The sequence below is a fragment of the Nicotiana tabacum genome, chromosome 22 (assembly GCF_000715075.1).
Source record: "Nicotiana tabacum cultivar K326 chromosome 22, ASM71507v2, whole genome shotgun sequence".
NCBI classification, from domain to species: domain Eukaryota; kingdom Viridiplantae; phylum Streptophyta; class Magnoliopsida; order Solanales; family Solanaceae; genus Nicotiana; species Nicotiana tabacum.
Genome location: NC_134101.1, coordinates 226,429,197 through 226,501,285, shown reverse-complemented (window position 1 = coordinate 226,501,285; position 72,089 = coordinate 226,429,197). Strand labels below are relative to the sequence as shown.

The 72,089-nt window shown below is 39.4% G+C and overlaps 1 pseudogene; it reads right to left on the bottom strand.

The window, feature by feature from the left end:
- Positions 1–33,947: 33,947 nt before the first annotated feature.
- LOC107809568 (uncharacterized) lies at positions 33,948–56,453 on the bottom strand (annotated as a pseudogene).
- Between the last annotated feature and the right edge of the window lie 15,636 nt (positions 56,454–72,089).

Below are 72,089 nucleotides of genomic sequence, written 5' to 3'. Positions count from 1 at the left end.
TTTGAAGTTTACCCGTAGGAGACGCACTTCCTAATCAAGGTCTTTCAAGTTTTTTAGGAGACACGCTTCCTAAATCGATATTTTATTCATAGGAGACGCACTTCCTAGTTCTAGTCACTGAAGTTTTCACCCTTAGGAGACGCACTTCCTAGTTTAGCTCATTCCAATTCAACCATAGAAGACGCACTTTCTAGTTTGAGTCATTGAGGTTTTATTTTAGCAGACACATTTGCTAGCAAGAGTTTTGGTTTTACTCGTAGGAGATGCACATCCTAGTCTAGTATTTAGTTTACTCTCAACATTGCATCAGTAGTATAAATGAGTTACAATTTTGCTAACGACTCACAAATCTTCCCAGTACAAGCTGGGTTAGGAAATTTTGTTTGTTTTGTTTGTTTTAGTTGTCAGGGACCCGCCTGTAGAACGAAGTTTGTTGTATGTCGAAGATCGAAGAAGTCAGGAGTCCGCCCGTAGAACGGAGGAACAATTTTCAAGATCAAGCAGTGACCCACTGGAAAGCAGAAGGTTACAACAGAAATCCCCAGCATTCAATCCAAGTTAGAAGCTCGCCTCAAGAATGCGAATCAATAATCTGGGATGATCAACAGAAGCTGGTCACAAAAACAAAAACAAGAAAAAAAGAGAAAAAATAAAAAGAAAAAGAACCCAAATTACGGAAGTGGAGAACAAATGTGGTCTGCTCAAAACTAGCACCTACAACTTGCAAGTATCAAGGTTCAAATCCAAAGTCTGTATGAAGCACCATTCAAGACTCAAGACCAAGTTTCAGAAGACTTAAAGATAGGAATCCTTGTAACTAGTAGCTAATAGGCTTAGTTAGTCTTTTTCAGTTTTCATTTTTGTTGTAATGACAGGACCGCGGACCGGAACCTCAATGGAACGGCACCTCGATCGGCTCTTCACCTCGGTACACTTCACCATCTCTCTCATTCCCGAACTACACGTGGCCTGATTCCTGTATAACCAAGGATATGTAGGCAGCTCAGATACCAGGGCTCGGTCACATTCCCTCCCTTTCCTTAGTGTAGTCCCTCCAAGTAATGGTCGGGTCAAAAACATGTCTAATCGTTCTTTGTCTGAAAACTCTTCGTGTTTCCAGTCAAAGAGGGGCAGCTGTAGACACCAGATTTTTGACCCTCCCCGAGAATTTTCACATTTTTAGCGTGAATATGTGAAATTGGGTCTAATATAGCCATTTTAACTATTTTACTTTATTTCGTTGCAAAAAAAAATCACAAAAATACATATATAAATTTTAGTTTATGTATTTCTCATAAACTTGAAAAAATACAAAAATTGTACTTTATTTTGGTACTTTATATAAATTCGAAAATTACAAAAAATATAATTCTATTAATGTTTTGTAGTCATTTTAATTTTTGAAAAATACAAAAAATATTACTTTATATTTTATCCTTATATAAAAACGAAAATTACAAAAAAAAATAGTTTTATTAATATTTTGTAGCTATTTTAAATCTTGAAAAATATATTAAAAAATATATAGTTTTGTTTAAATATTAGTCTTACTTTTGTAGTAATTTTGCTTACATAGGATTAGTCGAACAACGTTGTGTTCTTAATCGGGTCCGGGCAAAAGAATAATATTCGGGTTCAAATTACCCGCTTTTAGGCCTAATTTCAGACCTAGCCCATAATAATCCGAGTCCACCACATATGAGGGGACACACGTAGGGAACACGGACGGAATATCATACACGGGGAACCCCACCACGCGTGGGGAACATAATCCTCGAACCCCACCACGCGTGGGGCTCATTTTTCTGGGCAAAACCATTACAAAGGCACGGTCAAAAACATTTTGAAAGGGGACTTGGAAAAATTTTGAACTGGGGACTTCATGGAGATTTTGAGTCCACTGTTCATCTTCTTCAACAAGAAGAAGGAGCAAAACTCTACGAAAAAACAAAAAAAACCAGTGACCCCCTCGTACCCAAACGACCCGTTCCAGCTTCATCTTCCTCGCAGCGACCAACAGGCCCCTCTCCGTCTCGCCATCTCCGTCAAACAACCAAACAGGCTCGTCGTCACAGTCCAACCAACGACCAAACAACCAGTCGGAACCCTACCCAAACACCACCTCCAGCCATAACCAGTCGACGACCAAACAACCCAACTCCTTCGTCATCATTTTCTGGTCGACAACCACCCAACCTAGCTCCGTCCATCCCGTCCAGTTCACTCCGTCGATCACTGCTCGTCGACCACTATCCAAACCAACCAGTCCTACACCCTAAACCATCGCCAAACCTACCCAACACCATCACGACCCCTCCAGCAAACCACCAGCCTCGTCGTCACCCCCACCTAAACACCGCCCCCGTCGTCAACAACCCACCACCAGTCGACCATCCTCCATTGAACTCCGACGTTGCCAAATGACCCCCAGTCCAGCAACGCCTCCTGCCTTGAACCACTGCCCAAACGACCCCTCGTAAGCTTGCAACCAGTGGCCGCGTCGACCACAGCCCCAAAACGACCTTCCATATCTGATCCTTCCTCACATCCAAACGACCCCTTTGCTTCATATTCACGTACTAGTTGCTGCGTCGAAAATATACAGCAGCAACCAACAATCTCAGGTCATTAACAGACTTGGTCCGAGCTTTCTGTTTCCATCGAGGTCGTCGTTGTTCGTCAAGGTCCGGTACGTCGAGGTTGGTCGATGAGGTCGATGTAGAGTTTAGGTCCATGGCTCTATGCGTTTCTGTTTGTTCAGGTTAGTAAACCTAAATGTATTAGATAAAGAAACGCTATTTTAAATGTTCGAAGATGCAATATAGAAATTGGTATGATAATTTTCTGCTTATGTTTCACCGTATGCATTTTGGTTCATCTTTGTGTTATGTTATTCTTGTTTACTTGATGTCATTTGATTTAGTTGTATTAGGAGTTCTAGGACACAGTTTGACGTTGATTCGTTTTTCCCTTCATTTTCTTAGTTTATTGGGACAAAATTAGTATTAGTACCTGTTGTTACTACGCCCGAAACACTCATTCGCTTAACTTCTTTTATTAAACTTTTGACAAGTTATGAGATTTTAGTTGTAAAGAAGCGGTAAGGTTTAGTATGGTTAAAGACGTAAAAATGACATCCTTTTAAAATAAAAATAATAATAATAATAAAAAACGAGGCAAGCTTCGCAAAAATAAAAATGTACATATTGCGGAGCCTTCACAAAAAATGTATATATTAAAATACTTAGATTCCGGGACGGGCCATTTAGCAAATTTCACGGCCCTACCAAAAAATAATAATACGCTAGTCGCTTTAGGCGCGCCTTTAATAATATTATCTCCTTAAACTCGGGTGCACATTTATGTGACCCAAATCCAATTCTCAACGGAGTCGAAATGTGTTTCTAATCACGGGTACATTGATTGTGGCGTGGCCCGAGATGCATTTCCATGACGTTGAAAATTCCTTTTTAAAAATAATGAATGAGACGAGCCTCGACAAACAAAAATGTAGAAGCTGCGGGGCCTTCTAAATGTATATATATTAAAAATACATAGAATTCGGGACATGCCGTTTAGCAAATTTTGCGGCCTTCTCCAAAATAACAATACGTTAGTTGCTTTAGGCGCGTCTTAATAACGTATTTTTCTTAATTCGGGTGCACATTTATGTGACCCAAATCCAAATCTCAACCGAGTCGAGATATGTCAATAACCACGGGTGCATTGATGTAACGTGGTTTGAGATATATTTTCACGACGTTGCAATTCTCGTAAAAAATAATAATAAAAGCGGTCAAGAGTTTAAAACTTGCACATAGGTTTTAACATGTAAAAAATCAGATAATAAAGCCAAATATAACAGTTGAGCGACCGTGCTAGAATCACGGAACTCGGGAATGCCTAACACCTTCTCCCGGGTTAACAGAATTCCTTATCCGGATTTCTGGTACGCAGACTGTAATATAGAGTCATTCTTTTCCTCGATTCGGGATTAAAATTGGTGACTTGGGACACCCTAAATCTCCCAAGTGGCGACTCTGAAATAAATAAACCAATCCCGTTTCGATTGTCCTTTAATTGGAAAAAACTCCCTTGTACCCCCTCGGGTGTGGAAAAAGGAGGTGTGACAATTGTCTTATTAAGTCAACGATTTTTTTTATATTAACGTTTGCCGAATAACTCGTATAGGTTGAGAATAAAAATTGGTTTGATTAAGTATATCTCGAATTCAATCAATAGCAATTAATCAAAGTAATTTCGCCTATTAGATTAAGAACAAACGATGTAGAAGTAGATTAGATTTATAATGTGTAACAATTTTAAGAGTGTAAAAATAACATTCGTTGCAAATAGAATAATGAGAATTCTTCGAAAATATCACTTCCTTTCTAGAATTGATTTTTTTTTTAGTTTCATACGCTATTCACATTTCGAGTATACATATGTTGTATTTACTAAAAAATAGTGTTAATCATATGTTTATTCTTTTCTTTAAATTTGAATAGCTTGGAGGAATATAATTCATACGCGAAAAATATAATTTGCGATCAACGTCTAATAAATTGTAAATTCTTTTCAAAGAATTTAAGGGTATCTCAAATAAGGATTTCTCATGATTTTTCATATAAAATAATATGGATGTAATAAACAATTTGCAAACAAAATTTATACTACCATCAAGAATATTTTTGTGATTAGGGATACGTTCGCGTAACCTGATTATATTTCTAAAAGCAAATTCGGATTATGCGTTCGCGCAACTTCGAGCGAATATTTAATAAAAGGAATTTTTTTTCGGAGAATAGCAAATTAATTTCCTAAAAACCCGAGATGTGCAGTTCACTGTTTAATCATACAAGGGCGACGATGTTCTTAATTTTATTTCTAATTTCGAACGTAGGATTTTTTATAATAAAAATATAAAAATATTATCAACCTTTTTGTGTACACGTATGCGTGGCACGACTCTCTATGATTATAAAAGGTATATAATACGAGTATACGTACGCGTTATTCGTTTATATAATTGTCAACAATCTAAATAAAAGCGGTAACAAAATCATGCAATAAAAATGTATTTAGTATAATCAAGATAATTAAGCCAAGAATAAAAACAGTTAAGCGACCGTGCTAGAATCACGGAATTCGGAAATGCCTAACACCTTCTTCCGGATTAACAGAATTCCTTACTCAGGATTTCTGGTTCGCAGAATAACAAACAGAGTCATATTCTCCTCGATTCAGGGATTAAAATCGGTGACTTGGGACGCCTTAAAATTCCCAGGTGGCGACTCTGAAACAAATAAACAAATCCCATTTCGACTGTCGTTCAATTGGAGAAAACTCCCTACGCACCCTCGCGGGCGCGGAAAAAGGAGGTGCGACAGCTCTGGCGACTATGCTGGGGATAATGGTTGTAAAAACTGTAACCCAGAACCACTAGTTCAGGGTTTAAAGAATTCGAGCTTAAAATAACTGTGATAATTGGATTTATTTACTATATGATTTTCAACTGTTTATATGCTTAATATGCTAAATGTTGCTTTTTACCGCTTTAATATTATTTGAATTATGAATATATACAACTGCTACGAAACCCCCTTCTTTCTGAGTCTTCTGAATCTATGGTGTACACGTGCGCGTGACCCACCTTTCTGTTAAAGTCACACCAAATAAGACGAAGTCGGGACAAGTAACTAGGCCGGGTAGACTTTCGTGCTCCCGGTACGTTGCCCCCACTTCGGCTCAAACTGTCCGTTTGGGTGAGCCAGGTTTAGAACAATATGCCTCAGGTTTTTACCTAGAATAACTCAGTCATGTACCGGATCCCTAGTAGGAACGTCTATTTGCATCATGTACATTTGGCCTTGGAGACACAACACAGGGGTTGGGTCTGTCTAGGACAGGTGAACCCGAAATAAAAAGACCATCCTGATGCATCCTACTTGCTACCTGTGCATTCACTTGCCTCGAATATGCTTGTTGACCAGCTTAATTGAAATCATTGTGAGAACCGAGGAATAAAATGGGTTGTTTTAAGAAATTCCCAAAAAATAGTTTTAAATCTTGAAATAAAGGTGTTTAATAAATAAAAATTGAAAATGATTTTTTTAGTGTATATTTCAAAATGAGTCTTGACTTTATTAAAATTAAATTTCAGATACAAAATGAGCACCACACAAAACCCCCCATCCACGAATACAGACGAGTTTATATTTCAGCTTCAAATGCGGTGGCATGAATTAGGCGAAGATGGTCAAAAATGGGTCGTCAAACATTTGGGAAATCTCACGGATATTATGAAAGTTAAACCCCGTGATGATCTGATTGTGGCGTTAGTAACTTTTTGGGACCCTTTTCACAATGTCTTTCGTTTCTCTAATTTCGAGCTTACTCCTACATTAGAGGAGATAGCTGGATATGCTGCTTTTGACAGAAGTCTAAGAAATCAAAGCCTGATATTCACAAAGGCTCCCTCGGTACATCGATTCTTCGGTCTTCTGAACATCAGTAATCAAATCAAGAAAAGCAATGTCATCAACGGATGTTGTTCTTTCAACTTCTTATATTCAAGGTTCGGAAAGCCAGATGGATTTGAAATTCATGAGAAAGGCCTTACTAACAAGCAAAACAAAGACACTTGGCAGATTCACCGTCGCTTTGCCTTCATGGTGGCTTTTCTAGGAATGATGGTCTTCCCAAACAAAGAGCGAACAATTGATATTCTTACCGCAAAAGTTGTGCAAGTCCTCACCACCAAAGAAAATCACACCCTTGTCCCCATTATTCTCTCAGACATTTATCGGGCGTTGACTTTATGTAAATCAGGAGCAAAAGTCTTCGAAGGATGCAAAATTTTGTTGCAAATGTGGGTGATTGAACATCTCGAACAACAGCCCAAGATCATACAGTATGGGCCAAGCAATGATAATTGCATCGAGAGTTATGAGGAAAGAATAAAAGATTATAAGTCTCCAGAAGGGATAGAAGCATGGGTATCTCATCTAAGGGCTTTAACGGCAAATCAAATTGAGTGGACTTTGGGATGGCTCCCGATGAGGGAAGTGATACACATGTCAACCTCAAATAGTTATTTGCTACTATTGGGATTGAGAAGCATCCAGCCATATGCACCCCTAAGAGTCCTAAGACAACTAGGGAGATACCAAGTAGTTCTTGATGATGAAGATTTGAGTATGCAAGTAATCGAATTACATCCAGAAGCCACTATTCCCGAGGCTCTAATTCAGCAGATGTGGAATGGATGTCGATACTTGAAAAGTGATACTCAAGTCCCAGACACTACAAAGGGTGAGATAAATCCTGGATATGCAAGGTGGTTTGAGAAACGGTCTCGCGTGGATGATGTACCAGAACCCGAGCTAAGAAGGCCAACAAAAAGACCCCATATTCAAAACTTTAATGATAAAATCCAAGAGCAGTTGATCTGGGGAGAAAAGGAAAAAGGGTACAAAGCAACTATCCATGCCCTAAAGGAAAATCTGAGGAGCCTCAGTCTGGAGAAAGATTTGCAAGCACAAGAAGCCGAAGGCGAGAAGAAGAGTCTAGCTGTGAGAATGAAAATCTTCATGCTCGATTTCAAAAAATAAAAAAGGCTTCTGAAACACCAATGAGGAGTTGGAAGGATCAAAAAACCATCGCCAATCTTTTTGAAAGAATGCAATATTATGATTCCATTCTTACTACAAACGAAAGGGCGTTGAGCAAAGCAAAAGAAAGAATCCAACAATTAAACGAAGAAGCCAGATCTAATAAGGAGCGCCAAGTAAGGCAATCCAAAGAAGACATGGCACAATTCAAGAAGGAAAAAGACCATTGGATACGATCAGAAGACCAACTTCGTGCACAACTAGAAGAGGCAAGAAGATACAACAGAGAACATCAACAAGAGAACATCGACAGAGAAAGACCGCAGGCAACATTAGAGCAGGCCAGACTCCGAGCTCTACTAGAGTCAGCTCTAGATCATGAAGACCGTGTCAGAGATATAGCCACCACTCGCCAGCAGCAATTGCAGAACCAAGACCAACGTCTTCAAGATTTCAGGGCACAAATCCACGACCTGGCGGTCTACACCTCTCAAAGTTATGTAAACTGCCAAGGAATGGATTATGAAAGATTTACAAAGCATGCACCCATTTTTTCCCGTCATCTAGCAATGGAGTTGGAAAGGATGTATCGTACGCTGGGAGGTCATCCAGGTCAAGCCCCACATTGAGCAGATAATCCAATAATTGACAACAAAAGTGGAAAGTGGGGCATGTTGTGAGATGTTAAGAGTTGTATCTTTTATTTTGATTTAAATGTGTGTGTTTCAAACCATTTTCTTATAAGGTTTTCAAATGTAATGTCTGTTCCATCTTTGTATAATGAATAAAAGTGTTTGCCTTATGACCGAACTACGCAAGGTCTGATTCATGCGGGGGCATGATACGTAGGCAATCTCTATAAGATTCGACCACAATAAAGAATATAATAAATAAAATAAGAGTGAGCAATAATAAAATTTTCAAGAAAGCTGGGATGACACGAGCAGCCGAGCAAATGCATAATAGAAAGGGGATATTTGTCTAGGAGCATTGCATCTCAACGTGTAATTATATATGTGTTAAACTCTCAAAACTAACAAGTTTGTCCATTTCCAGAATTCAAGCAGTTAGTTTCTCTAAAGAGTATACTGGCATATTATCATTATCACACGAGATCAAAAGGACCAATACCCGAAAGTATGTCTATCCCAGATGTTGACACAGGTATTGAGCTAGAGGAGATGGATGTCGGGAAAATGAAAGAAGAGATGTTTAAACTCAAGCAGCAAATGGCTGAGATGTACTAGGCCTGGTCTACAGGGCAGTTACCCCCATCTTACCCAATTAACCCTGCTCCATCAATGGCCCAAACTCAGGATAATCTTACCACTGAATTATCCCCAAATTTCCCCATTTACCAACACTACCGAGGCACCACCTCTCAGACACCGCAGTCTCCCCCTCCTAAACCAGTTCCATACTTTCCTCCACCTGTAACTCCTGTCTTTGTGGCACCTCCCACAGCTACACTCCACAAATCTCCTAGTGAGCCTACATTCCAGGCCCAGGACAACCAATATTACCCCCCGGAGCCCACCCTCAAAGCCTCCGAAATCCATTCAACTACTCCTCGCTTTGACCTCCCAACCGAAATTGACAAGCCAGCCAAATATACTGAACAAGAAGAGATGTACAAGAAGGTCAAAAGCCTAGAACAATCGTTCCGAGACATGCGAGGGCTAGGTGGGCAAGTCAGTGTAGCATACAAGGATTTGTGCTTGTTCCCAAATGTACAATTACCAGTTGGCTTCAAGATGCCTAAATTTGACCTATACAATGGGCACGGCGACCCAGTAGCCCACTTAAGGGGTTTCTGCAGCAAGATGCGAGGAGCTGGGGGAAAGGACGAATTATTGATGGCTTACTTCAGTCAAAGTTTAAGCGGATCAGCTTTGGAGTGGTATACACGCCAGGACCATGGGAGATGGTACACCTGGGATGACCTGGCACAGGCATTTGCCTACCATTTCCAATACAATCTGGAAATCATCCCAGATCGACTATCTTTGACAAAATTTGAGAAGAAACACAATGAAAGTTTCAGAGAGTATGGCTTCCGGTGGAGAGAACAGGCAGCAAGAGTGGATCCTCCTATGAAGGAGAGTGAAATGGTAGACTACTTCCTCCAAGCCTTGGAACCAACTTACTATGCCCATTTGGTTTCAGCGGTAGGGAAATCATTCAACGAAGTAGTGAAGATGGGAGGTATGGTGGAAGAAGGCCTCAAGACAAATAAAATCATGAGCTATTCAGCAATTAAGGCAACTACTCAAGCTATTCAAGGCGGGGTAGGAGGAATCGGAAGAAAGAAGAGGGAGGAAGCAGCCGTAGTTGATTCAGGAATTTGGTCGGGACCCAGAGGTTCACCGCTTTACTATAATCAACAACGACCTCGCCAATCAGCTTACCACCATGATTCATCCCAACACTACTATCACCCTTCAGAGCCTCATTTTTCCATTAACCATGCTCAAGCATACAATCAGCCACCTGTTCACACCAATTGGCGTGCTCCTGCCACACCAAATACTTACCCACGAGCCTATCCCAGACCAGGGTTCAGGCCTAGGCTAGCATTCAGGGGAGAAAGGGAACAGAAAAAGAAAACCTATACTCCATTGGGAGAGTCTTACATTAGTCTGTTCCACAGGGTGAGACAACTGGACATGCTAAGACCAATACAATCCAAGCTACCCAATACTCCTCCAAAGAATATGGACTACACCATTAGCTGTGAGTATTGTTCCGGTACACCAGGCTATGATACGGAAAAATGCTGGCATTTAAAAAATGCAATACAAGAGCTGATTGATACTAATAAAATCGAGGTTCAAAACCCCGAAGCTATCAATATCAATAGAAATCCAATGCCAGCCCATCAGGAGGCCAATATGATAGAAATCGTACAAGCTGATGTGGAGACAAAAAAGCCGTCACAAACTGTCATGATGATCAGGTCTCATGAAGCCAAGCCAGATAAGCAGTTAACAGAGGAGAAGCCGGTACCTAAGCAGAACAGAAATGGTGATGAACCATCTGTGGTAGTCGAGAAGGGGTCTTCGAGCAAAGTTGCCACAAAGCAAGAAAGGTTGAAAGTGATAGTACCAGGGGTTGCCAGCAAACCCATTGTAGTCGTGGAAGGAGACCGTATAGATCGGGTTATTATCAAACCTGTAACCCAGCTACCGGTGATCAACAACAAGGCCATTCCATGGAACTATGAACGGGTGACTGTAATGTACAAGGGAAAAGAAGTCAAGGAAGAAGTCTATGAGGTGCAAGGCTTGACTCGTTCGGGAAGATGTTTTACTCCCGAAGAGTTAAGAAAAACTAAAAATAATCCAACACCAATAAAGAGAGCTGTGATGGAAGAAGAAGCGGAAGAATTTTTAAGAAAAATGAAACTCCATGACTATTCTGTTGTGGATCAACTGAAGAAGACACCCGCTCAAATTTCATTGTTGTCATTACTGATCCATTCAGAGGAGCACCGTCTGGCTTTGATGAAAAACCTGAATGAGGCTCATGTTCCTAAAAAAATCTCTTTAAATCATTTGGGAAGAATAGCCAACAGAATCTTTGAGGCAAACAGAATTATATTTTCTGATGATGAATTGTCTGTGGAAGGTACTGAGCACAACAGAGCTCTTTACCTCACCGTGAAATGTGAAAACTCCGTAGTAACCCGGGTATTGGTTGACAACGGGTCAAGTACAAACATCTGCCCTCTCTCCACTTTAAGCAAATTGAAAATCAAAGATGAGAGGATCCAGAAGAATAGTATTTGCGTACAGGGGTTTGACGGTGGAAGCAGAGATTCATTTGGCGACATAGTGTTGGAACTGACAATAGGTCCAGTTGAATTCACAATGAAGTTTCAAGTACTGGACATAACTGTTTCTTATAATTTGTTGTTGGGTCGACCATGGATCCATGCTGCTAAAGCAATCCCGTCAACACTACACCAGGCGGTCAAGTTTGAATGGGATCATCAAGAAATAGTTGTGCATGGGGAAGAAAGTTTGAATGCTCACAGCAGTGCCATTGTACCGGTCGAGGGAATAGAAAATTACCAGGGACCATGGGTATACCAAGTGTCTGACACGGTGTCGGTAGAGAAAATTCCAGAGGGGAAGTACCTTCCGAATCCAAAAATAACCTCTGCATCAGTCATGGTAGCCTATGAAATGTTAAAAAATGGTTTTATACCCGGCAAAGGTCTGGTCTCATCTTTGCAAGGAATTATACAACAAGTATCTCTCCCCGAGAACTGGGGAACATTCGGTTTGGGGTTCATACCCACTATCACTGACGTGAAAAAGGCCAGAAAGCTGAAACAAAAGGCATGGGTTCTTCCAAAACCAGTCCCACATCTATCAAAGTCTTTTGTCAAGACCGGTGCTAAAAATCGCCCGATAACAACAATTCCTAAATCCCTGGTCAATCCTGAGGAGGAATTAATTGAAAGATTTGAGAAATTGTTTGACGATGTGAATATGGTAGAAAGCGGGGAAGGTTGTAGCAACGCAGAAGTTCAATTCGTTGGGCCAGAAACAAAGCTTAATAATTGGAAAGCCACTCCTCTCCCCATTCGAAAGGAGTCTTGGTAGTTTATTTTGATTTTCTTTCAGTTTGTTTGGGTTACCTCAGGGTTGTAATCCCAATGCTTATCTTATAGTTTGTTTGAAGTGTGCAAACCTTGTTATCTTTCATCATCCAATAAAATACAGTTTCCTTTTTCATTATCATTCCTGATAGTTTTCTTTTTCCCTTTCTTCTTTTTCTGTACAGTTCTTTTTACGCTGGCTCTAGTGATATGGCATGCATGAGGAATCCTCAGCCCAGTCTTAAAAATCAATCTGGTTCCGAAAAAATATTTCAAGAAATATATTGTGATTATGAATCAGAATATGATGAAGATGAGGTTTTTGAAGAGATTAGTAAAGAGTTAATTCACTTTGAGGAAAAAACCAAACCTAACCTGAGTGATACCGAGGAAATCAATATAGGGGACACGAGTAATATCCGGGAAACTAAAATAAGTGTCCATCTCGAACCAAGGATCCGAGAAGAGTTAATTAAAGCACTCATAGAATTCAAAGATGTTTTTGCATGGTCATATGACGACATGCCGGGCTTGAGCACTGATTTAGTGGTTCACAAATTGCCTACCGATCCAACGGTGCCTCCTGTCAAGCAGAGGCTGAGAAAATTCAAGCCCGATATGAGTGTGAGAATTAAGGAAGAAATCACCAAACAGTTGGAAGCAAAGGTCATTCGAGTCACTCGATATCCTGTTTGGTTAGCTAATATCGTTCCTGTACCAAAGAAAGACGGCAAAATTAGAGTATGCGTCGACTACCGCAATCTCAACAAAGCAAGTCCGAAGGATAATTTCCCATTACCCAATATCCATATTTTGATCGATAATTGTGCCAAGCATGATATAGGATCTTTCGTGGATTGTTATGCCGGGTATCATCAAATTCTAATGGATGAAGAAGATGCAGAAAAGACGACATTCATCACACCATGGGGAACTTATTGCTACCGGGTAATGCCATTCGGTTTGAAGAATGCCGGAGCAACCTACATGAGAGCGATGACCACAGTGTTTCATGATATGATACACAAGGAGATTGAGGTATACGTGGACGATGTGATCATAAAATCAAAGCATCAGGCCAACCACGTTGGGGATTTGAGGAAATTCTTCTTAAGACTTCGTAGGTACAACCTCAAGCTTAACCCTGCCAAATGCGCATTTGGAGTTCCATCTGGAAAGTTGCTGGGATTCATAGTCAGTCGGCGAGGCATCGAGCTAGACCCATCAAAAATCAAAGCCATCCAAGAATTGCCACCTCCAAGGAACAAAACTGAAGTAATGAGTTTGTTGGGAAGATTGAATTACATCAGCAGGTTTATTGCTCAGCTTACGACAACCTGTGAGCCTATTTTCAAACTGTTGAAAAAGGATGTTGCGGTCAAATGGACCGATGAGTGTCAGGAGGCATTTGATAAGATAAAAGGATACCTGTCAAACCCACCCGTGTTGGTCCCGCCAGAGCCAGGAAGACCTCTGATTCTTTACTTGACGGTCTTGGAAAATTCATTTGGTTGTGTATTGGGGCAACATGACCTCACTGGCAGAAAAGAACAGGCCATCTACTACCTTAGCAAGAAATTCACAGCTTATGAGGTTAAGTATACTCATCTGGAGAAGACATGTTGCGCCCTGACTTGGGTAGCTCAAAAATTGAAACACTATTTGTCGTCCTACACTACTTACCTTATTTCGCATCTGGATCCGTTGAAATATATTTTTCAAAATCCTATGCCAACGGGAAGCTTGCAAAGTGGCAAATATTGCTCACAGAATTTGACATCATATATGTGACTCGAACTGCAATGAAAGCCCAAGCACTGGCTGATCATTTAGCTGAAAACCCGGTCGACGAGGAGTACGAGCCGTTGAAAACCTATTTTCCTGATGAAGAAATAATGCATATCGACGAGATGGAGCAAATTGAAAAACCTGGCTGGAAACTTTTCTTTGATGGGGCCGCTAACATGAAAAGAGTCGGGATAGGAGCTGTAATCATTTCTGAAACAAGGCATCACTATCCTGTTACGGCTCAATTGCGATTTTATTGCACCAATAATATGGCTGAATATGAAGCTTGTATTTTGGGGTTAAGGCTAGCCGCAGACATGGGTATCCAAGAAATCTTAGTCATGGGAGATTCGGATCTTCTGGTACATCAAATTCAAGGAGAATGGGAAACCCGAGATTTGAAGCTCATACCATACCGACAATGTCTACATGATCTTTGTCAGCGGTTTCAATCAGTGGAGTTCCGGCATATTCCAAGAATCCATAATGAGGTTGCCGATGCATTGGCTACCTTGGCATCAATGTTGCACCATCCAGACAAAGGTTATGTAGATCCAATACATATTCAAGTCCACGATCAGCACGCTTATTACAATATGGTTGAAGAAGAATTTGATGGTGAACCATGGTTCCACGACATCAAGGAGTATATCAGGATGGGGATATATCCCGCACAAGCCACAGGAGATCAAAAGAGGACCATTAGGCGATTGGCAAATGGATTCTTCTTAAGTGGAGGAGTTTTGTATAAAAGAACACCAGATCTTGGATTATTAAGATGCATAGATGCCAGACAAGCTACGACTGTCATGTCTGAAGTACATTCGGGAGTTTGCGGACCCCACATGAGCGGATATGTGATGGAAAAGAAAATCCTCCGAGCTGGTTACTATTGGCTTACCATGGAGCGAGATTGTATCAGTTTTGTGCGCAAGTGTCATCAATGCCAGATACACGGAGATTTGATTCATTCTCCACCATCCGAGTTGCACACAATGTCGGCACCATGGCCCTTCGTTGCCTGGGGCATGGATGTGATTGGACCAATTGAGCCGGCAGCATCCAATGGGCACAGGTTCATTCTGGTAGCCATTGATTATTTTACCAAATGGGTTGAGGCAAAAACATTCAAATCAGTAACCAAGAAAGCTGTGGTCGATTTTGTCCACTCAAATATCATATGTCGATTCGGAATCCCAAAGGTGATCATCACAGATAACGGTGCTAATCTTAATAGTAACTTAATGAAGGAAGTATGTCAACAGTTTAAGATTACACATCGCAACTCTACCCCATATCGGCCCAAGGCGAATGGAGCAGTCGAGGCAGCCAACAAAAACATAAAGAAGATACTTCGGAAAATGGTAGAAGGTTCAAGACAATGGCATGAAAAACTACCATTTGCGTTATTGGGATATCGCACTATTGTTTGCACTTCAGTAGGAGCAACTCCTTATTTGTTGGTATATGGCACTGAAGCAGTAATTCCTGCAGAAGTTGAGATTCCTTCCCTTCGGATCATCGCCGAAGCAAAGATTGATGATGATGAATAGGTCAAAACCCGTCTGGAACAGTTAAACTTGATTGATGAAAAACGATTGGCCGCAGTATGTCATGGTCAATTGTATCAAAGAAGAATAGCAAGAGCATACAACAAAAAGGTGCATCCACGGAAGTTTGAAGTGGGTCAACGTGTGCTGAAACGTATTCTTCCACATCAGGTTGAGGCAAAAGGCAAATTTGCCCCGAATTGGCAAAGACCATTCATTGTGACCAGAGTATTATCGAATGGTGCATTATGTTTAACAGATATTGAAGGCAAATGCATAGACATGACTATCAATTCTGACGCGGTAAAGAGATATTATGCATGACTTTTTGAATGTTTGTATTTAGCATTATTTCGAAGACTGGAATGACAAAGGCAATTTATTCTGCTATCCAAACACTATACCCTTTGCTTCCCCTTTGAGCCATTTTGTTTCTTTCCTACCCTCTCTTGGAATCAATGAAAATCAAATATGAAATAATAATAATAAAAAAAATCACTATTATTTAGTAAACTACGTTTGACATGATTCCTCAAAGAAGGATACGTAGGCGCCTCACGGCTCGGTCATAGGGTGCACGATATGCATAATGTGCACAAAAAAGAAACATTAAGAGACCCCAATCAAGAAACTGGGGCAGGAATTGTATTGGAAATAAGAAAAAGATTCCAAGAGTTGTAATTTTAAACCCATATCAAAACCATTTAACTTTTTGATACCTTTCCATTTCCAACCACATACCCAAAAAGACCTTTCGATCAATCTTAGAAAAATGCTGAGTCAAGCAAATGAAGATGGTTCATAACACTCTGGTACAAACAAGAAAAGAAAAGTAAAAATGAGAGAGTCTTATAGGTGAAAACTCACACGGGCACCATAAAATGACGGAAGTTGGGAGAAAGTAAGAATGAGAGAGTCTTATAGGTGAAAACCCACACGGGCACCATAAGACGCCGGAAGTTGAGAGAAAGTAAAATGAGAGAGTCTTATTGGTGAAAACTTTCGCAGGCACCATAAGGCGAAAAGGAAGTAAGAAATGAACAAATGAGGAAGGTTTGTCGGTGAAAACTCTTTGAGATATTGCAAGTCAAACAGGTCTGTAAAATGAAAAGATGAAGTTGGGTTATGGAAATTTTGGGAAAACAAAATGAGACAATTGAAAGAAGATTGATTAAAAGACTGGGTTGATTAATCCAAAATGCATACCATGATCATTGGCGCCAGTGACTCCAATCAGATAAGTCCTTTATTCCTTCTCCAAAAATCATCCAAATCTGGATTTTTCTTTTCATTCTAGATTGTCGAAATCGTCATGTTTTCGTCACTAATAATCTTACTCTTCTAAAGCTTTTGAGATGAGTTTTGTTCCAAACAAATAAGAAAGAATGTCAAGGTATATTACCAAGATTCAAGGTTGCATAGGACAAGAATACGGCCATAATAGGCAGGAGGTAATAAAAATAATAAGATATGAGTGTAAGAAAAGTGGAATCAAAAGCGGATCAGCAATATCAGGAGAACATATGATTACGGTTAAAAGGGTTTGAAGGAAAACATACAGATGGGGATCCTATAGATAAGGATCAATTACAAGGACAAACAGTCTTTTCAACCGTTCCAAGGCAATAAAACAAGACGAAGAGGAGCCCCACCGTCGGCAAGAATGCCCCAGTTAACCACCATGCTTTAAACTAACGAAGTTTTTTTTGATTTGAAACAGGGGCAAAAACAACATTATGTTAGGAAATACCCAGAGAAGAATTAAAGAAGAAATCAGGCGTCCACCTAGAGAATGAGGATGAAGAATTAAAAAGAAGTCAAGCGTCCACCTGGAGAATGAGGATGAAGAATTTAAGAAGAAATCAGGTGTCCACCTGGAGAATGAGGATGAAGAATTAAAGAAGAAATCAGGCGTCCACCTGGAGAATGAGGATGAAGAATTGAAGAAGAAATCAGGCGCCCACCTGGAGAATGAGGATCAAGAATTAAAGAAGAAATCAGGCGTCCACCTGGAGAATGAGGATGAAGAATTGAAGAAGAAATCAGGCGTCCACCTAGAGAATGAGGATGAAGAATTTAAGAAGAAATCAGGCGTCCACCTGGAGAATGAGGGTGAAGAAGTAAAGAAGAAATCAGGCGTCCACCTGGAGAATGAGGATGAAGAATTTAAGAAGAAATCAAGCGTCCACCTAGAGAATCAGGATGAGGAATCAAAAAGGAAATGTCAGGCGTCCACCTAGAGAATGAGGATGAAGAATTAAAGAAGAAGTCAGGCGTCCACCTGGAGAATGAGGATGAAGAATTAAAGAAGAAATCAGGCGTCTACCTGGATAATGAGGATGAAAAAATTAAGAAAAAGTCAGGCGTCCACCTGGAGAATGAGGATAAAGAATTAAGAAGAAGTCAGGCGTCCACCTGGAGAATGAGGATGTAAAAATTAAGAAGAAGTCAGGCGTCCACCTGGAGAATGAGGATGAAGAATTTAAGAAGAAGTCAGGCGTCCACCTGGATAATGAGGATGAAAAATTAAAGAAGAAGTCAGGCGTCCACCTGGAGAATGAGGATGAGAATTAAGAAGAAGTCAGGCGTCCACCTAGAGAATGAGGATGAAGAATTAAAGAAGAAATCAGGCGTCCACCTGGAGAATGAGGATGAAGAATTGAAGAAGAAATCAGGCGTCCACCTGGAGAATGAGGATGAAGAAGTAAAGAAGAAATCAGGCGTCCACCTGGAGAATGAGGATGAAGAATTAAAAAGAAGTCAGGCGTCCACCTGGAGAATGAGGATGAAGAATTAAAGAAGAAATCAGTCGTCCACCTGGAGAATGAGGATGAAGAATTGAAGAAAAAATCAGGCGTCCACCTGAAGAATGAGGATGAAGAATTAAAGAAGAAATCAGGCGTCCACCTGGAGAATGAGGATGAAGAAATGAAGAAGAAATCAGGCGTCCACCTAGAGAATGAGGATTAAGAATTTAAGAAGAAATCAGGCGTCCACCTGGAGAATGAGGATGAAGAAGTAAAGAAGAAATCAGGCGTCCACCTGGAGAATGAGGATGAAGAATTTAAGAAGAAATCAGGCGTCCACCTAGAGAATCAGGATGAGGAATCAAAAAGGAAAAGTCAGGCGTCCACCTAGAGAATGAGGATGAAGAATTAAAGAAGAAGTCAGGCGTCCACCTGGAGAATGAGGATGAAGAAGTAAAGAAGAAATCAGGCGTCCACCTGGATAATGAGGATGAAAAAATTAAGAAGAAGTCAGGCTTCCACCAGGAGAATGAGGATAAAGAATTAAGAAGAAGTCAGGCGTCCACCTGGAGAATGAGGATGAAAAAATTAAGAAGAAGTCAGGCGTCCACCTGGAGAATGAGGATGAAGAATTTAAGAAGAAGTCAGGCGTCCACCTGGAGAATGAGGATGAAAAAATTAAGAAGAAGTCAGGCGTCCACCTGGAGAATGAGGATGAAGAATTAAGAAGAAGTCAGACGTCCACCTAGAGAATGAGGATGAAGAATTAAAGAAGAAATCAGGCGTCCACCTGGAGAATGAGGATGAAGAATTGAAGAAGAAATCAGGCGTCCACCTGGAGAATGAGGATGAAGAATTTAAGAAGAAATCAGGCGTCCACCTGGAGAATGAGGATGAAGAAGTAAAGAAGAAATCAGGCGTCCACCTGGAGAATGAGGATGAAGAATTTAAGAAGAAATCAGGCGTCCACCTGGAGAATGAGGATGAAAAATTTAAGAAGAAGTCAGGCGTCCACCTGGAGAATGAGGATGAAGAATTTAAGAAGAAGTCAGGCGTCCACCTGGAGAATGAGGATGAAGAATTAAAGAAGAAATCAGGCGTCCACCTGGAGAATGAGGATGAAAAAATTTAAGAAGAAATCAGGCGTCCACCTGGAGAATGAGGATGAAGAATTTAAGAAGAAGTCAGGCGTCCACCTGGAGAATGAGGATGAAAAAATTAAGAAGAAGTCAGGCGTCCACTTGGAGAATAAGGATGAAGAATTTAAGAAGAAGTCAGGAGTCCACCTGGAGAATGAGGATGAAGAATTTAAGAAGAAGTCAGGCGTCCACCTGGAGAATGAGGATGAAAAAATTAAGAAGAAGTCAGGCGTCCACCTGGAGAATGAGGATGAAGAATTAAGAAGAAGTCAGGCGTCCACCTGGAGAATGAGGATGAAGAATTTAAGAAGATGTCAGGCGTCCACCTGGAGAATGAGGATGAAGAATTAAAGAAGAAATCAGGCGTCCACCTGGAGAATGAGGATGAAGAATTGAAGAAGAAATCAGGCGTCCACCTGGAGAATGAGGATGAAGAATTTAAGAAGAAATCAGGCGTCCACCTGGAGAATGAGGATGAAGAAGTAAAGAAGAAATCAGGCGTCCACCTGGAGAATGAGGATGAAGAAGTAAAGAAGAAATCAGGCGTCCACTTGGAGAATAAGGATGAAGAATTAAAAAGAAGTCAAGCGTCCACATGGAGAATGAGGATGAATAATTTAAGAAGAAATCAGGCGTCCACCTGGAGAATGAGGATGAAGAAGTAAAGAAGAAATCAGGCGTCCACCTGGAGAATGAGGATGAAGAATTTAAGAAGAAGTCAGGCGTCCACCTGGAGAATGAGGATGAAAAAGAAAAGAAGAAATCAGGCGTCCACCTGGAGAATAAGGATGAAAAATTTAAGAAGAAATCAGGCGTCCACCTGGAGAATGAGGATGAAGAATCGAAAAGGAAATCAGGCGTTCACCTGGATAATAAGGGAATACAATTGAAGGATCAGCAGTCAGGCACCCACCTGAAGAACAGAATGGCAATGTAGTTTGACATTACGGATGAAGTCAAAAGCCCGCCCATGTGAGAAAGGAGCACATGTAAAGTCAATAAAGCAGAGGAGTCCAGCTAAATCCCCAGCAAGAAACAACAAGAGTCCCAAACAAATAAAGGAAATACGAAGCACAATGAAATGAAATGCAGAACAAGTCAGAAGCAAAAGATGCCCAAAAGTCACCAAGACATCAAGACAACAAGAAACGTAAGGGCAGGATCAAGATAAGATTCTGTAATTCATATACCATAGTCTAGTTTAGCTTTTGTTTTACCTTTGAAGAAAGGTGTAATAAGGAGGTCAGCAAGCAGTAAAAGCAGCACAAAACAGAAGTAACATCACAGTCCCACGGTAGTCCTAGCTACCCAAAACTTTCCGAACTACATTGACCTGATTCCTTTATAGCCAAGGATATGTAGGAAACCTTTGAAGCAGAGGTTCGGTCAAATCTTTCGAAAAAAAAATGCTTCCCACGGAGTATTTGAACGGGCAAAAATCGCTCGTATCCGCTCACTTTATCTTTGCACAAAACCTCTTCAAGTTTCCGTACAAAGAGGGGCAGCTGTGAGCACGTGATTTTTGCCTCACGAAAATTACTCCAAAAAAATTCAAAAAATAATAAAACAAATTTTTGCTTAGTGTGCAATTTTTTAGAATTTGTGTGGCGTTTATTAAATATTTGTGTTATGTCCGTAAATGTCTACTTTGTTTGTTAAAATGAAAAATAAAATAAAAACACATGTTGCATGCATAATTAGGATTTAATTATGCATTTAAGAGTTAATTAAAATAAAATCACAAAAAAACATGCATTTATTCTATTTTAAATGTTTCACCGTGTGATTAATGTTTTGTCTATGTGTTAATAGTTGTTAAAAGTAATTAATATTTTGTAAGAGTAATTTTGTTTTTATAATTTTTATTAGGATTTTAATAATTAAAGAGTAAAATTGGAAATTGAAAAGAGTTGATTAAAATGTAAAGAAAAACGGACTGGGCCATTTATTTGACAAAAAATCCAGGCCCAAAACAATACATTTTACCCAGCCCAAGTCAGTCAACCCGAAGACCATCAAACGACGTAGTATAGGGCAAATACTACGCCGTTTGATGATGCCCGGCTATTTAATTACAAATGCAAACCATACGGCGTCGTATGGTTGCAATAGATCGGGGCCGTTCATTACTTCTGATCCAAGGGCTCCCAGGATTTTGACCTAACCCGTGATCCCTACACGATCCAGTACCCGGGCTGACCCATTCCCCGACTAAACCAAAACGACGTCGTTCATGTAAGCATATAGATCCTGGCCATCCATTCTGCCTGATCTAACGGCCAGTATCAATCCACCCCATCCCTATATAAATCCAAATCCCTACCCCGGCCCCCTAACTAAACACCCCCCCTCTTCACTATTCATCATCCTCTCCGGAATCACACCCCTAACCCTAGCCGCCCTCATTCCCCATTGCCTGAAACCCGGCGGCAACAACGCCGCCGGTCACCACCTTAACACCCCTGAACCCCCTGACCTTCCTCTATCCGAATCTGTTAGCCACTTGGCTCGAATCCTCCTGAAGGTTCTCGAATCTTCATTTGAAGATTCGAGCCAAACTCAGATCCAAACTCAACCACCTCCGATGGTCCCTAAATTAACACCGTAGCTTCCCCCAACTACCCTAGCTATGGATCTGGTGTTGGTTTGGCTCGAATCACCTCAGAGTTCTTCGAATCTTCTTTTGAAGGTTCGAACCAAACATGAACTCACTCAGATTTGCTCCAAACTAACACCAAATGACCCCTAGGCCTCCCTCACCCTTGTGTCATCTTTGGTTCCCTTCGAATCTACCCAGAAGTGTTCGAATTTAAGATCCAAGAATCTGAAACCCTAAAAAATTTCCAATCTTGGAATTTTTCTAATTCGAGTGAAGGATTGAGGTCTAAGAGACTTTAATCGAGGTATTCTCAATTGAGAATACTTCGAATAAAGTCTGTTCAGCCTCAAAAAGGTCCGAATCCAAGTTGAGTTTGAGTCCGTATGAAATTGAAGATTCAGAGGTATTTTCCTATTTCTTTTGTTTCCTACATATGTTGTTGCCTATTTTAGTTGTCTGTGTAATTTTTCATATTTTTGTTTGTTTAAATTCTGTGATTCTGTTTCATACCCGCTTACTTGATCAAAGTGTGAATTGTTTTGTTGGTTATGTTTGTTTACAATGTGTGTAATCGACTCGATTAAGTTCGTCGATTAGTTATATTATAGAATTCTGTTTCTGAAAATGCTGTTTGAAATAATCTGTTTATCGGTTGTTTGTTGACAATTGTTGTAAATAATCAGTTTGACTAATACTCGTTAATTAAATCATCTTTGTTTGCAATTCAATAAGATGCTGTTGATTTCTGAGCATTAAGTTTCAGGCAGTGTCAATATACTGACAATGCCGCTGCACTTATGCTAAATTCAATTTCAATTCATATTTTGTTCTGTTAAGTTCTGTGTATTGTTAATATGTTTGTATACAAGTTCAGTGTTCAATCTGAATTTAGTTTTGTCCATTAGCTATTAGACATTGGGTGTTGGATCAATTAGCTATCATTGAAAAGACAGAAAGTTTGTTTTGATTTAGGAATTGGTTATTAGCTGCTAAACAGTTTAATTCACATAAATCTGTTAAGGTTTAGGCAGTCTTTGGTCTGGGGCAGTAATAACAGTAATATTAAGGGATTTTCAAGGGTATTTCTGGGATAGAAACAGTAGGGTAATGTGATAATAGTAGTGTGCTGATAGTGGAGTGATAATGGCTATTAATTAATGGGATAATGGGAAACAAAGGGTAATAGAAAATGCTGAAAATCAGGAAAAGATCACTTAATGGGATTTAAAGTAGTAAAAGCAGTTTTAATGGGATTTTCTGATTTTTTTTAAAAAGAAGAAGGGGTCCAAGCAGCACTTAAAAAGAAAGGGGCAGACCTGTATATAAAAGGGAGTTGGGATACAGAAGAAGGAAAAAAAACATACAGAGAGATTTTGAAGAAAAAACAAGAAAGAGAGAGAGAGGAATCTGAAAATTAGAGATTGAAGAGAAAGAATACACATAGAGGGAGATAAAAGAAAGAAAACTAAGCAGAAAAATCAGAAATGGAAATCTGAAGAGGAGGAAGAAAACAGAAAAAGAAACAAAAAAGAGAACACACACATACACACACAATCTGAAACATATGTAGAAGAAGAAAAGAAAAATCAGAAACATATTTTTTGAATCTGTACGGGTCTATTTTTAGTGGTATTGTTTGGTTCAAATCTGAAATTTTTCTTAAAATTCTGTTACTGCTCGTCTGGTTTCACGGGTCTTTGATCAAACCTGCTGAGTTACTGGTATATTCTGTTGTTGTTGCTGTTGCTACTGCTGAAATTTACTCCTTCTACCTCCATTTACAGGTACATATCTGTAAACTCATGTCATGAAAAGCTCCAACATGACGAATAGATGAAGTTTGGGAATTATAATTCTGTCTTCCACTTATCTAAATTCAGTAGTTCAAACTTCTGTTTTGTTTCATGTTGGTTAATATAACAATATGCTTGATATGATAACTATTAGCTAATTATTCCCTTTTGAAGTTCGTATAAATGTTGTAATAAAGTTATTTATTTCGAATTTTCATTTAGTATAAGTTATATTTGAATCATCAAAATAGGGAACATGGCAGAAAGTTGGCCATTAATTGCATCTCTTAATATTGCTAGTATAAACTAGTGTGGAAATGTCAAGACAACTGCATTACTAGTCTATGTTGTTAAACATCTGATTTTTTTAGGCTAAGATAGTATTGATTGTATCTTGTTCATATTTAGCATAATAATGGTCACGATATTGGCATATGGTGAATGGTGTAGGGGTATATTCATGTTATAAGTGATATTGTCTTATTAAGTCAACGATTTTTTTTATATTAACGTTTGCCGAATAACTTGTATAGGTTGAGAATAAAAATTGGTTTGATTAAGTATATCTCGAATTCAATCAATAGCAATTAATCAAAGTAATTTCGCCTATTAGATTAAGAACAAACGATGTATAAGTAGATTAGATTTATAATGTGTAACAATTTTAAGAGTGTAAAAATAACATTCGTTGCAAATAGAATAATGAGAATTCTTCGAAAATATCACTTCCTTTCTAGAATTGATTTTTTTTTAGTTTCATACGCTATTCACATTTCGAGTATACATATGTTGTATTTACTAAAAAATAGTGTTAATCATATGTTTATTCTTTTCTTTAAATTTGAATAGCTTGGAGGAATATAATTCATACGCGAAAAATATAATTTGCGATCAACGTCTAATAAATTGTGAATTCTTTTCAAAGAATTTAAGGGTATCTCAAATAAGGATTTCTCATGATTTTCATATAAAATAATATGGATGTAATAAACAATTTGCAAACAAAATTTATACTACCATCAAGAATATTTTTGTGATTAGGGATACGTTTGCGTAACCTGATTATATTTCTAAAAGCAAATTCGGATTATGCGTTCGTGCAACTTCGAGCGAATATTTAATAAAAGGAATTTTTTTTCGGAGAATAGCAAATTAATTTCCTAAAAACTCGAGATGTGCAGTTCACTGTTTAATCATACAAGGGCGACGATGTTCTTAATTTTATTTCTAATTTCGAACGTAGGATTTTTTATAATAAAAATATAAAAATATTATCAACCTTTTTGTGTACACGTATGCGTGGCACGATTCTCTATGATTATAAAAGGTATATAATACGAGTATACGTACGCGTTATTCGTTTATATAATTGTCAACAATCTAAATAAAAGCGGTAACAAAATCATGCAATAAAAATGTATTTAGTAAAATCAAGATAATTAAGCCAAGAATAAAAACAGTTAAGCGACCGTGCTAGAACCACGGAATTCGGAAATGCCTAACACCTTCTTCCGGATTAACAGAATTCCTTACTCAGGATTTCTGGTTCGCAGAATAACAAACAGAGTCATATTCTCCTCGATTCAGGGATTAAAACAGGTGACTTGGGACGCCTTAAAATTCCTAGGTGGCGACTCTGAAACAAATAAACAAATCCCGTTTCGACTGTCCTTCAATTGGAGAAAACTCCCTACGCACCCTCGCGGGCGCGGAAAAAGGAGGTGCGACATACATGATTCGGAAATATTGGAGACAAGTTCACAACATAGACTATTACATGATTTGGGAAGATTGGAAACAAGTTCACAACATAGACTATTATATGAAGTCAAAATTACATAGCACAAACATATACCTAACAAAAGACCAAACTATAGAATTCTAAGCAATGATCATTACATGGATCATTTGGTAGCCCATGTTGCCATGAACACAATAAGGCAAACGAACAACCAAATCAAAAAAATCGACTGCCGGAATACTTTTCCCCTTAACTCCACAATCTTCAAGTTATCCTCAATAGCAGACGTTTCAAGTGCATCCAATCTTTACCTCAACTCTGTTATCGTTGCAACATCAATAACAACAAAAACTTCTAAATCATCTATCTTCTTCAACAACCTATTTCATTCAATTTTTAAAAGCTTCCAATTTTCTCCTTTGACTGCTATTGACGATTATAGCTCGCGGGAGAAATTCAACATCGTCCAATTTCCAATATCCTCAGCCTTGCTTCTGCCAAGTAATTATACAATAAATCACTGATTATGTTCCGATAAAAATAAAACATTACACAAAAAATTGTGAATTGCATTATGTAAATTATACTTACTTCAGGCAATGGACACTTGTAAAAACGTATTTCACAGTTCATAGGAGTTGTCTCCGTATAATGATGTGCTACAAATCCACAACGACACTTCCTCTTTAAGTCAATTGAGCCGCTTGACCGATCAGACATTTTGAACTCTTTAACAATGCAAAGTTACTTTGGGGGAAATGTCAAATGATGCGCTAGAGAGCTAGGGTTACAATTTCAGAATGATAATGGAGAAATTGAATTTAATGGAGGTTTTAGGATTGTTGATTTGGGGAAGACGACTAGAGAGATATTTTTAGGTTTGGGTTAATGATTTGGGTATGTTTTAACCGGGTTGGGTTTGAGTAGATAGACCTAACAAAAAGTTAAAATTATGTAGGGCTTGGGTTAAGCCGGACGAATAATGACAGAACACGTGAAAATGTGAGTCTTATAAATATTAAAAAAAGATCAACTGTTAGTCAAGTAATAGCATAGATGGGACAAATGTGTAACGGTAGTGACATGGAAATAGCAAGCTTTTAATGGATGATATCGATAGGCCATTTCTGTAAGTTGAGTGGCATTTTTAGGCCTTTTCCGAATAAAAAAATACTTTTCTATTCATTTTGACCAATTTCTATGGTATCAACTTATTAGATAATTTTATTTCTTTTTGTACTATGGGAAAGAAGTCCTGGCTCCAAGTAATGAAAAATTTATCTCTTCTATCTAAAATATATATATATATATATATATATATATATAAAAAAGTGTGAGTAATATACTACTAGTAACTTAAAAATAAATGGCCAGAAAGATAAAAAAATACGGGGAGAAAGAAGATAATGGAACTTCAACGGAGAATATTTCAAGAGATTGTACTGAGGAGCTTCAAACTTCAGCGCTAATATCGAGAGGTCATAGGAAGAAATTTTTTAAATTATTCGTCTTCTGACTTGTGCACATGGAAACAGAATTTCTTTATTAATTTATATGTAGTAAGCAAAGAGAAATAAAAACCCCAAATAACAAGTAGCCAAAACAAGGAGAGAAAATAATGCAACCTCAACGGAGAATTCAAAAGATTCTAGTGCAAAGTTTTAATTTTCAGCTCTGATGTCGAGACACTAAAGGAGAAAAAGGGTTTTAATAACTCATAGTCTAACTTGTGCATATAGCAAATGGATTTATTTATTAATTGATCTTTAATTGCAAACAAAAAGTCAAACAGAGAATGGGAAATTAGGGAATCAAACTTGCTACGCTTGGGTGATTTTGAACCCCATGGTTGCTGAACTACTTTTCTCAATTGTGTTAAAGGTATTCAATATCTAATATATATTAACAGCAAGTTGTTTGATCAAAATATGTTGAGCTTTTTGTTAAACCAATTAATAAAGAAAATGGAGGATAAATCTTAGCCAAATATAATTAACTCTAGATCTAAGAATATTGAATATGAAAATTGAAGGAGGCCAAGCTTATATAACATTTTTTAAGATGATTAACAGACATCAAATGTAAATGATAAGCTTACATCTTTCATATGTTTCTCCATACTTATAAGAGCAAAGAAGAAAAAGAGGGAAAGTCGTTGATAACTATGAGATCTATCTTTATTGATTCAACAATGATGATTACAAAGGGTTGTAACCAAAATCTGGGATGTTGCTTTGTTGTTGGAGATCTCCCCCTGTTCTCATCTTTGATACATTGTTCCTCTCTTTTTCTCGGATGGGAACCCCTTTTTTCTTGCCTAATTCTCTTACATATATATTACCAATTCTCTCATTTATCCAATGGTCTTTAACCAGAGTACCCTCTCATGACTATACTCTTCTTTACTCTCCTAAGTATTACGACATATGTTCTGCCGTATAAGTCTTCTGATGGCTTGATCTCGGCAGTGGCCGAGATACTCGTCGCTATTATGCCTTGTGGGCACGACTATGGCTTTGTCGACCCCTTACCATTCTTTTTAATGATAACTCACTTGTGGTCAGATTTTGACCCATACAGTTAGTCCCTCCGCTCGTTGGGGTCGCCTCTTGGTGAGCTCGATGGGCGGATTCTGTTGATCAAAAGTTAGAAGAAATCTGAACGTTATGCGAGGAACGAGGTCCTTATGGCGAGGTAACGACGTGACGCTTCAAAAATTTCATTGTTCTGTTACGTCAGTTTAGAGTTGGATCGTCACATCGATTCAGGGAACCATGGATACTTATTATGTGTCATTATGTCGCACGTTTCCCTAGTGTCGTATCATTTTTTGTGCCCTTTCCGCTTCCTGATTGGCGGCTCTTGGATTTCCCGCTCAGGACATTTATGTCCTTACAAATATGTGGAACCTCTCATTTAATTGTTGCGCTTTTCAATTTGTCTAAGAAAGAACTTTGCAAACTTCCTCCTTCTTCTCTAGTCTTTCATACTTCTGCTTTCGCTAGAATTCGTCGTGACCATTACCCTTTTTTTCTTCATCGTTCTTGTTTATTTCAATCAAGGAAGATAAATGTCTAGTGCTCCTTCCCATTCTGATAGAGCTATTGGTTCTCTGGTGCCGAAAAGTGATGTATCCCTATTCGAAGTGGGGGTGGAAGACGAGGGATTTCCGATGCTGGATGAGATAGTTCCTCGTCCGGGGAAGATGATGACTAATTTTTACAGCCCTTCCGGAAATGAACCGGAGCCCATTCCTTCCACTATGGATGATGCGGCGATCACGGTGCTCAAAGCCAAGTGGGGAGTCCCCGATCATATTGAAATGGTGCCGGCGGTAAAGGACATAGTACATTTGTACTGCCTGTGCTACTGCGTGTTTTATGTGTACCTCTTCGTCATCGGGTACACACTCCCCCTTCCTTCTCTGGTGGTGGATTTCTTCCACTTATATGAAGTGTGCCCGTCTCAACTCTCTCTGTATGCATACAAGCTCAAAGTCATGTTGTATTCTTCTTCCTATCAAGCAACTCCTTCTTGTCGTATCCAATCTCCCGCCGTATAATAGCCAATATTGTAGACTTAGTCACTATCCACCATGAGTTCCAAATCACTATAAACTTTTCCCCAAGGCGTATAGTTATCCCAGCACAGAACCTATATGCTACTATGCCACTCTCCCACTTTGGTCAAACTCACTCCTTTAAGCAACTACTTGACTCATATTTCTCACACTCGACCTCCTAGAAGTTTATCATCGCAAGACACCTCCCATATGTCCTTCCTCATCCTTCGCTGCCCAGTTGTTGCCTTGAGTCAAAATCCATCTCTGTAGCACTTTAACTAATAGATTGCTACCAACTTGAAACCCCTTCGAAGATCATCTTTCTCGAGCCATCAACACCAGGAACATCGATTCAATCCTGAACCACCGTACACCACGATCTATGATAGCCACTTCTCCGATACTATTTCACACTTCCCTACCCCGAGGGAGATTTGACGAAGACCATAAAACTGACGAACTTAACACATTCGATCGATGGAGACGACACTACAGTACTGATGAAAATTCTGCCACGCTCGAAAATACAAAGTCTTGTCACTCTATCAACCAAAACCTGAACCTTCATAGTGTGATTGCCTTTCCTCCATCGAAAATAAAAATACCGAATCTCTGAATCTTGCACTGAGCAAACCTCTTTTCAAATTATTCACTACTTCAATGCTAAGGTAAACACCCTACCACTACACCAATACTAAGCGATATCAATGCACGAATCATTATATCACTCAATGCCAAATCTCAAATCCTTAGGTAATACTGATACTAAGCTAAAATGATAGAACGGCCTTCCGCAAGGCGACAACAATAACCCAATCAAGTACGCAGGGAGAAACATCCTACACCACATCAGTAGCACCATTACAATTCCTCAATTCCCGATTTATAACAAGCGTTTCACATCGAATAAGATTGAATAGGAAAGACACAAAGGCATAAGCCTCAAAGGAATCAAATCGCACGATGAGGAATAAAGTAAGAATGTTCTCCTAACAACCATGTAGCCTCTTGAAGATAAGTACAGACGTCTATGTACCGATCTGCAATACTCTACTAGACTCGCTCATGACTCGTGAGACCTAAGTGAACCTAGTTCTCGGATACCATGTTGTCACGATCCAAAATCCATTAAAGGTCGTGATAGTTCCGGATACCGCTATCAGGAAAGCCAACAATTAAATACTTAATTTAAGTCTCATTTAATAATTTTGAAATCATAGATTTCCTCCAATTAAATAGTAGAAGGTGGAAAATTCAGAATAAATAAAAATATTTTTAACAATATCAATGCTAAATAACCCATAATCATCCCAAAACCTAGTGTCGTAGTGCATGAGCATCTACTAGGAAAAATAAAATAATATACAGCATATGTCCGGAATATAAATTTGGACAGGAAAGAAAAATATAAATACTCTAAAGGAGACTCTACTGGTTACGGATCGGAACATAAGATGCATCTCACCTAAGTCCCTGTATCAACCATGCTGCTGCGCCCACTAAGTCACTAGACATACATGTGTCCGTACAATAAAATATACATCAAGTGTAGTATGAGTACGAAAATAATGCGTACCCAGTAAGTATCCAATCTAACCTCGAAGAAGTAGTAATGAGAGGTCGACTCCGACACTTTATATGGCCAACAATAATATACCGATAATATAATTAATCAAGGATATTTATAAAACGACTGTAACTCAGTAGCATGAAGCAAGTAAATAATTCTTTTGTTAATAGGAGATTTTCAAATTTATTTTCATCATTTATCATTTGTATATCATGTTGATGAAGCAATATTAGTTACTATAAATTTCCAAAGCAACTAAATAAATCATGCGCAAATCATGTCGAGGTCGTACGACCCCATTCAACATATAAATATAAATTGTGCACAAGCGAGGGTCGAATGGCACGAACCAACATATAAATATAAACTGTGCACTGTCAAGGATCGAACGGCGTGAACCATAGATACATCTATTTAACCTGTCGAGGCAAACGACCCACTCCCATGAGAGTAGTGAAAATTTACCCCGCTCTTTAAATATAATTGCGATTCGGTTACACATAGATTTCTTAAGTTATTATAATATTCCTCAATTCTTTTTGAAAATACGAAGTTCAAATGAAAATTGTTAAATCTTAAATTCCTCAATTTAAATTCTTTTCAAGACAATTATTACACAACTTCAATCTTACTTCTTCTCAAGGCAAACAATAACCATAAATCAAATAGCATTAGCAACAAGGCATGATGCAAATCTAAAACTACCCAGACATAGGCATAGCTAGTAGGTACGTGATCAAGGCCAACCCTGCACTGCTACAAAGTTGCAAGAGTGGTCGAAGCAGCTTTTACCCGAGAAAGGTCGGGATCGATTTCCACAGGGAGCTACAAATGGTAATTGAGTTTATATCTAAATTAGAGATGCATAATTGTTCCTAATTATACTTATAAACATAGTTGGTTTTGATATTACTTCTAAATTTTATACTAATTGGATGCTAAATTAAGCTAAGAGTAAGATATTTGAAGGTTGTCTAAATAGTTCAAAGGCACTAGGGAAGCGACTTTCTCCTAGGTGGATACTTGACGGGTTCTAGAGTCTAAGGCTAGGTTGTCATATTTGGGGATTACGATATAACCATTGCACGATACTTCTCACTCTATACCTCTCGGTAGTTTGAGTGTTTTTGCCCTTATTAACTTTCTCAAACCAATTAGGTATGACAATTTGTGCAAGTAATGGAGGTTCAAGTCGGGTATTACTATCTCTAGGTTTATCCCTTTAATTGGGGCTATCAATCTCTTGAATACGCTCCAATTCCTTGTTTGACTAATTTTCCTAGACTTAGGCTCTCTTTCTCAAGAAGATCCCAAGTCAAAAAGGCATAAATTAGTGTTTGCAACCACTAATTCAACATTACAACCATAAATTAGTCCAAATATCAAACACTCATAGACATTCAAACCTTAAAACACAAGACCTATCAAATACCCACATAGGGTTGAGCCACAACCCTATCTAATGGATCTAGCTACTCATAATAATAGAAGAAAATAAAGAAATAGATGAAGAAAACCCCATAACATTTAATTACTAACTAAAACTTGAAGATTCAATGATAAAACTATTGTAAAATTACTCAACATGGTAAAAGGACATTGTTCACGAGCGCAACTCTGCTTATAAGTACAACTCATGACCTAAATATGGGAAAAAAACTATTTATACTAGGCCGAATTTTTTAGACAAAAATATCCCTGTGGGGGTAGTGCAGTCCGCACAAAATCGAGTGCGGCCGCACTGAGGCTCTTGGCTTAAAACTTCTGATCTCTTAACTTGGCCACCGCGGGCCGTACAAAATGCACCGCGGCCTGGGTGGCTTCTATTGTGGTCCACACAAAAAGGACCATGGACCACATTGGCAATAATCCTCAAATTTGTAACTCTCTGAACTCCAGCTTTTGCGTATTGCAAAATATCGAGTGCGGCTGCATTGAGTCCATTACGGTCCGCACAAATTGCTTTGCGGCCACAATGCTTGAGTCTTAAAAATAGCACCTCTCTGAACTTCTTCTTTGCGGACCGCATAAAATGGGGTGCGGCCGCATTGGTCCTATTACACTGTGCTTGGATTTGTTCTTGGTACTTGCGCATGTTTCACTCCTTTTTGAGCTGGTTTTGACAAATTGTCACGTTGTTGGCCAAACCCTGCAATCAAGTACAACATGTAAGCTTTTGAGACTATTTTGCACACATTTCTAATCAAAACTCAAGTAATAAGGAGTGTAAAATGCTTCATAATCCTTAGTTATCAACTCCCCCAAACTTAAGATTTTGTTTGTCCTCAAGCAAATAAAATAAGACCCACCCCTTAAGAGTAAATCCAAGAACATTCAGCTGACCTAAAGTGACCTCATCTAGCATCAATTGGGACTAACAATTGCCCTCATTTCAAATGAATCATTAACAACATTCACTCTTTTAAGCACCATGGATTTAGTGCGACACAAGAGCATCAAGAGTTGACTCAACATATCAAAGAAACTCTTTCTATTACTTTGGTCATTGTGGAACCCAAACTCACACATCCTCAACTCTCCCTAAGCAAACCTCACCTTTAGGATTGTAGCACTTAGTCACAAGTCCCTAAGCAAACATACACTCATCTTTCTCAAAGAAAAGTCACAAGTCCGGCTCTAAGTACCATATGCTTGCCCCTTATATGAGTCACCACTAATGTAAGCTTCATTCAACTCAAGATCATATAGGGCTTTTGTGGAGACATAGTGAAGGTTTTTTAGTTCAGGGTAGGAAATGTTTGGTCTAAGTACATTTTTTTTTTCAATCCACTAGGCAAGCACCTAGGGCTAGTTTTTTTATTAATAACAGAAAAGAAAAATACAACAATTAGAAAATTGTCATTGTCTTCTTTCAATGAAAGGAAATAGACTTTGCACTCTAATGTAACGTACTATCAAAATTGAGCATAATACTCAAATTGATATCACATTATGCCTACTAAAATTTTGTAATTGTAAAAACAACCCAAGTGAGTCCATGTCGACATTGTATCTCCAGTCCAAAGCGTCCCAGTTCCAGTGTGAACATCCGGAACTGTAGCTTATTGAACTGATTTCTGGTGATATCCTTGCATGTGCTTCATCCTGTTTTGTCCTTCTACCTTGCTGCGTTGATATGATAGCCCATTGTGGTCGACAATTACCCGAATGCTTCAGATAACCTTGCCACATGACCTTGAAATCTCCGGCAACCTCTGAATCAGCTGAGGACCCTCACTCTACCACTCGGGCACCTGGATCTCAAACGAGACGGGTATTAGAGATCTGCCTCTGCAAAGGATCCAGTCCACATGCAGATCCTGAGTTTGACGATCCCAGCACAGACAAAGTGCTCGAAATACTAACTTGAGGAACTCAAGAGGTCCCTGCTTCGCACCTTTGAATCCATGATACGTCCGTATAAGGGATACATTTTTCCTCACACGACATTGGGCCAAGCGTCTCTCATGTCACCAACAACTCCATGCTCTCTAGATATCCCAAGAAGAAAATGGCCCGTAGTGGATTTCTTTTGGGTGTTAAATCCTCCATAGTACACGACCGGTAAGCTAGGGGGTAAGGATGCAATATGCTGCCAGGTAAGCAAAGCACCTCGCCTTCGAGCACAAGGACTGAACTCATCCATTGTTGTATTAACAATCTGAAATGAAAAACCTGGTGGCTCAACTCCTTTAAGCTGGAATTGCCCACGTTGCAGTGCACTGTACTGTAGAACCCCAAGACATGCTTTCGGGCACCGAAGGTGATTCAGACAACCAAAACGTTCCCCCTTCTAAAAGCTCGACCTTGTCCTTGTCATAAAAAATGGTACAGTGTTGATCAGAAGTGTCTTCCAGGTCTAAGTAAATTCCATCTTCCCTTTAGCACTTTTTTTGCTTCATTTTGGCACATATTCTCTTGACTTTTAAAGTCCTTTAACTTCTTTATAAGGGGTTAGAGAGACACATTATTACTCTTTCTTGTTCATTTCAAATCTTTTTCTCCTTTCTCAATTTCCACACCTTTCATCTTTTTACTATTATTGAATCCCTTCATTATTTTCTATATTGATCATTCTTTTTGTCTTTTTGATTTTCTTTCTTTTTCATTGCCTTTTCTTTTCTTCATCTTGTACCTTTTACCAAGTTGTTGCATTCCTCGTCTCTCCCCCCAAACTTATGCTTTTGCTATGTGCTAAGAAAAGATCGGGTGCCAATAGAGGGTATTTTTAGAACGGGTAAAGGTTTGTATCGTGATTTTTGAAAGAAAAAAGTCTACGGCTCAAAAGGGTTGACTAGGAATATTATCACTGGTAGGCTATGGAAGTGTTCAAGATATCATTCGGATCAAGGAGAGCCTATAATCACGTCTCAAGTCCAATTACACTTAGGATTTCGCCTAGACAAACATTCAGGGCAAGTTCTAGACCAATGGCTCAAGACTTGGACTTGCAATTCAAATTCTCACCACACAAGCTATGGGATTGCTAAAGAAATAGAGTCAAGGGCCCATAATAACCTTAGCTAAGATTTGAGCAACACGATGGTCCCGAAAAACCACTGGATGATTATCATCCAACACAAGACTCTCAAGGTCACAACTTTCACCATCCTATATACAACAATTTGTTTTTGACCATAGGATCAAAGGCAAATGTGTTAGGCCCAAGTGATGCTTTGCTTGAGGCACCCATAACAACTAACTACTAAAAAGCAAAAAGAAAACAGATTCAAACCCTTAAGAAGGTTGTCATATCATCCATCATCGGGAAGAGCCACTCGGTTCACACAAATTCCACCTTTGGAAAGAATCGTGGCATTAAGAAAACCAAAGGCTTATTGTAAAAACTCAAAATAAGAAGCTACGAACATAAAATAAGAAGCTAAGAAAGGAAAAATGCAGAAAGTAAAATGAATATGTACAAGAGGGGATTTAGTCGAATATACAATAGGGAGAATGAATATATACATAAGAACGTAACTTATATAAAGACCCAAAGTAAAAAGTACGAATAATGCAATGAAATGATTAAATTATATACATACCAAAGATAAAAAGAAAGAAAGCATAAACTACTGTCATATATACAGTCATCCAAATATCCAAATAGGGCTACTCCCTCAAATGAAAGTCGACATTGTCCTCAATGCCAGCTAACCAAAATAAGCATAAAATAAGGAAAGAGAGGAAAAAGAAACTCCCTATGGGCCCTCTGTCTGCATAGGATCCTGAGTCTGGGTCCCTGGGTCCTCTGTCTGCTCGGGAACCTCTGACTGACTCCCTGTTATTTGTGGCTCCACCGGGACCTGGTCCTGGACTGAGTCCTGGGGCATGCTGGAGGAACCGCCCTGCGGGTCCTCTAACTGTATGACTACATCGTCAGAATGGGGAATCACCCTTTTCCTCTTAGGTGGCCTCTCTAACTCCTGATCTGGCTGGGGCTGGGCTGCTAGCGTCGGGTCATGCAATAACAAATCTAAAGGCAGGTGATTCGCCTTCAACCTCTCTACCTCTACCCTTAGCTCTTTCACCGACTCTTTTGAAGCTCGAGTCTTTCTCATTTATTTTGCCTCCCTACCAATCTCCTTCAATGCCTTTCTATGAGAGTCAACAACATCTATGAGCTTTTTCTGGTTGTCCAGAATTTCCTTCAGAGTGTCCTCAATGGACTGTGGGACCTATGGCAGAGGGGGTGTTGACTAGGCTGCCATCGTAGTAGATAGTACAGACAACTTAGAAGTTGTCTGCATCTAGTTGTTGATGTTGGCGAGGGTCTGGTTCAAGCGGTGGGCAGTCAAGGGGTATGCAGTGGATGATGGAATGTCTGGAGTTGAAGAAGTATAGGGTCCTAGGGCCATGTCTGTTGTGGTGGAAGGAGGCTGAGTAGGAGCCACTACCACTACTGGCTCTTCAGACTGGCCAGTTGAAGTAGTGGCTTTGCCCTTGTAGTGCTTGCCTTTAGGGTTGTCATTACCCTGTAGGCTATACCAGGAGAACGATGCCTTCGCTTTCACTTTCATATCAAATTTCCACTTCTCCACATCTAACTTCTCAAGGTACATGGTCAGGAAGTTGGGGAAAGGGATAAGAGCAGTCACCTTCGTTCACCACCCATGTAATTACTTGGGACATCACATTCCCGATGTTAATTGGGTACCCCGCCATGATCAATGCCACCAACATAGCCCGGTGGATAGGAAGTGAGTTGTCGTGGGAGGTAGGGTCTAGCCTGCTACACACAAATGTTTCGGACCCTTTAGCTTCAAAGTTCAGCGTCCTTTTCAGAATCTTCACTCCTATAGTCAACCAATCGGGGGTGGTACCTGGGATTGCCAAGTACTCTACCAACCAATGACGAGAAGCCTCACCCGATGCCATTTTCTCCAAATACAATGAGTCATCCTCCACCAGGAAGCCCAGGTAATCATTTACTATCTTGCCATCAAATTTCACCTTCAAGTTCCGCTCTTTGGTCACTGTGGTGCCCTTTTTGATGTGGGAAACAATAGTGTAGAACTCCTTCACCAAGTGCTCATTGGCATCCTCCACGTGGCCTATGAAATAATCCTATTCAACTTTCTCTCTGAAATGCATCAACATATTGAGGTTGTGAGGCAAAAGGTCTCAGGTGATGAATTTAATCTCGGGTATTAGCTTCCTCTCGGGCCACCAGTCGCACCCCCTTTTTCCCTCCGTGGAGAGGAGTCCGGGTTTCGACATTCATCGAGGTGTGATGACTTATTTCCTTTTTGGGAATTGGGTATTGCATTTTTGAAAAGTCAATACCTAACGATTTTTAAGGTGCGTTAGGGCACCTACAGGGTTTTATCTATAACTACGTTTGATAACCAGAGATAGGGTAAGGGCTTGAAATTATCCTAAGGGAAATGTGTTAGGCACCCCTCAGGATCCACTAGTATGGTTCCCGGCCAGGCAGGTTTTTGTGAATTTGTGCAATTAGCAAATAAACAAGTGAGACTCAAATATGAGGGGATTTAAGTTTAAATACACAAGTGTTTGAAAAACGATTAATAAAAAGCAAGGTTTTGAAAAGAGTTATAATCTAAGCATGCTTATGGATATAAAGAGGGTGTCCTAGGTTTGTTTGTAATATGGATCACATCAATGCAATACCCGATATGACACTCCTCAAAAGAGGGGATACACGTGGTATTAGCGCACCGGTCATCATATTCATATCTACCCTTTCCCGCCCCGCTAAGGTAATTAAAGTGAGGGTTGGTCTTGACTCTTATTGCTTGTTGTTACTCGTCCCTTCCTATCAGTACCGGAGGAATTTAGGACTCCTATTCCTATAATATAGAGGTTCTAGGCAGACCCTCAGGTTTAAAGGTAAAATACTAAAGCGACATACAAAAACATACAAGACTGCAATTAGGGGGAACATATAAGCAAGTAGAAGGCTCAGTTATACCTCTACAAATAATGCACATTGACAGCATGACTTATACACAGTTAAGGTCTGAATTTAAAATCCTAAAGTAGGATGTTTAAGTGGTAACATCAGAACCAGATTTATTACATGACTCAAAAAAGAAGTCCAAATCAGGGTTGCCTACTGATTTTTAACAGTTGAAAATTAAACAAAGGCAGTTCTAGTTTATTTAAGTTATTATCTAAGACTTTCCTAGGCGCAAAGCGAGATGCAGCAGTTGTTCCAAGTCATTAAGACAGTTTGGAGATTATTTTATTACCTAAAACATGTTGTTCTAGTTGTAGAGACTATTGCCAATTTTATTCAGAAACTAAGTGTTTTAAACATAATGCAAACAGGATCCAAGAATATGGTATCTAATATGCACATGCAAATTACAAGGTTGTTGAAAACTGAATCCCTAAGGCATGATTTCTAAATGTACACAAGAGTTGCAGAATTTTTGAAATAACAATTGTTTATACCAGTATTGTTATTGCCCTAGGATCAGGATTTCTAAGTGATAGACATAAAGCATGGACTAATGAATGAAGTGCTGAAGCAAGAAAACATAAATCCTAAGAATATTGTTTTCTAATGCAGGTATGAATCCTAAACATGGTTTCTATTGCACAATTAGGAATATAAACCAAATAGCATGCTTTCTACCCTTTAACAACTATAGCATGCATATTTTTCCATCCCTTTTCACTAGCCACCCCAATACTTGTTTACAAATTATTACAAACCATGTGATAGAATTACATAAGAAAGGAAAAATAAGAAGTTACAACTATAGGAAGCCTGATTCCGACTTCCTCTCTTAGTTATGTAATAAACCACCTCAAATGCCAATATTGTACCCAAGCCTTTCTCATATCTGGGTGTGTCAGAGTTTCTTAAAGGCCTCAAGGGATCTCGGGCAGTGCTCATACCCAGATTTCATAACCAAGGGAGTGAGTGCAGTGTGGAAGGGCCAGCTCTTATGTGTCCAGGTTCAGAGGGAGCCCAAGGGTCCCAAAGCAAGGCTCACACAAAAGGGGCAAAACCTAGTATTCTAAGAGTACGTGTGAGAGTGCTTGACATAGATTCAAGAGAGTTGAGTTGGAAAACAGTTTTGAAAAATTATTGGTTTGAAGTAAATTTGCAACAACAACAGAAGAGTTGCTTAGGGGAAAATAGTTTTGAAAAGGGCAGGGAATCAACACATGCAGAATAGGTCCACAGTACAACTTTAGCAGTTACAAATAGGGAAATAGGGGGTTGAGGACATAGAGGACCCAAATCAGAAACACATAATTAGTCATGAATCAAGTACATTAGGAGACATGCCAGTTGAGGGACATAAACATGAACAAGTAAACATGCTGATCACATTTGGAACAAAGGAGGGCAGAATTTTAAGGATTCTGAGTAAAGCAGTAAACAAAAGGTGCAATTTATCTACATAAGCCATTAATTTAGTGCAGAAAGAGACAAGGATTGACAAACAAGGGAACACATAGAGTTGAGTTTCAGAATTTAAATTGGGAACATACTAGTTGAAGGAGCAAAGTGTAAAAAAAGTAAAGCAATGAGAGTTCTACAGTCTAGCCTTGGCTTTTAGCCGGCTAGACAAGGCAGTAGCACAAGTAGTAGAGAAAGAAATAGAGTTTGATTGTGTAAGTGTGCATTTTTGAACTCAGTTGTTCGTGTCTTTAGAGAAGAGAGGGTTTGATATTTATAGCTTTGAAAATGAGTAGAAAATAAGGTAACAAGTAAAGGTTTAACACAAATATGGAAATAATCACAATCGGAATCCCATTAATACAAGTACTTCCTTTTAATCAAGGAATTACTTCTTAACAGATATCAATATGGATAATTAAGGAAAGAAAATCAATTTGAGGAAGATTGATTTCTGACCATATAAGGGATAGTAAGAATATAGAGTATATAATTGAGTCTAGGTACAGAATATACTTAATTGGGGAAAGGATTCAGTAGGGGTGAAACATCACAGCAAATATAGGAAAGAAATCAATCAATTTATACAAATGAGTAAAATTAAGGGTTTATAAGAAAACCTTGCAATCAAACCGTAACTTAAGGAAATCAAGATCAATCATGAAGGAGTCATGATTCTACACTTCGATATATAAATAGAAAAGAATGAACAGGCGTATCAGACATGCAGGGTCAAACATATTGACAAAAGAAGCAAACTAGATGAATACAAACATATCAAGGTGACATGAGTAGGCTAAGGACTACTCGAAGCATGGTAATCAACAAGTCAAGTAGTCACATAGAACCAAAAATGAAGAAACCAGTCTAACACATAGTAACAGGTAAAGGAGATCTTTTTAAAGACTCTCAGTAACAAGTGAGGAAAACCTTTAAGACATGAGGGGTTTAACAAAGTCGAGTTAAAAAAATGGTAAGAACTCAGAATCAGTCTACAAAGAAAAGGATCTAAACACAAAGAACTCAATCGAAACAAGTATACATACAAAACAAACAAAGACAGTTCCAGAACCCCGGATAAACCAAAGATACTTAGGGTTTTCAACACAACAAACCAGGTAGAAGAAGAACATAAACAAACCATTTAAACATAGTGAAATCATAAGACAACATTGAAAATCGGAGAAGAAGTCTTTTTTTAAAAAAAAAAAATAGGTTAAGAAATCCCTAATTGTTGAAGACAAAGAGTCACTTTGAAAGAAATCGAAAACCTTTTTGAGAAAAACACCAAGAGATTCATAACAAGCACAGATCTAAGGCAGATCTAAAAGAAAATCGGAAGGCTCTTAAAACTAGGGTTTCAGAGAACCTAGAGAAAATGAGAAAAACTTCAAAAAGTTACCGATCTAGCCGGAAAAGCCATAGATCTGACTTGAACAACCATGGATGGCCGGGAAAAGACCATGGATAGAAGTTGAGCAAAGTATGGACTAGATCTCTTCAAGATATTTCCATGAAATCACGAAAACAGGTAACCAAGAGACATAGGAGATCGGTATACGTCTCAAATAGCCATGGGAGTCCATGGATTGAGTGAGAATCAAAGGGGATTAGGGTTAATTTGGGCGGCGGCGGCTAGGGTTTGGATGAGGTTGCAGAGAGAATTGGAGAGGAAGGGGATTCAAGGGCGGTGTATTGGTGGAAATGAATTAGGTTAAGGGGGTCGTTTGGGTTTATTTTAGGCAGGTGGAATGGTGGTCGTTGATCTGAATGATCAACGCCTAGATTAGATAGGGTAGGTAGGGATCTAGGTTTGGGTAGGGTTTAAAAGGGTTAGGGTCGGGTTTAATTAGAAATTGGTCGGGGAATGGGTTTTGATTTGGGTTAGATTTGATAGCCAATTTGGCTAAAATTTAAATAGCCATTTTTTCGTTTTAAATTATAAAAAATAGTAAATGGTTTTTGAAAATGAATTTAAAGGATAAAATGATTTATAACACATAAATAACAATTTAAAAATACAGGATCCAATTTTGTGTGTATAAAACATAATTAAACCTTGAAAGGGCTAATATTGCAATTATGTACAATTTAGCCTAAAAATACTAAATGAAATTGTAAAAGTATCTAAAAATTACTTTATCCATATTTTATAATAATTATAAAAATAAAATAGAAGAATTACGAAAAATAATAATTTTGGAAATAATTATTGGGATTTTATGGATAAAAAAGGGAAATAAATCAATTAAAAAATCTTTAAAAATATGGAAAAATAATAAAACCCTTGGACATTCTTATATATGCAACATTTTGAAGGTATTTTACATATTGAAAATATATAGAAAAAAATTGGGTATCAAAAACTGCCCCTCTTTATTCGGGAAGAATAAAAGAGTTTACAGGTAAAGAAATGATGGCCAATTTTGACCGAGCGAAATGGTTTGAAGAAGATTTAGGCCAAACCCTAGCTTCTGAGTTGCCTACATATCCCTGGTTTTACAGGAATCAAGCTGTATGTAGTTCAGGATCCGTCGGCGGAGTATGCCGATGGAGACTTTTAAGAACGGACACAATATCTAGAGCCGGGTGAGTGATAGGTTTACGGGAATGGTTAAGTTTGGTATGGCTGCGGGTACTGGAGCAAAACCACTCCTGCCGAGTTGGTCGTTGCTTGCCGTCTTACCTGCAAATAAGCAATACAAGCATTATATTGTGCATAGATTTAAACATGATGCAAATTCCCATTGGACCATGAATGTTGTCTTTGGACGATGAGGATGACGTCCTTAGACCATGATGTCCTGGTCCATGAAGCGTATGATAAAGGATTTATAGGACATGAAATGATGCTCTCGGGCTATGAGGATGGTGCCTCCGAACCATGATGCCTTTGAATAATAATATGCAAAAGATTGAAAGAGATCCTGAGGCCATGACATGGTGTTCTCGGGCTATGAAGATGGTGCCTCCGAACGATGACGCCATTGGATGAGTTGGCGATATTTCAGCCCATGAAGGAAGAAGTAGTATGATGCGGACAAGACAGAGCTTAGTCTTGCGAATTGAAGGGCAGAGCTTAGTCCATAAGAAAAGCGAGACAAATAGTGCTTGGTTCGAAGAAAAATGGGAGGTAGAGCTTAGCCTCGGAAGGCAGAATGATAGTCTTGTGCAGAAATGCAGATGGAGACAGTGTTTAGTCTCGAAAGGCAGAATAGTAGCCTTATACAAGAATGCAGATGGAGACAATGCTTAGTATTGGAAGGCATAATGGTAGCCTTATGCAAATTGTAAGGCAGAATGGTAGCCTTATGTAATGCAGATGCAAATGGAGACAACGTTTAGTCTCGGAAGGCAGAATGGTAGCCTTATGCAATGCAAATGCAGATGGAGACAGCGTTTAGCCTCGGAAGGCAGAATAGTAGCCTTATGCAGATCGGAAGGCAGAATGGTAGCCTTATGCAAATCGGAAGGCAGAATGGTATCCTTATGCAAATTGGAAGGCAGAATAGTAGCCTTATGCAATGCAGATGCAGATTTATGCAAATTGAAAGGCAGAATGGTAACCTTATACAAAAATAAAGTAACAAATGACAGTAGAGTTTTCTTAGCTGATGGAAGATTGCGGCATTGTAATTACTGGGAGCATTGTGACTACAGAGCATTTCTTGTGTGTGCTGATAGCAAATGTTGGCAAGTGCAATGGTTCGAAGAGTCGTATTCTTGAACAATGTTTGTTCCATGGGCGTACATTATGTTTAATGATTTCGCAATCCTAGTGCCTGCATCTAAAGAAAAATCATAAGTTTTGCAAAGGGGAAGGTTAGTTCGTATCCCTGCTGGCTTTGCTTGACTCGTTCGGCTTTGATCTGGTGATACCATCTGTATTATTGGGGTAGCATTTCTAGACAAAGCAGTTTCAATAATACACATGCATGATTTTGTAAAAATATGACATAAGTGTATAATAAAAATAATTTTTAGATGAACCGATGACTATGACGTAGCTCGGGACATTGCAATCTCTCTTGCTACGGAATTTTATTGAGTTGTGACCGAACCCATAGGGCTGGCTACGTATCCCCTCTTAAACGGGAATCAGGTCAGGCGTAGTTTAATTTACATCATATAAGGAAAGCATAAAGATTACACATAGTAACTCTTGACTGCATCTGAATTGATCGGCTTTGGCTAGACTTCTCCGTCCATTTCTGCAAGTATGAGGGCTCTTCCTATCAAAACCCGATGAACCATGTATGGACCCTGCCAGTTGGGAGAGAACTTTCCTTTGGCTTCATCTTGATGCGGAAAAAGTTTCTTCAACATCAGCTGCCCCAGTGTGAACTGTCTTGGCTTGACTCTTTTGTTGAAGGATCTGGACATTCTGTTCTGGTAGAGTTGACCCTGGAAAACTACGTTCATTCTTTTTTTGTCTATAAGGGCTAGTTTCTCATAACGACTTTTTACCCACTCTGCGTCGTCGAGCTCAACTTCTTGTATGATCCTTAGGGAAGGAATTTATACCTCAGCGGGAATGATAGCCTTTGTACGATAAACCAGCATATAAAGGGTTGCCCTGGTTGATGTGCGTACTGTGGTGCGTTACCCCAGTAGAGCAAATGATAACTTCGCATGCCAGTGTTTATGCTTCTCTATCATTTTCCTCAATATCTTCTTGATATTCTTGTTGGCAGCTTCTACATCTTCATTCATCTGAGGCCTGTAGGTTGTGGAATTCTTGTGTCTGATCTTAAGGTTTCACACATAGCTTTCATCAAGTCGCTATTGAGGTTGGAGTCGTTATCAGTAATGATTGACTCTGGAATTCCGAATCGACAAACTATGTGGTCGTGGATAAAGTCTGCCACGGTTTTATTAGTCACTACTCTGTAAGATGCCGCTTCAACCCATTTGGTGAAATAGCCAATGGATACCAGGATAAACTTGTGTCCATTGGAAGTGGCAGGCTTGATTGGTCCAATAACATTCATTCCACAGGCGGCAAATGGCCACATTGAGCTCGTTGCATTGAGCTCGTTTGGAGGTACCTTTATCATGTCTGCATGAATCTGACAGTGGTGGCATTTTCGGACATACTGGATGCAGTCTGTTTCCATAGTCATCCAAAAGTAACCATCCCGGAGTATCTTCTTTGCTAAGACAAAACCATTCATATGTGGGCCGCAGGTCCCAGCATGAAATTCCTCTAGTAGCTTAGACGTTTCCTTTGCGTCAACACATTTTATTAGTCCCAAATCAGGAGTCCTCCTATACAGGATACCTCCGCTGTGAAAGAAGTTGTTGGAAAATCTCCGAAGTGTGCGCTTCTGAGTAGGATTTGCAAGCTCCGTGAACTCTCCTTTTTCCAAATATTCCTTGATATCATGAAACCAAAGCTTTTCGTCTGCTTCCTCTTCGACATAGGCATAGTAATCAGGCTAATGATGGATTTTCACTGGAATGGGATCAATGAAATTCTTGTCTGGATGTTGTATCATAGATATAGGGTAGCCAACGCAGCAACAAACTCATTCTAAATTCTAGGAAAATGCTGGAATTCCGTCTTCGTGAACCTTTTTCTCAATGCCTGTACGTGATGCAAATACGGGAGTATCTTAGAGTTCTTGGTCATCCATTCTCCTCGTACCTGATGTATAAGTAAGTCTGAATCTCCAATCACTATTAGCTTCTAAACGTTCATGTCAATGGTCATTTTGAGTCCTAAGATGCGGGCTTCATACTCGGCCATATTGTTAGTTCAGGGGAATCTGAGTTTAGCAGACACCGGATAATGCTGACCGGTTTCTAATGTTAGGACTGCTCCTATGCCAACTCCCTTGAAGTTTGCTGCTCCATCGAAGAACATTCTCCAACTGTCATAGGATTTCGCAATGGCTTCTCCTATGAATGATACCTCTTCATCAGGAAAATGCATTTTCAAGGGTTCATATCCTCCATCTATGGGGTTTTCAGCAAGATGGTCCGCCAGTGCCTGTCCCTTAACTGCTTTCTGAGTTATGTAAACAATATCAAACTCACTCAATAGGATTTGCCATTTGGCTAGCTTGCCGGTAGGCATGGGCTTCTGAAAGATGTACTTCAAGGGATCCATTCTCGATATGAGATATGTAATATAGGTGCAGAAGTAATGTCTCAGCTTCTGAGCTACCCAAGTCAAAGTATAATAGGTGTGTTCCAATAGAGAATACCGGGCCTCGTACGGGGTGAACTTCTTACTGAGATAATAAATGGCTTGCTCCTTCCTCCCTGTTTTATCATGCTGCCCCAGAACATAGCCGAAAGCTCCATCCAACACTGCAAGGTAGAGTACTAATGGTCTTAGGACTAAGACTGGTGGTGTTGACAGGTACTCCTTGATTCTGTCGAAGGCCTTTTGGTAGTCATCGTCCATTTGGTAGCGACGTCCTTCTTCAATAGCTTAAAGGTTGGGTCGCAGATAACTATAGACTGTGCTATAAATCGACTGATGTAGTTAAGCCTCCCCAGGAAACTCATCATATCCTTCTTGTTCTTTGGAGGTGGTAGTTCTTGAATGGCTTTTACTTTTGATGGATCCAGTTCTATTCCCCGTCGGCTTACAATAAACCCAAGCAATTTCCCAGCAGGAACCCCGAATGCACACTTTGCGGGGTTCAGTTTTAAGTTGTATCTCTATAGTCTATTGAAGAACTTCCTCAGATCTTCCATGTGGTCAGTGGCCTTCTTGGATTTGATAATAACATCATCCATATATACCTCTATATCCTTGTGTATCATGTCATGAAAAATGGTAGTCAAGGCCCTCATGTAGGTAGCTCCTGCATTCTTCAGGCCGAATGGCATCATCTTGTAACAGTACACTCCCCACGACGTAATGAAAGTCATTTTCTCAGCATCTTCCTCATCTATCCAGATCTGATAATAACCAGCAAAGTAATCTACGAATGACTGTAGTTCATACTTGGCACAATTATCGATAAGGATGTGTATATTTGGCAAAGGAAGGTCGTCCTTCGGATTGGCCCGGTTGAGATCCCGGTAGTCGACATAGACTCTGACCTTCCCATCCTTCTTTGGAACTAGCACAATGTTGGCTAACCATGTCGGGTATTATACTACTTTGAGAACCGTAGCTTTGATCTGCTTGATGACTTCTTCCTTGATATTCAGACTCATATCAGGCTTGAACTTTCTGAGCTTTTGCTTTACCGGTGGACACATTGGATCAGTTGGCAGTTTGTGAGCCACAATGGACGTACTTAGACCAGTCATGTCATCATACGACCAGGCGATATGTCCTCACACTCCTTCAGAAATTCTATGTATTCTTTCTTTTTTGATGGCGATAGGTGTTCACTGATTCGTGTTTCCTTGACGTTTTCTGCATCTCCCAAGTTGACAATTTTGGTCTCGTCCAGGTTGGACTTAGGTCTGTTCTCAAAGTTCTCAACTTCTTTGACAATCTCATTAGGTATGTCATCTTCCTCTGAATCAATGTTTGTTTGTTGCGTTGTCTCATTGCATGTCACAGTCATTGGTTAATCAAGATAAGTAATAGTAATGCTATATTGGTGAGATAAAGAGAGAAAATAATAGTAATAAATATTAATTCATAATAAAAATCGAAAATATTTTAAATGGAATAACAGTTTTGAACATTGAAGATCTTATTGCTGGAATTGAAAATGCGAAAAGAAAATTATTTAGTAAATAAAATAGTGAATGATGCTTGTTTTAGCATTGCTACCCGAAGCTCGCCGGGCTTTGGTTGTCCTGATGGTTAAATTATTAAGGTGTGCCCCTCTGCTCACAGCCTGTATAGAAGGGCCTTTTTCCCCATCCTCCTCAAGAATAACACAACAGTCCATATCATTGTCCCCTAAAAACAAGTTCTTCATTGCCGCAAGTGCTTCTTCCTCATCTGACCCATAAATAATGTTGGCCTGTTGGAAGGTCTGCTCTAGATATGGTATTGCCTGCTCTAGTAGATAGTAAGGACCGCACCATGGTAGCAACCAGTTGTTGAACTCTTCCTAGGTGTATTCATATCCCAGACCGAAGGTAGTGCCATATTTCTTGAGTTTTATGGGTTTAGAGATTCCTTGGAGGTTTTTGCCGAGCCCTTTGCCAGGTTCGTACCCACTCGAATTCAATATACTCTCGATTTTCTTATCCCACCATTTGTCTTTGTTAACAACATTGACCCATTAGATGTGGTGGTATGTTTCACCACCCTACTTCCTTCTTCCCTCGATTGCCGAAATGGTCTGGCGACTGTATATACAATTGCTACCATATCCGTGAATGATCACTTCCTAGTGATTGCATTGAGATTTTACTGCCTGATGTAGCGTTGAAGCTACGGCCCCAGCAGCATGAATCCATGGCCGTCCCAGCAGCAAGTTGTAAGATGTCGGTACATCTATCACCTGGAAATCGACCTCGAACCAGGTTGGTCCCATTTGCAGGCATAGACTAATCCCACCAATGGTGGACCTCTGAGAACCATCGAAGTCTTTTATATTGATTGCTCCATCCTTTATCTCATGCATCCCTTTACCTAACTTCTTGAGTGTTACTAACGGACAAATGTTAAGACTGGAACCTCCATCGATCAAGATTCTAGTGATGAAATAATCTTCGCATTGCATGGTGATGTGTAGTGTTTTGTTGTGCCCCAGCCCTTCAGGTGAAAGCTCATCCTCATGAAAGGTGATCTTATGGCTTTCTAGCACTTGTCCTACCTTATTATCCACTTCCCCGCTATTGGGCTGGTGTTTTGTTTAACTGGTCAATGAACGAATATTCCTTGGCATGTATCTTCCTCCAAGGTCATCCAGACCTGTCTCAATGTCGGGTCGTCGATTGGAGGCATGCTTGCTTGATTCAGCTAGATGTTCAGGGGTATAGACTCTACCAGTTCTTGTCATACCCTGTGCTGCAACAATTTCAACAATCCTGACCTTGCCTTTCCTTCTCGCTTCGGCTGTATAGTCCCAGGGTACATCATTTTTATAGAATGGCGGAATGGTTGACACTTCCACTAGGACCGGCACGACTATCCTCACTTCGAACGGAACATGTGCTTTGGGTGGCAAGACTGCAACCTCAAATGGTGCGGGTGCATTTGCCAGAGACACAAATTCAACCTCAATTGGTGCTGGTGTCTTTGCAGATGACACTGCTTCAAACTCAAGAGATACAGACATATACACCTCAGTGTCCTCAGACAGTTGGATCTAGACTATGATTGGATTGAGAGTAATTGTTGGTTTCTTTGGGTCATCACCTTTTGCGATCAACCCGATTGATTCCTCGAGATCCCAGTCATCTTCTACTTCAATCATGTGAATACCTCCACCTTTATGGTCTGGTAGAGGGTTGTTGCGGACGTTTGGAGCGGGCTCATTTTCCACAATGATCTTGTTATCAATCAAAGATTGTATCTTAACTTTCAAGGAGCGGCACTCATCGATGGTGTTCCCTTTCATGCTGGATTGGTATGCACTGGACTTGTTTGGGTTAACCTACTGAGATGGATTCTCAAGGGTTGCAACAGGGATGGGGGTGACATAACCAGTAGCTTTGATCCTCTCATACAGCTGGTCGATGGGTTCAGCGATGGCTGTATATTATTTTGGAGGTCTGCGATCAAAATTAGGTCGGGGTATAGGGAAGTTTTGGCGTGTAGGAGGTGATTGATAATGGGATGGTTGAGCATTATAAGTTTGGTAGACATGAGCGGGTTGGGAATATCTGGGTGAAGTAGGTTGATATGTATCAGGTGGAGATGATTGATAAGTTGGTGGCGGATCTTGGTATGAAGGTGAGGGTTCTTGGTAATTTAGGGTTGGCTGGTGTGTGAGTGGAGGTGTTGGGTAAGCTTGGTATTTGAGAGAAGACTTGGTCCTTTGTGCAACCATCACAGCCCATACGTCCCTTTTCTTGGACATACCACGGGACTCAAAGTTTGTAACCATACCACTTTTAATACCTTCTTCAATTCTTTCACCCAGTTTGATAATGTCGGAGAACTTGTGGTTCTCAATCAACATCAGTTGTTCATAGTACTGCGGGTCTTGATCCTGGACAAAGAACTTGTTCATTTGCTCCTTTTCTAAGGCAGGTCTGACCTTAGCAGCTTCAGACCTCCAGCGAGTAGCATACTCACGAAACATCTCTGTAGGCTTCTTCTTCAAGTTCTGGATATAGAACATGTTTGGTGCGTTCTCTGTATTAAACCTGAATCTGTCCATAAAGTCAGACGCCATGCCTACCCAGCTTGACCACTTCTTGGGATCTTAGCTGATGTACCAAGATAATGCATCTCCTTTCAAACTCCTCATGAATAGCTTCATGCGGATCCTTTTATCCTTCCCTACTCTAACTAGCTTGTCGCAATATGTCCTTAGATGGACCATTAGATCACTCGTACCATCAAATATTTTGAACTTAGGAGGTTTGTACCCCTCAGGCACTTTGACATCAGGCTATATGCAAAGGTCCTCGTAGTTCAGCCCCTTAATTCCTTTGCTTCCCTCGACTCCCTGAATTCAGCCGTTCAATTTCTTAAGTTCCTCAGCCAAGTTCCTGATAAGTAGATCATTTTCATCAAATTCAGGTGTGCATGAGATAGGTTGGGTGGAGTGTGGCATGGTCTCCATGTTAATAGGAGTGTTATGGTGGCCTGGTGTATAGGTGTGGAAATAGTCGTTTGCGGAGTTTTGAGATTTTGGGATGAGTAGTGGAGTGTTGTTTAGGGTATGGCAGGTGTTGCATTGGTTCTTTGGTGGATCAGCGTGATGGTGAGGAGCGGGATAATTCTAATGTTTTGGGATATTTTGAGGAGGTGTAGGGTTTGGAGCGTTGGGCAAGTTGATATCTGGGGTGCTGAGGGAAAATGACAGGCTTGCCAGATTCCAAACCCGATCGAGCTCTTCTTGGAATTTCAACAATTTCTGTTCAAGTTGTGACACATTCTCGTTAGGAACCCGAATACCTTGGCCATCAGTGGCCTCTACCCGTTCAGCCATGTTCTCCTTCTTAATGTTGTTCAAATCTTTCATCTTGCCTTTGTTCTTGCTTTTAATAGGACTAAGATGAGGAGTGGGTAGAGGGCCCCTGGATCTTGTGAAATAAGATGATGATGCCAGAGTGTACGAACTAATCTTTGGGGAGGGGAATAATTAAAATAAAAATAAAAATAAAACAAAATCTAACCAAGTCAGTGAGGATTATGAAAAGTATTGCAATATTTAAAACATAATGCGGGAATGTAGAGCGTGTCTTAATTTGGGAACCTCTTTGTGCCTGAGGTAGGCCTAGCGACAAATAGATTTGGAAAACTTCGAATGCCAATAAATGCTTCATTTCATAACATAAAAATAGAAAAATCCCAAAACGATACTAAGATAATAATAAGTCATTATTGGCATTTGGCCTTATTACATTTGGAAAGCTAGTAAACCTAATCTATTTGGCCTCAGAAGGACCTTCCTCAGGTTGAATGCTATCCTTAATCAAATCCTCCAGTTCGCGTATGTTTACCAGTAAAAATGCCTTTGCCAGGTGTTCTCCTTCGTTTCCCATAGTGTTCTGGCAGTCGGTAACTCTCTTCCTCACTTTTCCTTCCAATTCCAGCAGACTGTATTCTAGATATTCCAACTTTTCACTAGCTTTGGCGGCCCTCTCTTTCCACTCATTGATTTGGTCATTCGATGGAGACTCCTCCACCAGTCTAGAAAGAGCGGGGACGTGTTAACCATACCGAAACTGGGGACCTCTCGCCTCACTTTCTGCAAAACAAAAGGGTTAGATCCTACCCCCACTGGACTCGACTATTTAAACATTTATCATCAACACATCAATATTTAGTTCTCCCAATAAATGCACAGAACGTGATGATGTCCGTTTGGGTTTAGGGAAACCCACTGGACTTTTTGGACAAGGCTATCTTAAAGGATCATTATGTGGACGACATAACTGACCCAACTAGGTTTGACCATGATGCATACACAATTTAAACAAAGTAAGGTTTCTATGGGGTTTTAGACTAGTACCCTTGAGCGGACAACTCAAGGGTGAAGGCATGGAACTGTCGACTACACTGCTGATCGACTAGTTTTACCGCAAATAAGTCTTTCCGAATTTGGGGGTAATGATATAGGAAGGGAGCAACCACTCATCAAGCGTTGTTATAGTATTTGTTTGGCACGAGTGGAGTATGATATAGAGCATTATTATGCAATAATTAAAAGCATGTTGGCACGTGTATTTGCACGTTAAGAAAGCGATAAATACAGCAGTTTTATAATTTAAAGCAGCAGTAAAGGAAGGAAACAAGGAAGATATGTCAGTTTCTCTTTTGAATAAGAAATTAAATGCTTTAAAGAAATTAAAGAAGTAATTGCACATAGGAAGGTACAAATTTACAAGAACAATCTAAAATGATAAAAGCCTAAAATCCCCAGCAGAGTCACCATATTGTCAGGACGCCTTTTTCCCTCTACAGAGAGGAGTCCGGGTTTTGACATTCATGGAAGTGTGATGACTCATTTCCTTTTTGGGAATTGGGTATTGCATTTTTGAAGAGTCATCACCTAACGATTTTTAAGGTGTGTTAGGGCACCTACATGGTTTTATCTATAATTACGTTTGATAACCACAGATAGGGTAAGGGATTGAAATTATCCTAAGGGGAAAGTGTTAGGCACCCCTCAGGATCCACTAGTGTGGTTCCCGACCAGACAGTTTTTTGTGAATTTGTGCAATTAGCAAATAAACAAGTGAGGCTCAAATAAGAGGGGATTTTAGTTTAAATACACAAGTGTTTGAAAAATGATTAATAAAAAGTAAGGTTTTGAAAAGAGTTATAATCTAAGAATACTTATGGATATAAAGGGGGTATCCTAGGTTTGTTTGTAATATAGATCACATCAATGCAATACCCGGTATGACACTCTTCAAAAGAGGGGATACACGTGGTATTATCCATATCTACTCTTTCCCGCCTCGTGAAGGTAATTAAAGCAGGGGTTGGTTTCGACTCCTCTTGCATGTTGTTACCCGTCCCTTCCTATCATTCTTGGAGGAATTTAGGACTCATATTCCTATCAGACGAAGGTTCTAGGCAGACCCTCAGGTTTAAAGGCAAAATACTAAAGCGACATACAAAAACATACAAGATTGTAACTAGGGGAAACATACAAGCAAGTAGAAGGCTCAGTTATACCTCCACAAATAATTCACATTCACAGCATGACTTATACACAGTTAAGGTCTGAATTTAAAATCCTATAGCAGGGTGTTTAAGTGGTAACATCAGAACCAGATTTATTACATGACTTAGAAAAAAAGTCTGAATCAGGTTTGCCTACTGATTTTTAATAGTTGATAATTAAACAAAGGCAGTTCCAGTTTATTTAAGTTATTACCTAAGGCTTTCCTAGGCCCAAAGTGAGATGCAATAGTTGTTCCAAATCAATAAGACAGTTTGGAGATTATTGTATTACCTAAAACATGATGTTCTAGTTGTAGAGACTATTGCCAATTTTATTTAGAAAATATCACAGTGTGAAAATTATTGCTTTACTACCCTTTTCATAAATCAGTAGTTAACTAAGTGTTTTAAACAGAATGCAAGCAGGATCCTAGAATATGGTATCTAATATGTACATGCAAATTACAAGGTTGTTGAAAACTAAATCCCTAAGGCATGATTTCTAAATGTACACAAGAGCTGCAGAATTTTTGAAATAACAGTTGTTTATACCAGTGTTGTTATTGCCTTAGGAGCAGGATTTCTAAGTGATAGACATAAAGCATGGACTAATGAATGAAGTGCTGAAGCAAGAAAACATAAATCCTAAGAACATGGTTTTCTAATGCAGGTATGAATCCTAAACATGGTTTCTATTGCACAATTAAGAATATAAACCTAATAACATGTTTTCTACCCTTTAACAACTATAGCATGCATATTTTCCCATCCCTTTTCACTAGACACCCCAATACTTGTTTATAAATTATTACAGACCATGTGATAGAATTACATAAGAAAGGAAAAATAAGAATTTACAACTATAGGAAGCCTGATTCTGACTTCCTCTCTTAGTTATGTAATAAACCACCTCAAATGCCAATATTGTTCCCAAGCCTTTCTCATATTTGGGTGTGTCAGAGTGTGGAAGGGCCAGCTCTTATGTGTCCGGGTTCAGAGGGAGCCCAAGGGTCCCAAAGCAAGGCTCACACAAAAGGGGCAGGACCTAATATTCTAAGAGTACATGTGAGAGTGTTTGACATATATTCAAGAGAGTTGAGTTGGAAAATAGTTTTGAAAAATGATTGGTTTGAAGTAAATTTGCAACAGTAACAGAAGAGTTGCTTAGGGGAAAATAGTTTTGAAAAAGGGCAGGGAATCAGCACATGCAGAATAGGTCCACAGTATAACTTCAGTAGTTGCAAATAGGGAAATAGGGGGGTTTGGGACATAGAGGACCCAAATCAGAAACACATAATTAGTCATGAATCAAGTACATTAGGAGACATGCTAGTTGAGGGACATAAACAGAGTAAACATGCTGATCACATTTGGAACAAAGGAGGGTAGAATTTTAAGTGTGTTGAGTAAAGCAGTAAACAAAAGGTGCAATTTAACAGCATAAGCCATTAAGTTAGTGCAGAAAGGGACAAGGGTTAACAAACAAGGGAACACATAGAGTTGAGTTTCAGAATTTTAATTGAGAACATACCAGTTGAAGGAGCAAAGTGCAGAAAAAGTAAAGCAATAAGAGTTCCATAGTCTAGCCTTGACTTTTAGCCGGCTAGACAAGGCAGTAGCACAAATAGTAGAGAAACAAAGAGAGTTTGAATGTGTAAGTGTGCATTTTTGAACTCAGTTGTTCGTGTCTTTAGAGAAGAGATGGTAGGATATTTATAGCTTTGAAAAAGAGTAGAAAATAAGGTAACAAGTAAAGGTTTAACATAAATATGGAAATAATCACAATCAGAATCCCATTAATACAAGTACTTCCCTTTAATCAAGGAATTACTTCTTAACGGATATCAACAGGGATAATTAAGGAAAGAAAATCAATTTGAGAAAGATTGATTTCTAACCATATAAGAGATAGTAAGAATATAAAGTATACAATTGAGTCTAGGTACAGAATATACTTAATTGGGGAAAGGATTTAGCAGGGGTGAAACATCACAGCAAATAAAGGAACATAAACAACACAACAAACTAGGTAGAAGAAGAACATAAACAAACCATTTAAACATAGTTAAATCATAAGACAACATTGAAAATCGGAGAAGAAGTCTTTTTTTAAAAAAAAAAGTTAAGAAAACCCTAATCATTGAAGACGAAGAGTCACTTTGAAAGAAATCGAAAACCTTTTTGAGAAAAACACCAAGAGATTCATTAAATGCATAGATCTAAAAGAAAATCGGAAAGCTCTTAAAACTAGGGTTTCAGAGAATCCAGAGAAAGTGAGAAAAACTTCGAAAAGTTACCGATCTAGCCGGAAATGTCATGGATCTGACTTGAACGGTCATGGATGGCTGGGCAAACACCATGGATAGAAGTTGAGCAAAGTCTGGACTAGATCTCTTCTAGATCTTTCCATGAAATCACGAAAACAGGCAACCAAGAGACATAGGAGATCGTTACACGTCTCGAACAGCCATGGGAGTCCATGGATTGAGTGAGAATCGAAAGGGATTAGGTTTTAATTTAGGTGGAGAAGGCTAGGGTTTGGGTGAAGTTGCAGAGAGAATTGGAGAGGAAGGGGATTCAGGGGTGGCGGGTTGGTAGAAATGAATTAGTTTAAGGGGGTCGTTTCGGTTTATTTTAGGCAGGTGGAATGGTGGTCGTTGATCTAAATGATCAACGGCCCAGATTAGATGGGGTAGGTGGGGATCTGGATTTGGGTAGGGTTTAAAAGGGTTAGGGTCGGGTTTATTAGAATTTGGCCTGGGGAATGGGTTTTGATTTGGGTTAGATTTGAATGCCAATATGGCTAAAATTTAAATAGCCATTGTTTCCCTTTTTAATTTATAAAAATAGTAAATGATTTCTTAAAAATAATTTAAAAGGCAAATATGATTTATAACACATAAATAACAATTTAAAAATACAGGATTCAATTTTATGTGTATAAAACATAATTAAACCTTGAAAGGGCTAATATTGCAATTATATGCAATTTAGCCTAAAAATACTAAATGAAATTGTAAAAATATGTAAAAATTGATTTATCCATATTTTGGAATAACTACAAAAATACAATAGAAGAATTATCAAAAATAATAATTTTGGAAATAATTATTGGGATTTTATGGATAAAAAAGGGGAAATAAATCAATTAAAAAACCTTTAAAAATATGGAAAAATAATAAAACCCTTGGACATACTTATATATGCATACATATGCTATTTTGAAGGTATTTTGCATATTTAAAATATATATAAAAAAATTGGGTATCACCACCACCACTCTCTGAACTTGTGATAGGCAACCTCACTCACAAACCGGTCCTGCCATGCCTCCGGATTTCTGGTCCTCTCTACCCTTCCTACTTCTTCCCCTTCTTCTTCTACGAGACCCTCCCTGGATAGTGAAGCTGTAGGAGAAGTGGAATATTCATTGCCACTACCGGCAGCTGAGCCCTCAGACGACTCAGAAGATATGCGCACTGATGCTTGGGCAGTGGGAGAGACTGGAGGTGTATCCCTCAACCTGTTCCTCTCCGGCCAGTCAGAAACATACTCTGGCACGGAGTCTGATGATGCCTCCCGCGAAGGTGCATACTCACTCACCGATTGGTCAATGGCTCTATCAGCAGCCTTTATGAGTCTCATGGTATTTTTTATGTTTTGCCGGGCTTACGGGGTCAATTTGATCATACCCTTTCCTCTACCTCGGGAGGACTCTCCTTTGCCCTGTTTTTTTCTACCACTGCCTCGTGATCGAACCATTGTCTGCAAACAACATTCTGTTTTGCCTTGTTAGTATCAGTAGAATTAATGAAATTCAGAATTGCAAGAAAAATTATTGCAGCCAGTCAAAATTTGCAGAATGCGGACCGCACAAAATGAAGTGCAGCCGCAAAGAGGCTACCGCGGACCGGACAAAATGCATTAGTGTCCGCACTGAGGTGGGGTTTAGACTACCCACTCTCTGCGTCTATGCACCGTGGACCGCACAAAATGCATTGTGGTCTGCATTGAGGCACCGCGGACCACACAAAATCCATTGCGGCTGCAGTCCTCACTTGTCAGCTTTTAGAACATTTACCACTGCAGTCCGCATAGAATAGTATTGCGGACCGCACAGAGGCACCATGGACCGCACAAAATCTACCACAGTCCGCGGTGAGTGCCTAATAGTAACACCAACCTAGCGTTCAATTTTTTCACATTTTTAGTCCAAATTTTCACCTATTAATGATTCCCTAGGTGTTGCCTCAGTGTTTTAACTAATTAGTCCTAATTAAAATATGATTTAACTAAACTATGTTACAGGATTGAAAGAAAAATGAGAAGGAAAGCAAGAAAAAACTAATAAAATTCAAAGAAAATAACAAAATTACACAATTGAGAAAGAATTAAAGTTACCAGAAATGAAATGCACTAATGATTAATGAGCTTTAGTAGTTAATTTCGTGCAATTAGAAGGATGAACAGTACTTTTTAAGCTTCTGAGAGTAAAAGATCGAAAAGTTTAAACTGAGGCCCTCAGGTCTTATTTATAGAAAAAGGTCTTAGGCCCCATCTCACCTACCCACTGCGGACCACACAAAATAGCACCGTGGTCCGCGGTGCTAAAAACCATGAAGCACTAGGAAATTTGCCACTGCGGATAGCAAGAAATCCAGTGCGGCCGCAGTGGTCCATCGCGGACCGCACAAAATGCAATGTGGCCGCAGTGGAGAACTTCAGAGACTCCTCACTTTTGACAAATCACTCTGCGGTCCACATTGATATCTTGCCCCCTCACAAAGGCCTTTGTGTCCGCACAAAATGAAGTGCAGTCCGCATTGCAAACTTCAGAGAGTGATCATTTTTCAACATGGTCCTGCACTGCATCAACACAATCCTATGGCATCTCACAACCAGTCAGTCCAAAAATAAATCCTACACTACAAAGAAAATAAAAAACAAAGAGAAAGACATATGGGTTGCCTCCCAAGAAGCGCCTGATTTAACGTCACGGCACGACGCAGGTTACCATCAAATCACTTTAGATGAAGAAGTGTTACCACGTGGTTGTCATCAATCTTGTCCAGGTAGTGCTTGACCCTGTTCCCATTCACTCTAGAAACCTCACCATTTTTGTTCTTCAAGTCAAGTGCACTAAACGGAGTCACAAATATCACTTCAAAAGGTCCACTCCATTTTGACTTAAGCTTTCCCGGAAATAGATGGAACCGAGAGTTGAACAAGAGAACCAAATCACCCACTTTGAACTCCTTGCCACGAGCATATTTATCATGAAGGTACTTCATCTTGTCCTTGTACAAGGACGAACTAGAGTAGGCATGGAATCGGAATTCATCAAGTTCATTAAGTTGCTCCACACAAAGATTTGCTGCCACATCCCATTCAAGATTCAGCTTCCTCAAACCCCACATGGTTTTGTGCTCTAACTAAACCGGTAGATGGAAAGATTTCCCAAACACAGACCGATATAGAGACATGTAAATCGGAGTCTTGTAAGCAGTCCTATAATCCAATAGAGCATCATCCAACTTGTTTGACCAATCGGTCATATTTGTATTAACCGTCTTTGACAATATACTCTTGATTTCCCTTTTTGAGACTTCAACTTGGCCACTCGCTTGAGGATGATAAGGAGTAGAGACTTTGTGGTTGACACCATACTTTGCAAGAAAAGTGTCAAAAACTCTATTACGAAAATGAGACCCCCCCCATCACTTATGATTGCACGAGGAGTGCCAAACCTTGCAAAAATTCTCTTTTTGAGAAACGTAACAACACTCTGGGCCTCATTGTTGGGTAGAGCCACGGCTTCAACCCACTTTGAAACATAGTCAACTGCCACAAGAATGTATGTATTCCCATACGAGCTAACAAACGGACCCATAAAATCAATGCCCATACATCAAAAATGTCAACTTCAAGAATGGTATTGAGAGGCATCTCATCTTTCTTCGAAATTCTACCCGCTCTTTGACATTTGTCACACCTCTTTACAAGTTCACTTGCATCTTTGTACAAAGTTGGCCAATAAAACCCACAATTAAGAACTTTGGAAGCCATCCTTGTCCTGCCATGATGGCCACCATAGGGAGAGGAATGACAAGCCTCCAAGATACTCAATTGCTCTTCCTCCGGGACACAACTTCGGATCACACCATCCGTGCAAATCTTGAACAAGTATGGGTCATCCCAATAGAAATCCAAACTATCCTGTTTGAGTTTGTTCCTTTGGTTAGAAGAGAGCTCACACGGGATTATACCAGTCACAAAGAAATTAGCAACGTCCGCAAACCATGGCATACCATTCACCGACTCCGAAAGGAGTTGTTTGTCGAGAAATGAATCATTGATCTCTAGGCCATCACGAGGCCTCCCCTCCTCCTCCAAGTGGGACAAGTGGTCCGCCATTTGGTTTTTACTACCCTTCCGGTCCACAATCTCCAAATCAAACTCTTGAAGTAACAAGACCCATCGCATCAGTCTATCTTTGGAATCCTTCTTCATCATCAAGTACTGGAGTGTGGCATGATCGGTATAGACTATGATCTTGGCACCCATAAGATACGACCAAAATTTCTCCATTGTAAACATAATAGCCAAAAGTTCTTTCTCGGTCACCGTATAGTTCACTTGAGCATCATTCATTGTCTTGCTCGCATAGTACACTAGATGAAACATTTTGTTCGCTCTTTGACCCAAAACCACCTCCACCGCAACATCGCTCGCATCACACACGAGCTCAAAGGGGAAACTCCAATTAGGTGCGGTAATAATAGGAGTGGCGGTCAACTTGTGCTTGAGAAGTTTAAAGTCTTGCATACATCTCTCATCGAACACAAACTTGGTATCTTTTTCCAATAACTTGCATAAGGGATTCACTACCTTTGAAAAGTCTTTGATAAATCTCCAGTAGAACCCAGCATGCCCAAGAAAACTTCTAACTCTCTTGACAGAGGTAGGGAGGGAGCCTTGAAATCACATCAATTTTTGCTTTGTCCACCTCTATACCATGATTTGAAATTTTATGCCCAAGAACTATGCCCTCCTCAACCATGAAGTGGCATTTCTCCCAATTAAGAACAAGATTGGTTTCTTCACAACAGGCCAACACTCTATCAAGATTTTTCAAGCATTCCTCAAATGAATCACCCACAACACTAAAGTCGTCCATGAACACCTCCAAAATATCTTCCACCATATCGGTGAAAATGGCCATCATACACCACTGAAATATAGCCGGTGCATTTCACAACCCAAAAGGCATCCTAGAAAAAGCTAAAGTGCCATATGGACAAGTGAATATGGTCTTCTCCTGATCTTCCAGAGCAATCAAAATTTGGTTGTAACCAGAATACCCATCCAAGAAATAGTAGAAGACACACCCAGCAAGTCAATCTAACATCTGATCAAGGAAAGGCAAAGGAAAGTGATCCTTGTGGGTCACTTTATTCAACTTGCAGTAGTCCATGCATACCCTCCAACCGGTGACGATCGTGGTAGGAATCAACTCATTTTGCAAATTTGCAACCATAGTCATGCCACCCTTTTTCGATACACATTGCACCGGTGAATTCCAAGAGCTATTAGAGATGGGGTACATAACCCCGACATCCAACCACTTGATCACCTCCTTTTTCACAACTTCTTGTATTGCCTTGTTCAACCTCCTTTGATGTTCAAAAGAGGGCTTTACATCATCTTGCAGAATAATCTTGTGCATATAGAATGCAGGGCTTATCCCCCGAATATTAGCTAAAGTCCATCCAATTGCCTTCTTCCGCTTTTGGAGCACCGCCAATATGGCATCAACCTGCATGTTAGTAAGACAAGAGGAAAGAATAACTGTCAAAGTAGAATTAGGGCCTAAGAACTTATACTTGAGGTGTGGAGGCAGCGACTTCAACTCCAACACCAGAGGTTCCTCAATTGAAAGTTTTGTTGGTGGAGTCTTCCTATTCTCAAGATCCAAAGATAGTTTCCTAGGCTCATACGAGTAAGAGCCCATCCAATGTAAAGCATTCACACACTCCACTCGGCCTTCATCATCATTTACATCAAGATTCAACAATACGACCTCTAGATCCACATTGATCATTTCACTTGTATCACCAACTATCACTGCCATGACAAGGTCCACAAAAGAGCACACCTCAGAACTGTTGGGTTGCTTCATTGACTTGCACACATGAAAGACCACTTTCTCATCACCCACCCGGAAGGTGAGTTCCCCTACTTCCACATCTACTAAGGCCTACCTAGTAGCAAGTAAAGGTATTCCGAATATAATTGGAACTTCATAAGCTACCTCACAGTACAAGATCATAAAATCAGTTGGAAAGATAAATTTGTCCAACACAAGGACATCATCAATAATACCCAATGGTCTCTTCATAGTTCTATACGCCATTTGCAATCTCATGGAAGTCGGTCTTGGTTGCCCAATACCCAAAGTGTTGAAAACTGAGTAGGGCATCAAGTTGATACTTGCCCCCAAATCACATAGAGCCTTAGCAAAGTCCGCACATCTAATGGTACAAGGAATGGTGAAAGCACTGGGATCTTCTAGCTTCGGGGCCATTGAATGCACTAACTTGGTGGGTCATCTTGATAGTTTCACAATCCATGGATCTTTTCTTTGTCACCAAGTCCTTCATGAATTTAGCGTAGCCCGACATTTGTTCAAGAGCCTCCACCAAAGGCATATTAATGGATAAGCTCTTCATCATATCAATAAACCTTTTAAATTGATTCTCATTTTTCTGCTTCGCGAGCTTTTGAGGATAAGGTGGAGGTGGCCTTGGCAAAGGAGCCTTAGCTTTAGACCCAATCGGCTCCGGCATGTCTATTACGTGTTCCATAGACGGGTTCACATCATTCTAAGTTTCCACCTCTGCATCTTGAATGTCAATCCTCACTTCTTCATTCATATTCTCATCAGTCACATTTTCAACCACCAAAGGAACTTTATTTTCTTGCAACTCAACTTCATCACTCAAAACTTGCTTTTGTTTGGAAGCATTCACATCACTGCCTCGTCCACTTCTTGTAGTTACCGCCGTAACATGATTGTTCCCACCCTTCGGGTTAACTAACATATCACTTGGTAGAGCCCCCTTAGGGAGAGTATTTAAGGACTGTGAGATTTGGCCTAATTAAACCTCCAAATTTCTAATTGAAGTATTGTGGGAAGACAGATGAGCAGCAGAGCCTGCATTCTTTTTCATCATCTGTTCAAACATCATTTCAATTCTCCCTATATCATTGTTGGAAGAACTAGTACCTTGGGATGGAAATGGGGATGGGTTGTTCGGTTGTTGATACATTGGGGGCCTTTGAAAGCCTTGCCCCCGATTTTCTTGATTGTCGTTGTTCCAACCTCCCTGATTATTGTTACCACCCCAGTTGTTGTTGTTGCCATTCCAATTACCCTGATTGTTTTGATTATTGTTCTAATTGCCCCAATTGGAATTTTGGTTGTTGTTCCCCCAATTACCATTTCCTTGTTGTTATTGATTGCCCCAATTGCCTTGGGGTCTCCATTGTTGTTGGTTGGAAAAATTACCACTTTGGCCTTAATAATTGTTCACGGATTGCACCTCTTCATTTTTCCCATCATAACCATTATCTTGGAATCCACCACAATCATTGAATTTTGATTGGCAGCGCCCGTGAAATACCCACGCTTCTCCAGCAATGTAAGCATCACATTGGTAATTAAAAAATTGTCCACCCGAATCCGGGGCGGGACAATAGCACTTGCATAGACTTGGTTTAGAAGCACTCGAGGATCCACTCTTGGAGGTGGTGGGGGAGGGTCTGGAATATTATCATTGGCATGTCGGCCTCTCCTTTGAGCTTGAGGTACTTCAGGAACCTCATCATCAATATTATCATCTACCTCCTCCCCCGGCGGAATATCTCCAAGAGGTGCGTTGTTTGCTGCCATTTAGTACCTCAAGTTGTGACACACACAAATTAGTAACATAGAAGGAAAGAAGAACAACACACAAAACTATTTAGATAGATAGCCAAAATCGTTAGCTTCCCAGCAATAGCGCCAAAATGTGATCGAGGCCAACCCTGCACTACTACAAAGTAGCAAGAGTGGTCGAAGCAGCTTTTACCCGAGAAAGGTCGATCGATTTCCACAGGGAGCTAGAAATGGTAATTGAGTTTCTATCTAAATTAGATATGCGTAATTGTTCCTAATTGCACTTCTAAACATAGTTGGTTTTGATATTACTTCTAAATTTATACTAATAGGATGCTAAATTAGGCTAAGGGTAAGATATTTGAAGGTTTTCCTAATAGTTAAAAGGCACTAGGGAAGCGACTTTCTCCTAGGTGGATACTTGACGGGTTCTCGAGTCTAAGGCTAGGTTGTCATATTTGGGAATTACGATATAACCATTGCATGATACTTCTCACTCTATACCTCTCGGTAGTTTGAGTGATTTTGCCTTAATTGACTTTCTCAATACCAATTGGGTATGATAATTTGTGCAAGCAATTGAGGTTCAAGTCGGGTATTACTATCTCTAGGTTTTACTCTTTAATTGGGGCTATCAATCTCTTGAATACGCCTCAATTCCTTGTTGGACTAATTTTCCTAGACTTAGGCTCTCTTTCTCAAGAAGAGCTCAAGTCAAAAAGGCATAAATTAGTGTTTGCAACCACTAATTCAACATTAAAACCATAAATTAGTCCAAATATCAAACACCCATAGACATTCAATCAAATAAACACAAGACCCATCAAATACTCACACTAGGGTTGAGCCACAACCCTAACTAATGGGTCTAGCTACTCATGATAATAGAAGAAAACAAAGAAATAGATGGAAAAAAACTCATAATATTTAATTACTAACTAAAACTTGAAGATTTAATGATAAAACTATTGTAAAATTACTCAATATGGTAAAAGGACACTGTTCACGGGCGCAGCTCCGCTTAAAACTACAACTGATGACCTAAAAATGGGAAAAGAAACTATTTATGCTAGGCCAAATTTTTTGGACAAAAATACCCCGGGGGGGTAGTGCGGTCCGCACAAAATCGAGTACGGCCGCACTGAGGTTCTTGGCTTAAAACATCTGCTCTCTGAACTTGGCCACCGTGGGCCGCACAAAATGTACCGCGGCCGCGGTGGTTTCTATTGTGGTACGCATAGAAAGGACTGCGGACCGCATTGGCAATAATCCCCAAATTTGCAACTCTCTGAACTCCATCTTTTGCGGACCGCACAATATCGAGTGCGTCCGCATTGAGTCCTTTGTGGTCCGCACAAATTGCTTTGCGGGCGCATTGCTTGAGTCTTCAAAATAGAACCTCTCTGAACTTCTTCTTTGCGGACCGCATAGAATGGAGTGCATCCGCATTGGTCCTGTTACATTGTGCTTGGACTTGTTCTTGGTACTTGCGCATGTTTCACTCATTTTCGAGTTGAGTTTGATGAATTGTCACCTTGTTGACCAAAACCTGCAATCAAGTACAACATGTAAGCCTTCGGGACTATTTTGTACACATTTCTAATCAAAACTCAAGTAAGAAGGAGTGTGAAATGCGTCATAATCCTTACTTAGTAATTACGCACGGACTCTCATCACCTCGTACGTACGTAGCCCCCATAAATAGAAGCACATATTAATTTAGTTTACCTATGGGGTTAATTCTCTCTTACAAGGTTAGAAAGGAGACTTACATCACTCCGAAGTTCCATAGCCGGCTCCCAAGCCTTTCCAATAACTCAAACTGATAACCAACGCCCAAAACTAGTCAACAAATGTGCACATCCATAAAAATATACTCTAATACATTCAATTTAAACAAATTCCCATCTCCGCTCGAAAAGTCGATAAACCAACCCTCGGGCCCACGTGTCCGAATTCTAAAACATTTTCGAAGATAAACTTTACCCATAACACCGCAAACTCAAATTTTTATATAACTTATCCCAAATTCTATGTCCAATTTCGTGGTCAAAATCCAAAAATACCAATTTCTAGATTTTTCTTCAAAAATCCCAAATTTCTACAAATTTTCATGCTCAAATCCTTATAGAATCCATGTATTTAACTTGCAATAGGTGGGAACCACTTACCTTGTGTTGCTTGATGAAGATCCCTTCTTGAAGCTCTCCAAAATCGCCTCCACCAAGTGAAAAATGGGCCAAGTCCCGTCTTTAAAGAAACCTCACTGCCCAGCCGACTTTCGCACCTGCGGACCAACAATCGCTTCTGCGGCTCCGCAGGTGTAGTCAAAATCCCGCTCTTGCGGTCCTCACTGCCCAGTTCAAGTTTGCACCTGCAGACAAAAGGACACATTTGCGCAAGTCGCTTCTGCGATAGTCTGCACTTCTGCGCCTCCCTTGGCCTCTTCTGTTGCTCCTTACTTGCGGCCAAAACCTTGCTGATGTGGTTAAACGAGATACTAGCTGCCTCAGCTTTTCCTCAATTTCCAAATTCTATCCGTTAACCACCCAGAATCCACCCGAGGCCCCCGGGGACCCCGTCCAACTATACCAACCAGTTCCAAATCATAGTGTGGACCTGCGCAAGGCCTCAAATTACATCAAACAACGTCGATTCATGAATCACACCCCAATTCAAGATTTATGAACGTTAGAACTTTGAACTTCTTCATTCGATGTCGAAACCTATCAAATCACGTCCGATTGACCTTAAATTTTGCACACAAGTCGTATTCGACATTACAGACCTACTCCAACTTTCGGAATCCAAATCCAACTCTGACATCAAAAAGTCCACTCCCGGTCAAGCTTCTCAAAAACCTTCTAATTTCTAACCTTCGCTAAATGACCTACGGACTTCCAAATTCATATCTGGATGCACTTCCAATACTAGAATCACCATACGGAGCTATTCCCTAACTCGAAATCTCAATGGACATCGATAACATTGAAATACGCTCCAACCCAAATTTATTAATTTCTTCCAAAATGCTAACTTCCATAATAGGCGCCAAAATACTCATAGGTCATTCAAAACCCAATCCGAACATACGCCCAAGTCCGAAATCATCATACGAACCTGTTGGAACCTTCAAATCTCGATTTCGAGGTCGTTTACTCAAAAATCCAACCTTAGTCAATTCTTCCATTTTAAAGCTTCTGAAATGAGAATTTTCTCTCCAAATCAACTCCGAACTTTCCGAAATTCAATTTCGACCACACGTGCAAGTCATAATACCTGAAGTGGATCTGCTCATGGCCTCAAACCGTCGAGTGACGCACTAGAGCTCAAAACGATCGGTTGAGTCGTTACATTTTACATTCACTTGTTTCTATTATGTGTATAACACGCGCATGCCAGCTGTCAAAAGTGGCGTGTCTTAGCAACACTTTTGAAAGGTTGAGTGTGTAATATAATTTTCGCTGTCAGAAATTGTGTAACAGGGATTTGGTCTATAGGTGGTAACTTATGTATTTTGCCTAATTTGGTAGCAAACATTACCGAACTACCACAGACAGAGGCGGACCCGGGATTTGAAGGTCGGGGGTCCAATGCCCCCTAAAGACTTAGTGTTCATGAGGGTGCCAAGTTATTTATATAATCATTTTCAAGATATACACATAAACATATACAAGATTTTTGCCGAAGTTTGCGGGGTCCGGTGACCCCTCAACACTATACATAGGTCCGCCTCTTACCTCACGCATAGCAGGAGCTTAGTGCACCAGACTGCCTTTTTAGGGTTCTCTCGCATGAGATTGTTTAAATGGATGTCGTGGTTTGACCAAGTGAACTACAAGCTAAGTTCAGCACTGTTTTGCAAGTCGCAGGATCCCCTCAACATGTTTAATTCAATTCCAAATGATGTGAAAATTGGTATAATAACTAAATATGACAAATAACTATATCTACAAATTAAAACCACAAAATTGAATTAAAAACATAAAGAAATGTGGTTTGCCTAGTATGAAGTGTTGCATTTAACGTCGCACGATATGCAGAGACGGATCTAGGATTATGGAAGGATGGCGCACTATTAAGAAAAAGAATATAAATTCAACTTTTACTTCTTACTATTGCCCCCCATTAAACTTTTAGAATTATAAGTTCAATTTTTATTTTTTTAAATAGTAATTTTCTTACATCTATATCAATTTTTCATATAGAAAATATTGGGATCAGTTGAATCCATTGACTATATATTACATCATACACTGTTACTAATTTTAACAAACACATTTTGTTTAATCATATAAGATTCTAAAGTGACAAAAGAAGAATAGGATTTAGAAAAAAGTATTTAATTAACACGTAAAAAATGACACCAGACACGCACACGCTCATCTCACGTGGGCTAGTTCTAGAAAAAAAAAAGAGAGAGAAAAACAACAATATTGACATAAGAATTGAACTCACAACCTCACTTAGAGAGGTACACCCAATAATCATCACATTATATAATATTTTGAGCATGAGTGCATACACATATATTTAAATATTTTTGAAAAAAAATAATATTATTATATATAATTTAGGAAGGGGAGCATGAATTCACGTATCCCATAAAACCCCTAAATACTGTACCAATATTATCACTTTTGCTCCACATTGAGCTTATGAATTGGACCACCAACTTCCCCTCAAGTTTATAGAAGTGTTCCTCGGGTGGTACGACAAATCTGGGAGATGTCGGTTTTCACTTTAGCAAGTGTAGTCATACAACTGTTGATTGCAGCCTGGACAGAGACACACATTTTGATGTTAGCCCGGCTGACACGTGATTGTCACCTCCTCTCAGTCTCCACCTTCAAACGGGAGAAATTTTATTTTGGGTGAGACTGGCCCAACAATGCTTGTATGAAGCCTTCTCTATTTTTTGATAAGTATATTTGTGGGGTCTATTCACTAATATTGGATTGATTTAAATAAGAAAAAATGAGTTAAGTGAATGTGGGCTAACTGAAAAGATTAAATAAAATAAAAATAAAGTAAAGTGGACTGTGGGTCCCACGCAAAACCACAAACATCATCTTAAATGAACTGAAGACTTCTCCTTCTCGTTCTTATCAACTGAACCAATACCCAGAACAAATTTTAATCCTGTTCGGTCAAATTTTAGCTCAATTCTAAAGATCTTCTGCTACTTCCGTTTATCCATGGATTTTTAAGGTAAATTCTTTCTCAATCTCTTATGGCTTCTTTATATATTGCTCACAAAAATAAATTATATTCGGATACCTCATAATTATAGATTCTAGATGTTGAAGCTCTTCTACACTTGAAATTAGTAGTACCAAAATACAAAATTCACTTGTCATATTAGTGTAATATCCTACAGTAAATTGTTTAATAACACCCCTAGGAAGAGTACAAAAGCAGATTCAAATATATTCATACAAAATAGAGCGTCCTATTATGCTTCAATTGATGCCGACACTGGTTATTGTTTGAGCTGGGTGTTGGCTGCAACATGTTGTCTGCAAGCTTGATTCTTGAGTCAACAATTGGGTGAAAGTACTATTTGAATTTTCATATAGCTGCATATTTGAAATTGGAAGGAAAATACATATTAAAATTATTAGGTGACAGAAAGGTGCAAAAACCATTAACAAAAAATATTTAACATGACATGTATAGAGATTAAACCTCAAAACGTAATCCCGTGGACGCATGTGGTAGTCCTACTTTAGCTTTTGATGCCTTTTGAGATGTCTTTCTCCTTCTTTGATAAGTAATTGACTTTAATCTCCCATATACCTTTTGCTTTCTTTTTTTCTTTATTGGATCCAGAATATGATCCATACCACCTAGCAGAGAATCAGTAGTTGAAATAAACTTATGCCGATCTTTATCACGACCATCTACATATAACGCACTTTGGAGCTTAGTTATCTCAACCTTTGCTTGATACAAATATTTTCTAGCAATTTCCTCAAGTTGACATCATTTGTTGTTAAAGTCATACCTACAAATGACTCCTTCATTAAACCATTTAAGCGAATTGCCATAGAGGATTTTAACGGTTCCTTCTTATTGATGTACTCCTCAAATACATTACTATGTTTAACATTCTTAGTCCATCTTTTCAAAATGTATTGCTCCGGGATACAAGAAAAGTTCAAGTCAAAGAACAAAACTCTTAGTGCATGACAACATAGCCAACCCATGGATTCAAACATCTGGCAACTACAAATAATGGATTTGTCCATAGAATTGAACTGGACGACTTCAGTTTGCCCACTTTCACCCTTTAAAACTGTAAACTTACTACAAGTCCCATTAGTATCAACATTGACTACTTTTTTGGTTGTCCCTTGCAAAAATTCATGTTGAAATCTGGAAAAAATTCTTCTGGTGTAAACACTAGCAGCATGCTTTAAGATCCCACAATCTTCTATGGAAAGTTTAGGTTTTCCTCGACACTTGTAATCCTCAGTTGCCTCAATATCACGCATTTCAGTTGCTCGTTGCTCATAGTGCTTTACAAATTCAGTTATACTCATTGTCTTGCATTCCATTTCTGTAAAGACCCTATTCGTGCTCTCACTTCTTTGAGTTGATCTGATACCTGCAGAGAAAAAAAAACGACTGAATGCGGGACACCACTTCGCCCTCAAGTCATATAGCTTCTGAAGCCAAGTGTTACTTGTTGGACTTTAAGCCATTGGGATTTAAAGTAGAAGAAGTGTAAATTGGAAATGGAGGGAAATAAAATGGAGGGAAAATGAAAATTTGAAGAAGTGAACTTTTGTCTTGCACTTTGTCCCTCATTGATGAGAAACAATCACATTTGTGTGCTTATATGTAGATTCACTTCTTAAAGCTCTTAAAAGGAGTTGAAGAGAATTAACCCTCGCGCCGTCGTCGTTGTCGCTCACTCGGCTCGGCTTCGGCTTCGGATTCGGATTTGGATTTCCAGACACCTCTTCTGATATTTGCCTATAAATTCTGAGGCAATGTTGCATCTTCAATATACAAAAAACACTCTAGAACTTCTTTCTTTCTGAATATACTGCATCCTAATTCGCAGTCTCTCTCTCTCAAATTCGTAAGTGTCATTTTGCTCCGTTCTTTGAGTTCGTTGGTATCCTGCAGTTTGTATTGCCACTGTTGCAGGAAGGTTTATTCCGTTTTATCCTGGGAGGATTTAATCCATTACCTTGGCAACGTGTGAGGGGGTTAAAATTCCTTAAAGACGCACAAGCAAATTGTAGACTCGGAATATTTATGATTCTTTTCTATTTTATACATTTCTTTATTCTTCTAACAATTTTTTGATTTTTGTTTTAACACAGTAACACTCACAAGCTTAAGGAATTTTAATTACTAACGTTTCTGTGTTGATTATTAAATTGTTTTCTATATACTTTGTTGGAGACTAAAGCCTTGTTGCTTTCTACTCCTATAATTGTTTCTGTCCGGTTTAAAGTACATAACAACTTTGCCGGAATAATAAACGTACAGGTTTGAAGTATATAAAACTTCACCATTGTTACGTGTTGTATGGTTGGTTTGGTATTCAGTTTGAAGATATCAAAAACTTCACTGATTTAACAAGTTCTGTATTGTTTTCAACTTTACAGAAATATGACGAATGAAACCCAAATTAATGGAAGTGTTGCGGGAATGGTTGCTACTGTTACGAGTGTTGCTGCCTCGTCAAGTCGTTCTACTCCTGCTCATGCTATGGCACCGGCAGAAAAACTCGGAAAGTTTTCCGGTATTGACTTCAAACATTGGCAAATAAAGATGTTCTTCTATCTTACTACGTTGAGTTTGCAACGTTTCATCAAGGAGGATCCTCCGGTCATGGCTGAAAATACTCCGGATGATGAATGACTTGTTGTAACTGAAGCATGGAAACATTCTAATTTCTTGTGCAAAAACTACATATTGAGTTGTTTGGAAGATGGCTTGTACAATGTCTATAGTGTCATGGAAACTTCAAAAGCGTTATGGAATGCACTTGAGAAGAAGTACAAGACTGAGGATGCCGGACTTAAGAAGTTTGTGGCTGCAAGGTTTTTGGATTTCAAGATGATTGACACTAGGTCTGTCATAACTCAAGTCCAACAATTACAAGTCATTGTGCATGACCTTCTTGCTGAAGGTATGACCCGAATCAATAATTTTATTAATAAGATTTATTTTATTATTAATTATGAATTTGTTATTGAAGGTATGGTCATAAATGAGGCCTTTCAAGTCGCTGCTTTCATTGAAAAGTTACCTCCGTTGTGGAAGGATTTTAAGAACTATCTTAAACACAAGCGGAAGGAGATGACACTAGAAGACTTGATTGTTCGTCTGAGGATAGAAGAAGACAACAAAAATGCTGAAAAGAAGTCACGTGGAAACTCGACAATAATGGGGGCAAACGTTGTTGAGGAGGCGCCACAAAATAAGAAGAGGAAGAAGGCTTCCGGACCAAAGAATTACCCAAGCAAGAAAAAGTTCTAGGGTAATTGCCACAACTGTGGAAGATCTGGGCATAAGGCCGTGGATTATCGTGCGTCCAAGAATGATAAGAAGAAAAAGAATCAAGCTAACATGGTTGAAGATGAAATGGAGGACTTATGTGCCATGTTGTCTGAATGCAATTTGGTAGGAAATCCAAAAGAATGGTGGATAGATTTTGGAGCCACCCGCCATGTTTGTGCTAACAAGGAGTTATTTTCTTCTTATGCCCCCGCAGGACCCAACGAGACAATCTTCATGGGAAATTCATCTATGGCCAAAATTGAAGGAGTTGGCATGATTGCGTTGAAGATGACGTTGGGAAAAATAGTGACTCTAAATCAAGTCCTCCATGTTCCAGAATTTCGCAAGAATCTTGTGTCTACTTCACTTCTTGTCAAGAATGGATTCAAATGTATTTTTGTTTCTAATAGTGTTGTACTTAGTAAGAACGATGTATATGTAGGAAAAAGTTACCTAAATGAGGGCCTTTTTAAGCTAAATGTAATAGCAGTTCCTATCGATAAAGTGAATGTTTCTTCTTACTTACTTGAGTCAAACACTTTATGGCATTCGCGTTTAGGTCACGTAAACTTCAAAACATTGCGGAAGATGATAAGTCTAGAAGTATTGCCAAAATTTGATTGCATTAATTCCAAATGTCAAATATGTGTGGAATCAAAGTATGTTAAGCATCCTTATAAGTCCGTTGAAAGGAATTCAAGTCCTTTAGACTTAATTCACACAGATATTTGCGACATGAAGTCAACACCATCTCGCGGTGGGTAAAAGTATTTTATTACTTTTATTGACGATAGCACGAGATACTGCTATGTTTATTTACT